Consider the following 72,089-nt stretch of genomic DNA (forward strand, 5'->3'; position numbering starts at 1 on the left):
CATGCAATGTATCAGTGCACAAAAGCATAAAAAGACAGAATGATGGCAGCTTCTCTTTGTGTTCATAAATTTTAGTAACCCCATCATTATATAATTTACTAATCTTTCTGGAAGTCTTGTCTTATTTAATAAATACTTTGATATTTGGTCTCAGAAACTTATGACAGCAAGTTGCATATTTGTTTCAAAGCATTTAATTGTTATTCAGAGTATCTGCTTGAGGATTTGTACAAGAATATAAGATTGTGTTTAGATTTTAAGTATCATTTGCTTCCTCAGAAGCCAAAAATTCAGTAGAATATTGTCTGTTCACTTCCTACAGTTTTATATGACACACACTGCTTATTATCTGAAATCTTGGTTAAGTTTTAAGCAGAGATGGGAAATAACTTTAAAGATATTTGCCTTAGAGTAAAAGTTTATCACATCTTTTGAATTGTCTTTGCCTAATTTATTTATGTGGATTTCCAGATAAATGGAGAAAAAAATTCCAAAATCTTTCTCTCAGATTGTTTTCTTCACGTTCTCTTTAAAATAATTTTAGCAATATTATTTTAGAAGAACTTGAGAGTTTAAACATTCTCAGTATCCATGAATAAAGTGATGTTGATTTTTGCTTTAATTTTTCAGAAATTCCTTAAAATAAATTAAGAAATATTTGGAAAAAAAAGTTGCAGGTTTGTTTTTTTTCTTTTAAGATTAAAAAAATAAACTTCTTCCTGTATAAAATTAATCTTCATTTGGGGTCCTTCAGGAGAACCTTCACTGTGTGATATGGAACACTGTATTTCACAGTGAATTAAGAAACATATCCTTCATCATAAATGCAGAAATAAAGCTTATAGTAAAATAAAATTAGATGAGAAACTGAGATGAACGAACTATCTCCATATCTTTTATAAATTCTTTCCTAATTTATGAAATATATGGTCTCCCTTGAAAGGACCACCTAAACATGAGGACTAATACAAAACTTCCACTGTATTAAACAAGTGGGAAAGCAATCTCAGCAATACAGAGGACTAGAAATACCCTTAATATATACTCACCAGGGGAGTATTTTAATTAGTATTCCGATAGATTTGCTCCTTGTAACCCAAATGCTTAGGTCAATCTTGAAGCATAAAATATATGAATTGGTGCTTTTGTTCGTCAAATTGCGCATATTAACCTTACATCGCCTCCCTTTAATTAGCATTTAAATTAGCTTATTTTCCATTTATTTCTTTGCACACATTTATGGGACATATGGAATTTAGAATATTTGGACATTTTTGCATCTTTTTAAAGATTTCTGGTACATTCTGTGGATTTCTGAACTGCTATCATTTGTTTGGATAAGAAGTAACAAATTTTTGATCAGCTTCTATTGAGAAGCAGTAGCACGGCCACCTAAATTAACTCTTGATTTCTCAAGCCTTTAAGCACAGATTTCACTGTCTTGATGTGTAACAGTCAGGATTAGCTATAGGAGTTTTCAGTGTAGTTTTTCATTGCTGCTCAACATGTACTATAACAGAAATATCAGCTCTTTCATACAGTTCCCTGCAGCATCTTTTCAAATATGGAACCAAAGAATGACTTTTAGGGAGGAGACTTTTTTAGCAGAATTGTTATCAAGTGACAATAATTAAAATGTAAGAAATGAAGAATTTATTTAATAAAATATGATTATGTATAACGTGTGGTCCTATGTACGAATGATGTGAAAACAAAAATTCAGACGAAAAGAAAGGTCAACTTACTTTTACTGTACTGTTTCATTTTTGCTATGCCATTTTGGTTTTCAGTCTTATCTTCCAATTAAAGAAATTCAAGCCTTGCTATTCACAAAAATGCTTATATGTCACTGAAGTCAGTAGGGCAGGTCTTCAAGTGGTATGACATATTGTTGTAGTTTTTTCCAGCTTCTGTGCTTCAATTAGTTTTCATCCTCTACTAAAATTATATTTTTTCCTTTTTCAAGGCTATTTCCAGAATCTCAGATAATTTTTCCCAGCATGGGTCCAAAAATTAGATAAATGTCATACACATATACGTGCCATAGAAGGAGAAAGGCCCATGCACAAGAAGTGTACTTCACAAGCTCAACTGCAAGTATGTTAGCAACCCAACCAGGACAAACTTTCCATACTAGCCATCTTGTTCAGATGAGTGATGTGAGCAAAGAAAGAACTCCTGGCATAGCCTCTGTTTTTTTGTGTGCTCTGACCTGGGCCCAGGAAAAACCCTGCAAGGATCATTTGCAACTCCACTAAATTTTCCTTTAAAAAGAAAAACAAGAAAGAAAAAAAAAATTCCAGAGCAGTAGGAAATCTTGTCTTGATTACACAAGGATTTCTTGTACATTTAGTTTAATGCATCTGACGCTGGCCTATGTTGGATGAATGACTGGATAGACTCTGGCTCTAATATGGAACATGAATTTTAGTGTCAATGAGTTTTCCGTCCTGACAGCCAAATGGATGATACGGAGGGTGCAAAGGATTTGTGCAGTTGCTTATAGCTGAGAAAGGCAGAATTTCTAAATGGGAAAGGTTTAAGCAAAAAGATTATTTTTTTTTTTAAGTAGAAATAAGATTTTCCAAGGAGATAATATTATCCCTGGGAAATCAGGGGATGTTAGCCTATTTTAAAATGTGGGAAACCCTTGGTAAAATTATGTCATATCAGACTATGGTTTATCTTTGGCTTTCAAGAGCTTGCAAAATTTTTTGTCTCTTTTCCCATAAAATCAAAGATTTTATAAAAAAGTGAGAAGTGCACAAACTATTATTTGCTCCTTTCTGCTCCCAATGGACAGCAAGATAACTGAGAAAGACAGGGAGGAAAAGGCAGGGAAGACATAACTCTATAATCTGCAGTATCCTTGCACAGTCCTGAAGCGTGAGAGATGGCAAAAGAATGAACTTCCTGCACCAGCTTTATGGCTGTTTTATAACGTGTCTCTTCATGCACAGATGACAGTGATGACAGATAGGTCTTTCAGACATGCTCTCTTCTGTACATCTCCAGAGATATGCACCAGGAAGCACCCTGTATTTAAGGCTTTCTGTTAGATTCCAGAAGCTTCCTAGAATATGGGGAGTTGTGTTTGGGGGCCTAGGGATGTTCTTCCAAACATTTGAGTTTGCTGGGATAGACATAGCCTGAGTGTTTGAGAAATGCTGCTAAAGCTGAGGTTGTAAACACAGCTCTGTTGTGACTGGTCCTAAGCAGATTCAGTGTGGTGTTAAGCAATTAGAGGGAACCATATTTAATAAGGAATTGGAACAATTAATGGAACAATTATCCCATGCATTTTTTGTAAATAAAAACCAGAAGGTTTGGGGTTTTCTGAACTTTCTTGTTTTGTCCGCTTCTTTGGCAATTCATAAAGTGACTGTTTTAGGTGTGTGGGGGTATATTTCAGGTGTGATGACAAAAGGGGACAGCAGTATCATTTAGATTAGTCCTAAAATCAAATTTGCGTTTTGTTATTTGAACTTGTCTACCTGTCTTTCAGATAGACAACTTCTTCTAAGGAAGAAATTTTTATAATGAGTGTGGAGAGACACTGGAACAGGTTGCCCAGAAAAGTTGTGGATGCCCCATCCCTGGAAGTGTTCTAAGTCCAGTTGGATGGGGCTTTGAGCAACCTGATCTAGTGAAAGATGTCCCTGCCCGTGGCAGGGGAGTTGGAACTAGATGATCATTTAAAGTTCGCTTGCAACCCAAATGATTCTGTGATAACCTCTATGTTACAGAGCACCCACCTTGGCAACTCTTAAATATTGATTTATTCACTGTGCTACATGTATGCGAATCAGAGAGACTGAGGCATGAGTTGGCAAATAAGACAATCCCAAGATAGCTGTTTGTATAAGAACCCCATGATTTCAGTGATGGGCCAGGTTTCTAGTTCTGAATGCAGAAGTTTGGCGAGGCTGCTGGCACTGCAGCCCTTGCCCTTTAGTGAGGTACAGTTTATTGCTCCTTGACTTTTAATGGACTGAGAGAAAATTAATGGTCTGAACAATTTAGAGCTGCAGTTAGTTAGCTCTTCAAGGTTGCGGGAACTCACTGAGAGACAAACTCTTTGCAAAGCACAGACACTTCAGAGGGAAAAACAACACTGCGATGACTGCCTGAATTAGTGGAAGGGACTTCTGGAGGCCTTTCATCTCATTACTGTTCAATTAATAGCTAGCCATAATCTAGACATTAATGAGGGATGCAACTGGAACTGCAAAGAAATAACATAATTAGGCCCTGAATTTAATCATTCACAAAATTACATGGAGACGCTGTATCCTTTTATTTTAAATACGGATAATTAGGTTTCTTTTCTAATTGGATTTTTTTATAGATTCTAAGATATACCGTGTGGAAATACATCTTAGAAAATTCCCTCTCTGCCTCTCACATGTTATTCCAGGTGTCCATTAGAATTAGCAGTCACTGTGCTGTAATATGATTTCTTAAAACCTGTTCCTTCCCTTCATGACAGATTTCTCCGGACTTGTTTAAATTTCTATGTAATGAAATTACTAAACATGAAGGGCTACCCTTAAAAAACATGGCATCTCAGATTGTGTACCAAAATTTCATCTGTTAACAATTTACTAATGCTAATTGGCAATTGAATTTCTGATTGGTTTGGTAATGGTTACTTAGTTTATCAGTATCAAAGTCTAGTTATAATTGTGTGCTCAAAATGTTTGTCTGAAAAGATTTTGGTGATCCCTATCCTCACAAAATGGTGTTATTTTACTTCTGTAATGCACAATTTACCACGCTTTCATAATAAAATAATAAGGTTGTTTCTATTCAGGATAAGCATGCAGAAGCTAATGACTACAAAATCTTTATTATGTCAAATGGGCTAACAAAAATCAACAATCCTTGCTCCTTTTCATGTGTTACATTCCCCATCTTGTGTGGCAGTAATTATTTTTATATGTGCAAACAAATTGTATTTAGTGTAATTAGTGTAATTCACCTGCTTGTATGTCTCAAAGTTTCCACTTTATGAAATACATTTTATAAAATTGTCATAATAATTGAATGTCTTTGTCGCTAGAAACATCAGCTTATAACAAAGATCCCTATTAAAGAAGCCAGTACAATGATATTGTATGAGATGGGCAGGTCTCTTCAAGCCAGGCTGATCCAGAAGGGCATACTGAAGCTGTAACAACCTCAATGCAGAAAACCCTTAGACTTGAGAACATGAATGGATGGCAACCAACTTTCCTTTCTAACCAACAGAACCAAAAAAGCTGAAGGAAAAATTAGTCAGAAAACTTTGAAATAAAAATAACTAAAGAGCCGAAAATGTTTACGAAAGAAAAGTATTTTAACAGTAAGATATGTCATTATCTTAAAAAAACCTTTTCTGCTCAGTTGTTGCTCTTATTTTGTTACTAATCATTCAGTCACTCTTCTCGAAAAAAAAAATTAACTGTGCCTATAATTTTGCTACAAAGATTTAATAGACTGTCAGCTATGAAAGACAAAGTAGTGAAGCAAATCTGAAGTCTGCTAATCTGCAAATATTTGGTTCTTGAAAAGTGATATTTTTTTCCTCTATGTGCTTCTCATGCATTACCTGTTAAATTGGTTAAAAATGAATTTAGAAAATTAAACATTCTGTAAACATCTGAAAGTTGTATTAATAGCAGAATGTCTTATGTCATTAAAACAATATGTATAGTCATTAAGTCATGACTTTGAGGACAGAACTGATACCAGAATGTCATTTTTAAGCTTGCATCAGAGCATTTATCCCTATCTGGAAGAGAAAGGCTTATTTTTACCATGCTAGATAGGTAGGAAAACAAAACTGTTTGCAGTATTGAAAATAAAAGCTGATGAGGAACTTTTAACACTGATTGTTTTCTTGGAGTAGTGTTTCTAAATCTCATTTTGAAAAACATCTCTATACTTTTTAATTTAAAAAGAACTTTAGCATTAAGGTAAAAAAGTAATTAAAATGGACATTTTAACAAAAGTATTCAGGAGCCAACAGAAATATTTTAAAACTTGTCTGAATGAACTATTTTAATTGACCTTATCTGAATGTTTATGACTATAATTTGGGGGTGGGGGTGTTTAAGGAATTTAAATAGAAAAATAACATTTTTTCCAAATTTCATAACAAGTCCCAGTCTCTATTCTAAGAAGGTAATTTGGAATTATATAGAATTTTATTGTTATTTTTGCAAGGCTATTAAAATTTGAACTAGGCAACTGCACTTTTAGAACTTCGTGGTAAATCCTGGTGCCAGTGGGATGTAAGGGAATTAAAGCCTGTATTGATTTGCTTCATTTTAAAAGCAACAGGAATGAGGTCTGCTACCACAATTCTTCCAAATTATTAGAGTCCAGAGACCACAAAGGGAAACATACCTAAACAGACGTACATCTCTTGCATTTTAGGCATGTGCTCCCAGCATTTGATTAAGTTTAGTCTGTGCAGGTTGCAGATATAGACAGGGATGTACAAGGAGATGGGAAGCCACTGTTCTGCCAGGTCAATGCCAGTTAATTCCTCTCAGCAATGTGTTTGCTCAGAGGCAATAAAATTCAAATCAGTTTGAATTTACTTACCATACTGGCAACTTTGCTACCAGTTCCCAGTATATTGAGAAGGCAGATGGTCTGAAATGAGCCTAATAATGCATAGAGTTAATGGTGAAATGAGTTCCTGGCGATTTGTGATTTAGGACTGATAATCAGCACAGCGTGGGTTGCTAGATGCTCGGCTTGAGGACAGGATAGATGGGAAAAAATACAGCATTAGCAGGGACAGCCTTGCACCCCTTCAGTCCCCACACTGCTGAAACCAAGCCCAGCAGCAGCAGAAGAAGGTGCGTTGGCAGAGCTCCCTCTCACACCCTCAGACACAGCTGGCTGTATCGTGAGCTTGGAAGAAAGAGTGTGGAGTAGTAGCCCCAGGTGCTGCAATGTTTCCTGCTGGTCTGACCTGCTGTCTTGCCTTCTGGAGAGTCCAGCACCCTGGCTGAGCCCAGAGTGGTGCCTGGACAGAGCTGAGAAGGGGAAGTGTTTCAGGTGGTTTCAAAGGCAAATGGTCTATGAAATAAGAGGGTTGTAAAGGACTCCCTCCCAAACTGCCTGTGGATCACATTTTGGAAGGTTCACAAGAGCTGGGGTGAGAGCTTGCCTGTGTTGAGATTGAATGATTTGATCCCACCACGTAGAGATCATAAAAAACAGCAGATAACAGAAGGCACGTCCTGTGCTTCAAAATGCTGTAAAAGTGCTGTGATTTCTCCGAGTTCACTATATATCAGTGCTTTTTTTTTTTGCTTATATCCAAAAGTATAACTTTACAGAAGTGAAGTACCAATATTCATACATCAAGGGAAAAAATATGCAGAATATTTCATCTAAAATTCCAGAGAATAGTGGATGGCCTTTTTTCTGTGAAAATTCCTGCTTTAACTCCTACCTATAGTAGAAAGGAAGATCTCTTTTGCCATGAAGGGATTTCCCAGACTGCATGACAGTCCTAGAAACTGCTGAAATGCACCTTGACCACGGTACATATTTTTACTATTGATTTAAAAAAAGACTTGAACATATGAGAAAATGAAAAAAATCTGCATGTTTTTTGATACACAGCATGATAGAGAGGAAATTTTTGTGAGCAATGCTGGAGAAAAATAATCCTTTAATTGACTGCATGTCCCCTGGAGGAAAAAAAAAGAAAAAAAAAACCCACACCAATTTTGCCATTGTATTTAAGAAAATTAATTTAAGAGACTTTTAGCACAATGTGTTACTCCCCTTCCCTTTACAGTCATAACACTACAGAGAACTGAATTTCTCTATCCTGCAATACGGATTGGCTAATCTTTCATGATATTTCAGAGTTTCTTCCTGTTAATAGGCTGCTTTTTTCTGGCTGTACACATAAACACTCTGATTATGTCTGTACAGATATATCATTGAATGACTGAGATCAATACCTTGGAAGTATCAAGCATTGTGAATTTGTGTTCAGACTTCATGTTTATTAGGTCTTAAGCCCATTCAGACAGAACAAAATATTCTTCTGTTAATAATCCATTTTTTATCCCTTTTCTACCTCTAAAGTAAATCTCTGTCATGTGGTGAGAATTCAGGTGGAGAATTTTCTGGATGCATCCTCCTGCTGGATGCAACTTCATCAATGGTGTATTCTTTGCCTCTGATGATTTTAAGATTTGGAAAGGGGCAAGTAGGGTGGAAATGGAAGATATTTTCCAGCTGTTTAATTTATTGCCTATGAGAAAAGAGTGACAGTAGCTATCGGTCTGCCTGATTTTCACATGACTGAAGACAATCAAGATACATTATTACTTGTGTCTTGAGCACTACCTGTATTTTACATTCACATGCCTTTATGGGGATGCCAGGTCTCTGGTGTTAATTTCTGGGTCACTATTTCCTGAGAAGAACTCAAAACTTAGGTTATGAGACTTTTACCTGTGAACAAAAGGTGATCTGAGGCACCCATTTAGAGTTCCAGAATTGGCTGAACTATTGGATAAACAGAGGTACAGCTTTTGTACACTATTCTTACTCTCTTTGATTCAGCTCTGTGTGCTATACAAATTATTCAGTCATATTCTGGTCCTATTTTCCAAGAAACCATTTGGCAGTTCCTTTTTTAGGAACCTTTCTTTTGTTGTAGTTTTCAGAAACAATCAATAGCTGCCTATTCTAGGAACTATTCACTCTCCCATGTACCGACTTCCTAAAATATTTCAGAGGTTCCCCCTTCTAACCATGTGTTTTAGGAAACTTTCGTTTGCTTTTTTTGTGTTTTGAAAATTTTTCAATGCTATTAATCAGGGCTTATTTGATCTCAAAAAAAGATACAGCTCTTCATGTATCTATGATGAAGGATAAAAACATTATATGGTTTTCTCTATTGTAGCACAAGGAATACCATCGAGAATATAAAATACTTCTCTTTAACAGAAAAGAATCATGGAATAAATGTGGTAGAAATGTAGGTGGAACAGAATAATTTGGAAATCTGGGGCCCATTTGATCCAAAGGAGGGCCAACTGAAAGGTTAGGACCATCTTCAAAGTGTAAAAAAATGTCTACGGAATCTCCTTTGTTGCATCTTGTGTCCGTTGCCTCTCATACTTTCACTGTTCATGTCCAAAACACCTGGCTTTGACTTGTCTGTAACCCAATAAGTAGTAGAAAAGTGTAACAAGATCCCCTCTTAGACTTCTCTTAAAAGTGAAGGGTCACAGTTGTCTCTGTGTCTTCTTGTTTGTCATATGCCCCTCACCTTGGTGGCCCCCTTGTTCTAGTACTAGGAAGGCCAAAACTGGACACAAGGCTCCAGGTGCAGTTGTAAAAATGCTGAATGGAGCAGACTAATCACTTCCCCTGACTTGCTGTCTACACTCTTTTTAATACAGCCCAGTATGAAGTTAACTTTCTTCATAGCAAGCGTACACTTCTGACTCATCCTTAACTTGCTGTTCATCAGTATCTCCAGGTCCTTTTCTGCAAAACTGTTTTCCATTTCCCAGTGCCCAACCTGTTCTGCTACAGGGGATTATTCTGTCACAGGTGCCCAATTCTGCATTTGCCTTTGCTGATCTTCATAAAGTTGCTGTCAGACCAATTCTACAACCTATTAAGAACTTTCTGAATGGCAGAGCTCCCTTCCAGCATATCAGACAATACCCCTAAGTTGGTATTGCTTTCCAAGGTTGCAGTCCATCTTGTCTGTAAGTGCTTTTGCTTTGTTGTGTGTGTATGCATGATTATTAGCATCCGCAAAATATGTTTTAGCTCCTCTGATTCAGTCACTCATTTAATAACTCTTCAATAGCGACCATCTCATTTTTTCAGAAGAGTCACTTGGAATGCTTGACCTCCCCTTCATATGCTGTCCCACAATTCAAAACTCCTTTAACTTGTAGATGAAGTTATCTCTGCCTGCTTGCTATAAGAGCTCCAATTGTCTTGTCTTCTGCAGAAAAAGAAAAATAGAAGATAACACCTCTGAAGAGCCATGAAAGGCAAGGAACATAGCTTCTGGAAGACTGAAAGACTGACAGCAGATGAACCCAGGTAACCTTGTTACTTACAATAGATTAACAAGATCTCCCTATATCTATGGATTGAGTAATTAGCCCTAGAGTTTTTTGCTATGTATCAGGTCTCATGTTGAAAGTTCAGACTTTTTTTTTTTTTCACATTTTACATGCTTTAGAATTGGATGTAACTTTTTAAGTGCTCTGATAGCTGGAGTATAGGACTTGCTGCAAAGATTACACTTTAGGAACATGGGTATTACTCTGCTTTTGTCTGATCTGACATCTCCCTGAAACTGCTGTCTTGCTGTCAATGCTATAGCTGTAGGAGAGACAAAGGCTTGTTGCTGCTCCCTAAATATTATTTGCTTCCTGTGAGCAGAGACAATATAATAGAGGAAATATTCCCTGTACTGCTTTGGTTATTTGAGTTCAGGAGCACAGGCAGGTCAGAGGAGAGCACATCTGAAGCTATGCCTTCATGACTACAGCTGTTGTGTCTGAATCACTGTTATCAGGAGAGTAAAACACACAAAAATTAGAGTTCAACAGGTTCAACAGTGTGAAAATACAGCATCTGTTAATATTTTATATTATTTCTCCCTGTAGAGTTATTACAAGTCAGAAGAGCAAAAACTTAATATGGGTTCCATGGCCATGAATATTGTTTTCATTCAAGCTTCTTCACTCCAGTCTTAACAACATGCTGAAGAGGCACTGCTAATGTTTACTCTGAAAGACACCTCAGGATGCTTTTTGATATTTGACATCATCATTCAGGACCCCAGCTTTCATGGCTCATTGGAAAGCACATGCCTTAGCATTGAAGGAACGTGTAGTTCATATGGTTGGTTGAGCTCTGCTAAGGATTCCCACTGAGGAAATGTTGCTCCCCATACCATGAACTCCTCTGTGTTTGTCAGGTAATTCAGAGACTTTATCACTGGGCAAGATTTTAAAATAAGAGAAGTTATCTATTTTATTCCATCCATGTATTGGAAGCCGATCCAATAAACATTGCCGAGAGTTGCAGTTCTCTTGTGCTACAATTTGACACTCAAGTCTACAGTTAGGTGTCTCTCTGTCAAGAGAGTGGAACTGAAGAGAGGAAGATGAGCCATGCTGCCTTCTACTTTCTCTGTTTGGGCTTCCATAAAATGCAAATAAAGTGGAAGCGTAGGAGCTTTCAGCCCTCTTCCTCCTTCATTATATGTTTATTTTATTATATATTTAAACTAGTACATACTTTTTTTGGCCCACATATTTGATTCAGTTAGTGATCTAAAACTCTTGTATTTGTTCAGGATCAGGGTCTGTTTTCAATTTAAAAAACTATCAGCACTGAACACAAAGTAATGAGATCTCTGAAAAAGGAATTTCTTCACAGTGAGCTGAACACTTGAAAAGGATGAAAAAGGAAGAAAAAGGAAGAATTTGCAAAAGAAATTGGCTTCACAATTGCTTCAGTACCTTCTTACTTTTTGCTCCATTGCACGTGGTTTATTTTTTGTGATGAGCCCACAGAAAGGGCACAGGTGGCTGGAGTGTAGCAGTTGCAACATGAGTATAATCAGAACTCACCACACTAACAACTAGCTGCGCCAAATGCCTCACCAGTAAGTTTTAATGACTGTGTATCAACATGGCTGACCACACTGATGACTAGAACAAACATATCATTGGGCTGTTTTATGAAGTGGAGGGATAAATTATCTTAGTAAATCCCTGAACAATCAAACAGCATTTGCTAGGCTTCCATCCCCAGCTCTTTCCTTTAGTAGCTTCAACAGAACTCTCCTCCTCCTTTCAACCTTCCTTTTGGTAATATCTGCTGTTATAATAAGCTCAGCTAGAACTAGAATGCCTGGCCTTCAATCCCCAAACCCACCCTGTTTCCCAGGATGAACACTGTCTTAATCTTGGTTTCATTAAACATCTTTCTTTCTCTGATCTTTCAGCACTTGATTTTTCTGTGGTTCCCAATTACCCACTGTAAAGGGGTTAAGAGTAGAAATAAGCACATGAGAAAAAATTGAAGATGAACCTAAAAGACATAAAGAGCAAAATGGAAGGCTTGTGTTCTTGGATTATAAAGAATAATTATCATAGCAGGATGAAGAGTTTATGTGAAATTGCTGCAGAAATATCATTATTAGTGACATGAAATTACCAGAACAGGAAACGTGATTATGATGAGTCAGTTACACAGATCATTCTTCATAAGCTGTGCCCACTCAAAAAACTGTAACTGGTTTAGTTCCACAAAATACAAAGTTATGCATTTAGGAATGAGGAGCATAAATCATAACAATGAAAGAAAAGAGAAACTGGAAAACAGTGACTCTGATGAGTCTCTTTTTCTAGGGCAATAGTCACTACTCCTAGCATAGCTTTAACATATTTTTTCTTTTAATTTATCTCTGTATTTTTAAAGGATGGGAGGAATTCTAGCCTTAACTTAAGGTTTATGATGCCCAGAATGCAGCAACTGGATGGTTACTGCATGAAAATTTGCATACTATCATTTGTCTTTAAACATTTTGGGAACCAGCAGAGGGTGAAAGACTGTATGAGTTTATTGATCCCTTCCATTTTTATTTTCCAAAAGAGCCTGGAACAGATTTTTAAAGCATATTTGAAAGATGGCTTTGGAGACCTTGACCATGACTTTTCCTGTGATGGACTTTCCCATTCCAAATTGATTAGTCACTGACTGGCGGGAACTCGGAGTTGAAAGGGTTCATAGGGCAATAGCCATGATCTTGCACAAAAGTATTGGCTTCTGCAGTTTCATCCAACAGGAGTTAAACCTGTGTAACTAATCTGTGAGAGATGGTCTTGTTCATTTTACTCAACATCCAGAAGACTTTCTGATGCTGCTGGCTATCTCGCTGCTGAGATGAAGTAGTCCCACCACCCTGACCTTGTCTCTCTGGCCCAGGATTTCTAGCTGACCAGAGACCAAACATTCACAGCAACAATGACTTTGAGAAAGTCCTTGACTATATCCTCTTTCTCAGAAAAAAGTATATCCAGTAGGGCTGTATTTAATTCACCAGAGACATGTCATCCTACAGTAGCTGCTGCAGCCATAGAATGAAGTCCACAGTTTATGCTCTATAGTGCCTTCGTTAGGCCGGAGGGATTCTGCGTGGCAGGCTGCATGGCATCCATAGAAATGAGCAAGAATGGAAACCCAACTTTCCTGTATGTGTGAGCCCCTATATGGAAGATGGTGCCTGTGTCAGTGACACACCACAGTCACCTGCGTAAAAGCAAAAAGCTTCCCTGAAATGCTCATACAGCTACACATGAATACACACAGTATGTATGAATGGTAGCATGAAAACCTATTTTTTTAGAGTTAGAGATTAATAGTAAATCCAGTTTTATTTGTGTTCCTGCATGATCTGGATGCCAGATCCCAGTAGCATCTTTCAGCCAACTAGTATATCATTTAGAAATGTACAAAGGATAACAGTGATATTTACTACCTCTCCACATTCCATTACACCTAAAGTCACAATAATTAGGTTTGCCAGTATCACTGAATATGCCTTCTTCCAGATGAATGTATTTGGGGTTTTCTTTCTGTCTGACTTTAGCAGCTTTCCATAACATGCAGATTCTTTTCTCATTTTTTTTGACACTACGTATGCTTGAAGGCAAAGAATCTAAAAGGATAAGAAGTCATATTTCATTCTTTTGCCACATCTTGATAGAAAGGCTAGAAAGGAAGTCAGGTCCTCCTGTTTGCTGGCCCAACACTTCTGTTGTCAGTAGAATTGCACAACATTTCACAGGTGTTTGATAAGTTGTACCTTTATCTTGTGTTGCTTTCTTTCTGGGACAGGTGAAAAACTGGCTGGGTGATCAAGGAGAAGCCACTTATAAGATGACTTTGGCAGCTCCTGTCTCCTCCAGCCTTGACTAAAGCCTCAGTTCTAACAGAGCTATTTATTATTGGTTATGTTAAATCAGAAAAGCAGAGCTCAACAGAGAGGCAACTATGCTGTCAGTCACCATGAGACACTAAATTAAAAAAGACAAAAACCACCAAAAACTCCAAACCCACAAACCCTGCTATTTGCAGCCTTACTGATATGTATTCATAACGGTTACAATGCCAAGTAATTTCATACCAGTTCAGAATTACCGTGGCACATAATTCCTAGAGAATGTCAAGCAACATATTTGTTATGAGCCTGATAATAAAGAAGTATTTGTAAATGCAGTGACAGGTTACTCATTCCCTCCAATGGCAGGTGAACTGTGTATGTTCCAAAACCTGTCTCTAACAGGGGACAGATTTGTGTAGTTGGATCTTGAATTATTTAGAACAGACTAAATGGTAGCACTGTTCTAATTTGGCTTATACGAGGTTTAGATAAAACCAGAGCAAACATGTAAATATAGCAATACACCTGCAAACCAAACCAATTTTTTGAAGCCTTTGCTAATTCACCAGTACAAGTTAGATTAGTGGGTTTAGGCAGCCGTAGCTGTGAGACTTTTTTTTCTTTGATTGGAAATGTATGAAGTTCCTCTCCACAGTTAGTTTTAAAATGCTGTGCAGTCCCTGATCTCCCACATTTTCACTTCTAAATATTGGGCTGTAAGAGATTAACCTCAGTCCCACAGGAATTCATCTGTCTTGCATGTCTAAAGTCAAAGTAAAGAATTTTCACCAAGAAATAATTCAAACAATTTTTCCATTGTTTTCAGTAGGAATATTTTCCTCAGAATGGGATTGTAAATTTGGTATTAGTAGAGACTGAGGGAATTCACCAGACATGTATGGTACTGTTATTCACTCCTGACTACATCTGCTAGTGTGATTTAATTGAAAAACTTTGTTCGTAGCAGTATAAGCTTCATTTGTACAGGTATAAGCTTCCAGCTACATGTCTTAAAATATATGCACTATACATTCTTTCATGAACACATGATTTTGAGAAACAACAGCATTATGGGTACCTTCTACTTTGTAAGTGAACCAGACGCTATGTTCACAACATAGTCAGGGATATGGCAGCATGGAATTTTGTTGCTTTAACTTAAATACAAACTTATTTAGGAAGTTTTAGAAAATTTAGAATTTTACTTATTTGGAAAGTAAGAAGTTTAACTTATTACAGTTACCAAGAACTTGTGAGGATTTTAACTTTTCGCTGTATCTATTTACTTTAGCTTCTCCAAGGAGGTGACCACCTTCACTTCTCAATAAGGACAGGACAGATGAGAGAGCTGGAAACAGAAGTGCAAGCTGCATTTTAGCGTGTAATACTCCCTGAGGTTTCTCAGACACAGCTTCCCTGATAGCAGTGTGAGACCAAACTACCTTCAGTGCCCGGCCTTCCATACCAGGAAAATGTACAAGCTCATAAGTTCAGTGATATCACAGTGAACCTGCATTTGGCAACTGAGGTATCCTTGTCCTACTGCAATGGCACAAGGTTTACAGGAAGAAGTAATGTCTTCTGTTTGGTGAAGTAAAATGAATTGGGAAAAAATATAAGCTTTTGGGAACCCAAGACTGCATCTCTTTGGGATTTGTCTGCTTTTGGTTTTATTTAGTTTTTTAATAAACTGTAACAGACTATATATTTTTTTTCCTATTCTATAAAACACATTCTGATATCCTTAAACTTATTGATAGTGTAATACTCTACACTGTAAACTGCCTGTAAACACAGGCCTGAGGTAATTGCACCCAGTTCTTCAATTGTTCTCTGTTATAAGTGGAATTAAAATGGAAAATCACATTCCCCAAACATTTCCTTCTCATTTCTGCTAAGGAACTGAAATGAAATATAAAAAGTGCTTAGGTGAATTTGTGCTATGATTTGATTTTTTCTTAGTGTAGTGGATGGATAAGTAATTTTCTGCATTATTAATTTTTAATTCTAAAATGTTGTGGCTGAACAAGCTATCTTCAAAAGGAAAAGGTGTTTTAATGCTTATTTCAGAAACTAATTTTTTTAAGAAAAAAGGCTTTAATTCTATAGATATTATCTTATAGTACCAAGCTTGTGTTTACCATTCATGGCTGGACTAGCGTAAGAGTCGTATTTTAAAATTATTAGAAATATTGAAATACTATTTCTACTTTTAAAGTTCAGTTCAATGTCAGAATGAGTTTGAATGCTCTGAGCATTTAGAAACAGTGCTAAAACTGCTTTTAAGTAGTGGAAGTCAGGATCAGTCCTAGAAATTGCTAAAATGGACAGCTTCCAAGGGAATCTCATTATTGTTATAGCAAAATAGCTATTAACCACTGTGCGCTTCACCTATAGCAGAACCCAGCAAGCCGATCTGGCTGGGAAGAGCCAGACTTGCGGAAAGAGCAGCGGTTGTTCAGGGAGGGCTGGCCCTGCCTTGGAGCTCCAGTCTTTGCCTGTGGTGGTAAAGCAAACTCATGGCTCCACACATCCAAACTACGCTTCCTCCCATGGTCTGCTGCCACTCTGGGCTGGAGCCTCGTGGCCGTGACCTAATCCTGCCCCAGCAATCTTAGGGCTACAGTGTTCTGCCTACACTGCTAGGAAAACTCTGAGCTAGCTTTCCTCGGAAAGTAGCCCTGAAATTATTGCTTAATTTACTTTGGGTGCCAATTTGGACACCAGAGCTCAGAAATTATCCAAGTAGTTACTCAAGTGAAAGGAAGAAAGAAAATTATATCTAGATTTTGGCTGATAAAATAGCTGAAGAGTACAACTGCAGGAAAGAAAATGCAAGAATGTCAGAGTCTTTCAGCCTGTGTACAAAAACAGAAGCTGTAAATGCTCTTCAGAAACAGCCAGAAGGGAAACAAAATACTAGAAAAACAATGTCTGTGTTTAGAAATGCAATATTCTGGCAAACACATGTACAATAGTCTAACTTTTAAGAGGCAAGAATTTCTTCCTGCATTACCTTTTGCAAAATGCATTTGAATGCATTAACACCAAATTACTCAATTATATATAATAACTGCAACTATATTTACTATCTATACACTATATATTCTTTCCAAAGAAGATATAGCTTAAGACAACAAAAGCCTGAGATTTTTTATCTTTGATTTCAGTTTCATTTTTTTCTCCTCTTGCCTGCACATCTGCTTATCACTGTACCTGGAAGGATACTGGGGAACTGCAAAGACAAGCATGCGCATTCATTATTTCACCTGTAGTTGTACAACTTTTCTGCATTGATGTTTTTTTTGAGAATTCTGAATGATTAACTCTACCTGTTTTGCATGGAAATGGAATGTTCCCAGAAAACTATATCTTGAAATTACAAATGTCATTTTTTTCATGGAAATATATTTTATGCTCATCCAAAAAAATAGAAACAGCATATCACCTGATTTATGACTTTCATTGAAATTAAACTTTGTTTAAAATTCTAACACATGCAGTAACCTCCGATACATGTTTATAGAAATAGGATCATGTACCAAACTTAAGAGCTAAGACTAAATGAACAGATCTGAATAATTAAACATTTTCTGAGGACTCAGCTGAATTCTGTGTCTGCGGATTAGTTTTGACCTCTTAAACATTTAATACTTCTCTTTGAAATTTATTAAAATTAAGGTATCATTAGTGAGATAACTTTCATCTGTGCCTCAGAGTAAGAGAATATATACTTCACTTTCCTTGAATGGCTCCTTAGAAAAATAATTGTCATCATTCATTGATCTTTCAACATTTTTTCAGTGCTGCCCTACTTTTTAAGAAGCATTTTGTGTTCCTTCCTCTCTGTTGATCCTGCCTTTGACAGAAGTGGTCCAAATATTCATAGTAAAATGGTGGCTTACATAAAATAAAACCTTACTAGTAGTTTCAGTGCTGTCAGAGAAAGGGAAATTTAAAATCACTTTTTTTTTAATATTTAAGTGGGTGAGGAGAAGATCCATTAAGCAAGAGAAGTTTCACATCAAACAGACACAGAAATAGCATATTGTTTTATTTTCATTTAAAAATTCCTGCTGTTTCCAGCATATATGACCTGATGAGAACTATAGTGGTAAGTAAATATACAAAAACAAACCCCCCAAAATTATGAAGAAATCAGAAGTGACATTTAGAATTGAGATCACAACTAATCCTCATTTCTTACCTTGAGAGAGTTCTTATACCTGCGTTAATGTATGTTAATTACACCTAATATCTTCCTGGAAAATAGTGACTGGGAAGGAGAGGTTCTTGTAAATGTAAAGTCTGAATTTCCAACAGTTGCATGTATCCTCAAACTGAATCATGAATTGTTCTGCTTTTCTGAATGGACTATTCTATTCACTATAAAGGAAAGGCATAAATACCTCTGTTTCTTAGTGCTTTGGTCTCGGTTTCATACAACCTAGTTGTAACCACTTAAATAAAGCATCTAAAAGAGAAAAATAGCTGATGGAAGGTTGCCCTTCCTGATGTGTCTGTTCTGGAGTGCTGCTTTTATGTCTTATAGAATGTATTTTAGTACCTTAATTTGGGAGGCAAGATCCAATCCTTTCCATTTTTTATTCCTTAGTTTCTTTTTCCATTATTTTCCGTGATGGATACCTATGTAAGATCATGAGTGCTAATTATAACTCTGTTTAGTTAGCATTGTGAACAGTAGTAGTATTGGCCTGTAAAGTATTATTTTATATAAATGCTAAACTGATTGTTTTTTCAATAATATATGGCAACTATGAAAATAGTGTAATGGTCTCATATATTGTCAAGGAAATATGAGGTTTTTCTCCAAGGTTTTTCTTTAAATCCATGTTTTAAACCCGTTTCAGATGATGAAGTATTATTCTGGTGAGTGAATTTCCGTTTTAATTAGAACACTAGTGACAAGGCAAACTGTCTTTCTTTTAGGGGCAAAAGTTAATAGTACAGTAGCTGAAATTGAAAGTAACATTTTTATGCCTCCTGAACTTTAAAAAAAATAGATTTGTAGTCTGATCCTTTTAATAATTTGTTCAAATGCCATTTTTTAATCGACCGCATCTTAAAATTTAAGCAGGATTCATTCTTTACCATTCATGATAAAGAACATTTTCTACTGAAAAAAACCCTGCTTGAGTAAACATAATAAAACATTCTCCATGTTATTTTGGCAATGGAAATACTTTAAAGAATTAATGGAAAAACAGATATTGTGTGTTTAAATTTAATGAAATTTTAAAAGTAAATGATTTGATGTTAAGGATGTATTTTGAAAAGTTAATCTCTTTATTCTGAAATTACTTATTTCAGAATTTTAATTTTATTGTATATTTAATCTCTTTATTCCATATCAAAACAAAAGGAAATTTGGAAATTATCTTCTTCCATGGAATGAAAGTTTTATTTTCTATTTAGCTCTAGAAGAATGCTGGCTAAGAAGAAAGTCAAAAGTGGTTTATAATGAGCATGTACTAAGCAAAACATATTTCCTTCCGATGGAAAAAGAACTGAATATTTCAAGGAAGTATTAACTAATATTTATATTCCTTTTTACTACCCTTACCCCTATTTAACTTTATTAACTACATTAATAGAATGCCTAATACATTATATCAACTAAAGTTTGAAAATGTAATTTTAAACACTAAAATATGTCACCTGTTGCTCAGATGGTTCTAGACATCTGTTTAGGCAGCTGATTTGTTACTGAAATATTGCCTTTCATAGATGGACATATTTTAATGAGACTGACAATGTCAGAGAATCTAAAGTACTGATACTTGGATCCTCACACACACTGATTTCAAATGTCCTTAAATGAGGTAATTGTGTGAATCCCAACCTGGGATTTGAAGACAGCCAGTTTAGTTTAGAAATACATACACAAAACCTCCTCTTTCCAATATTTCAGACCAGAATTCTTTCCAATATTTCAGACCAGAATAACACAGATAATTCTGCATTTTCTAACATAGATGCTCCTTCCATGACTGATGGCCACTGCAGTGACGGGAAAACCCTACCTCCTAATCATGATGGTATCTTTGAAGACCTTGTACATGCAGCAGCACCATGCACTCTAAACTGCAGTCACAAGGTGAGTAAAGGAAATATTTCTTCACTAGCCAAATACCCCTGCAGTATTTCTTTCCTGTTTTGGGATAATGTGAGCATGACCTTGCTCTTGCTTGGACAATGGAAGGATAAGGAAGAGACTCAAGGAAGAAGCATGGTATAGACTGAATGGAGACCAGAGCTATCCTCTCCTCCATCTACAGAAAAAGAAGAAATTAGAGGCATAAGACCATCCCTGAAATACTCTTAAGCTATCAAAGAATAGCTTCAAAATGCTTGAGGTTTTCAAGACCTTCACAGAATAAAGAAACTTTCTTACCAGCAACCAGTTTTTTATTCAATCACTATTTCTTAAAGTGTTCTTAGGATAAAATCCTTTACAAAATCACAATTCCTGCTGTTCTCTTGTTTAATGTTTTTCTAACATAAACAAAATTGTGATCAGAGTTGCTCTTAAAATCATTTCAGCAGTACACAACACAGGGATGTGGTTTCCAGAGCATCACTTCCCATCAGATCTCTGATCATCCTCTGTGGATAGGTTTTTACCCCACCTTTCTTTGAGAAGGAGGAAAACTCATGACTACTTGGTCTGTCAGGGCACTGCCGAGGCCAGCAGCTCCCCGGGGGTTCCCCATGGGGGTGGCCAGGCAGGGCCTGGCAGCCAGGGCCCGTCCCAGCCCCAGCCAGGAGCAGGCAGAGGGGGGCACCGGGACAGCCCCAGCCCGGGCACTGGGCACCTCCTGGGGACCAGCCGAGGCCAGGCTGGGCTGTGGGCCTGTGGGTGGGCCTGGCTTGCTGGGGCCCACGGCTGGGCCGGGCAGGGCTGTGGGGAGCCGGAGACAGGCCCTGCTGCGGCATTTTATTCTAAAAAAGGGACTGAATATACTTGTCTAAGAACCTGTAAGATTTAATGTGTCAAGAAAGATTTAGGGATGTCTGTACACAAAATATTATGTTAGTCAGAGTTAGCATTACTTTTCTGCTTGAACTACATAGCACAAGCAAGTTATTATCAGCTTAATTCTTGGCAATTTCTCCTCAGAGAAGTTGAATCTCAGACTGAAGGCTATTGTTATGCAGACAGCATTCCTGAGCTGTAAATTCTGCACTTTGACTTTGAAGAAGAGCACCTGTTCCTTTTAAATCAGTCTGTGTCAGTCTTGTATCATCCTCTTAACAGTAGCATCCTAGTACATTTCTGTGTCACGTTACATGAAGTAATCAGCAACTTTCACATCACGTATACTTTACTGTAGTGGAACAGATTTTTCTCCTCTACATTCATATAAAAAGTTCCTGCCTCTTCCCAGTTCCCAGCAATCTCAGACTGAATCTATGACAAGCAGTGCCCTAAGTCATGTTTATGGATATTATGTTAATTTGTTGTTGGAATGTTGTAATTTCCAAGGGCCTGCACACTGGTAGGCAAATTTTCACTCCATTAACCAAAACCTTCAGGTTCTTTTGCAACTTGATGCTATTTCTAAAATGTTGTCTAAACCAGTCCAACCACCTAGTTGCACTGTTTTCTTGTCAAATTTCCATTTTTCCCAAAAAATTTTCCTTGTTCTTTCCTTTCTTCCACATTTATTACATTTTTGCCTTAGTAACTTTTCTTGCCAATTCTTGAACTTGCACTAATTCAGCTTCCTTCTCACTACTCCCTCATCCTAGCATGTGCATACCCGATACTTCCCTCCTCACTGTCAACTCAGATATTTTTTTGATGGGGGGTCTTCTTTCCATTGATTAAAATGAAGGAGAAATGTCCACTGATAGAGAAACATATTGATTGTGCACAGACTGAGTCTTAAAGCTATGCACTGTTTAGCAACATAACTTTTCTGCTGAGTGACAAAGAACAAGATGGATGTGAAGTGGAGCTACACTGAAAGTAAAATAGGCAACGGTGGCAAGAAAGGGGTATATTGGCTTTGGCAAGTTGTTTGCTGTCTGTAGTCATCTATCCACACAGCCAGGGAAAGGAGAGAAAACCAAAAATGTCTCTGTAAAAGTCTGACCTGTATCCCTGACTATCTCCACAGTAACCAGAAAGTCTAAGGCATCAGAAGAGATGCCTCAGACTACTTCGATAGCAGTGTTAATTGATTATGTCTCACTTATCCAAATGTGTCTATCAAAAGGGCTGAAACACTTCCAACTGATTCCTTAGGCCGGATTCTATAGAGTAGGACTCAAAATAATTTTATAATGCTTACCCCATTTCCACTGCAGACAGTGTAATCCTGAATATGACAGGAAAGAAAAGGTTTTGTCAGCATTTCAAATATAAGATACATTGCCTCTCAATCTCTTCTTATGATGTTAATCATATGAACATATGTCCATGTCATTCACATTATCTTGGAAGAAACATATGTTCCAGGTAAGGCAGCTATAGATTTCAATAAATTCTTCAGAAAACTTCTTTCTAAGAATTTAGGATAGCTCACTCTCCAATCAAGGTACCATTTCCTGTAGTTGGCACAATGTAGTTGGGTGTTTCATTTCTTTTCTTTAATTCCTTGGTAACTGGCAGAATATTTCATAGCACAGCACATAAATATTATGCTACTGCTTTTAGCAGTAGCAGTAGCTTCAAATAGAGTAACATTATGGTTTTCTCCAATATTGACAAATGAAACTGCATGTATAATATTGCTGAGAAATGCCCTTACAGATTCTCTTTTATAAGGTTAGTCACCAAGCAGATTTGGTTTTTTAAAACAGATGTTCCCTCTAGGAACATAAAATAATATGGAATATATATATAAATGTTTTGCTTACATCCTAAATGGATTTCATTTCATACAGAGAACTCAGTCAAAGTGACTAAGGCCTTTACAGACAGACAAAGGGTGATATTTTCAGATATATTTATTTGAGGAGAGTAGAACAGCAGCTCTGAGTTTACCATTAGACAGGCATCCTCAGTGGGACTTGGAACAAGAGGGGATGGAATACCAATGACACCACTCTCCCTAAATACAAAATAAGATGTAGCCCTTCCCTCAGATCTGAACACATTTACATCTGAGTTTCTCACATTTCTACTGTTCATACCCTGCCTTTTTGCAGTACATGACTAGAATTCTGTGAATGCTTTTGTTGTTCATGGACTGTTCCAATAACACAGATAAAGTAAACATACATCAGGCAAAGATCAGTCTTCATGGCTCCACTGAAGATGTCTCCACAGACATTTCAAAAAAGTCACCTGTCTTGCTCTCTCAGGTTCTTTACATTAGTTTCTGACCTTAGCTAAGAGTGTGGCTGTTCCATGCTAGACCAGTTATCATTATATTAGCAACCTCTGCCTCTGGACATGTCAGTATGCTTTAGATATTGTGATGATAAACAGCATAGAAAACGCTGATATATAAGAACAGGTGGAAATTAATTGCTTTCATCTTTCTCTCTGCTGTCGCTGTAGTTCACAGGTGACCCACAAGTACTCATGCACACAGGTCTGAAAACTATCTTGTTCATATCCTGCAAGGTTGCTCATAACACAAATTAGCTTTTTACCTTACCTTGACTTCTCAAAACCCTTTTGAGTGCACTGTCTGTTAATGGCTAAATCTATCGTTTGAGATAATGAGCATCTCAGGGACAAACATCTGATAGTGTTTACTGTCAAAGAATTTAAATAGGTTGAACCTATTTCTTAACACAAAGCACAAAGATGAAGTGATGACATGTTGTTCAGGAAATGCGTCTTTCTATCAGCCAGCTACAGCTATAATCATTTATAAATCATGTTGACAGAGTGCAAATACAATATTCAGAGTTACATAAGGGCATGTAGATAAATCTCTATTTTAGCATGAAACAACATAGATCTGTAACTATCACAAACTTTTCAGTGCCAAAGCAAGTGAGGAAACCACTTTATTGCTAACCACAGTTCCACTCACAAACCATTCTAATACTGATTCACTCTTTTATCTATAATGACAGCAGACAATTTCTTCAGAAATATTCTAACATTCCACACACTGTCTTGTTTAATACCAGTAAGTGCTGCTTGATCGTTTAGTGTTCCCCTCTGCTTCAAATTGCCTGTGTCTCAAGCTGCATGCCTCTATGAACTGTGTCTCAAAATCTGACTCCAAAATTTATCACAGAATAATAGAATAATTTAGGTTTGAAGGAATTTCTGGGAATTAACAAGTCCAATCCCAAGTCAAGGCAAGGCCAGCTTCAAAGTTAAATTCAATTCCAAAGTTAGATCAGGTTGCTCAGGTTCACATGAAGTTGAGTTTTGAGTATCTCCAAGGTAGGAGATTCCACAACCTCTCTGAGAAACCAGTTGAAAAGCTCGATGACCCTCACCCTTTTACTAATGCCTAACCAGAACTTTCCATGCTGCAGTTCATGTCCATTGCCTCTTGGCTTTTGATTATTTACTTCCAAGAAAAGTCTTCTCTACAATCCGTTACTGGGCAGTTGTAGATAGCAATAGCATCTCTCCTCAGTCTTTTCTTCTTCAGGCTAAAAAGGCCCAGATTCCTCAGCCTTTCCTCACATGCCATGTGCTCCAGGCCTTTCCTTAGGTTGGTAGCCTCCCCTGGATTTGCTCTGGAGTGCCCAAAACTGGACACAGTACTCTGGGTGCAATTCCACAACAGCTGAATAAAGGAGAACTGGACCTACTGGTTAATACAAGGCAATATGAAGTGAACATTGCAGCAAGGCCTCACTGCTGACTCACATTCAACTTCTTGTCTCCCAGGTCCTCTTCCACAGAGCTGCTTTATTGCCAGTCTGTCCCCATCTTGTATAACTTTGTGGCATTCTGCACCAGATGCAGGATTCTGCATTTGTGTTCCTTGAACTTCATGAAGTTAACCAGTTTCTCCAGCCTCCTCCAGAAGTCCTTCTGATTGGCAGTCCTACCCTCTAGCACATCTACCATTCCTCCCAGTTTGGTATCCATCCTCAGACTTGCTAAGGCTGCATTACATCCCAGTGTTCAGATTCTTAATGATTATATTAGACAATACCGGCCTTAACATCAACCCTAGGAACGTCACTCATAACTAGCTGCCAGCTGGATTTTGTACCATTGAACACAACCCTTTGAGCCTGATGGCCCAGCCAGCCAGTTTTCCACCCACTCTACGTGTCACCAAGCTATCTTTCTAATTTTGTTGCAAGAATAAAATGGGGGAAAGTGTCAAAACCATTGCTAAAGTCAAGGTAAACACCACCATTTTATGCCTAGTCATGTCACTATAAAGCAATGAGATTAGTCAGGCAGAATTTGCCATTTCTAAACCCTTACTTCTGGTTTCCAAACATTTTCTTTCACATGCATGGACATGGTTTCCATGAGGAGTTGCTTCATAATCTTTCCAGAGACTGGCAAGAGGCCAACCAGCCTGTAGTTCCTCACAGACACCTCATTACTGTTTGAAAGTGGACCTGATGTTTGCCTCTTCCCAGGCTTCAAGAATCTCCTCTGATTTACATGGCTTTTTGAAAAAATTTAGAGAGCAACCTTCCGATGACATTGACCAGCTTCAACTTAGATGCATTTAGTTACATGTCCATTGCTTCAATGTTCTCTAATTGAGCTTCCTTTATTGTGGGTAATTAGCATTCACTGTGGGTAGTTTAGCATGTAAAGATCTACACACACAATCAACTTTGTCTAGAGCAGGGCATCCACATGTTTCTGCAGAGATTTCTTTGTGTCAGACATCAAAACTGTGCTTCAAGACAGAAAAAAGTGCATAAACAAATATCTTTTCTCACCATACATGTAATCTTCTAACACTCTTCTAAAATCATTTGCCAAATATGATGAAATTCATAGAATCTTATATTGTAGCTGTGGCAAATACATTAGTTTGAAAATGAGGGAACCAAGAGCAGATTTGTAATGGATAACATTTTCTAATTTGAAGATTAAAAATAAAGTTGCTAAATGAGTTGAGGACAATTTAGAGTTTTGCTCAATTTCTGGTGGTTCACAGAGATGGTCTATTTAAATTACGACTTTACAGATTTAAGCATCTGATATTTAAATGATGTGTATTTGAAAACATTCACCACAAGCTGATTCCACACTGAAGACGTTCACAGCAATGGACTGAACTCTATAGCCATTTTTATTACTACATAAGAAGTAGGTTACAGCAACAAACAATAGCTTGTTGAAATGTTATACAAACATGAATAAGTATGTTATTACTATTGACATCCCAGTGTTATTTTTGTACTGGCACATTTTTAATCAGAATTAATTTCATTTATCATATGTAATTGTATAGTATTTGTTATATGTAGGATTATATTTAGAATCTGTAACATGATTCGGCTAATTTATAAGTATGTCATAACTTTATCCTCAACCAGAAGAAACTTTTTTATCTGCAAAACAAATGTTAGAGCTTGGAAATATTAAAAAATGTTCCCCTGGAGCAAAACCAAACTTATGATTTCCTTCTTGAAATGGATTTAATTATACACAATGGAAAGAGCTGCTTCAAGGTTATTTCAAGATTTTTGTATAGTACAGAAAAATCTTATGAGAGTTGTTTTCTTCTTAGATTCCTTAAAGGGCAGAAAAGTTCAGAGAAGCTACAAAGAAACCAGTTCTGAACATTTTAAGCATCTACCCATTGCTACTTTATTGAGATCTCAAATGTAACACCAAGGGAGTAGACAAAACCCCTTTCTTTGGTTTTTAGTTGCATATGGATTTTCTGTTTCATCATAACATGCAATTACTGTCATTTTATCTTCGGAGTTATTTCTATTATAGCAGCAAAACATAAATTTTATAAACATCAAACATAAAATGTTTTCTTAAGTATGCTACAGTTTAGACAGGCTCTTTCTTCTCATTTTTGTGTAAGATAGGGAAACAAATACTTACCTTAGTTCATATAGAAAGCTTGTATTATTACTCAAAAGATAAACCATAGTTAATTGTCTATATAGAGAAATATGCTGTAGAAGTAATTTTGTCCCTACATCATAGCAATAGGGACAAAATATTTCTGCCGACAAAATTTCTGAATAAGTGACTTCTGAAGTGGAATAACTAAGGTGAAACAAAGACTCCACATAGAGAATTATGACTTTATAGTTACATGATTTTAGCCCTACAGCCTGCAAGCCAGTTTCTCTATGCAATGAATGTATTCATTTTTAAACCCCCAGTTAAAAATCTGCTTCAAAGATGCATATGACTGCATAGAAGAATACAGCACTTCTTACAGCTACCCTGAGATCTGTTGTATTGAACAAAATAGTATACACTGTGATATTGTGCTGTGTTTGGAGAATATGGGCATCAGAGAAGCTATATTTTGAATGTCATGACCTAAAGGGTTACTCAAGACTGTGGGTGTGTAGAGATTGCAGCCATGGGTTCATAGGATTTGATAATACACAAACACATGGAGGTTTTTTTCCTCTAAATTTCTCTACTTTATTACAGATTATCACAAATAGCACACAAATCACCACTAGCAAGTATACCTATAATTAACAAAGCAAATATATATATATCAAGCTATTACAAATTACTATCAGCAATCAATAATATAGTATCAATCAATAACACGATAGCAATCAATAACAGCAGCAACCAATCATATAGCAACAATCAATATAATTGCAATAACCAAGTAGGTATATTACAGGTTACTACAAACTTATTAGTGAAGAAACTTATCAACAATATAACAGCAGATATGCTTATAAATAGCTGACTTGTAGGAATATATAATACTGGTATCAAGTGAATTAGACAGACTGCAGAAGGGGCCAAACCATCCCAAAGCGGAGGACAAATCAGTCCCAGAGGGGGACTCAACCATCCCAGAGGTGGGAGGACAAACCAAACTGACCCCAAAGTGGGAACAATAAGATAACAGACAGAAGTCTCACTTCAAAGAGGGTCCATGTCACAGAGTCTGGAGTCAGCTGGGCATCCTCAGTGAGATTCTGAGATCTTGTAGAAAGCTCTGCATTAGCTGTATGCCATGGTGAGGTGAACCTTCATCTTCTCAGGAAATCTCCAAAACATTTTGTGTTATAGTATACTGAGCTTGAATAGCACAAGCTTGCTATTCCTGAAAGTAGTACATCCTGCTACATAGAGGCATCCTTCAACTCTGGATAACCCCATGATCAACTCTCTCTTTCCTCTGCCTTTCTAATATGACTTAGCCAGAATTCAGAGTGGGCTTTGTACTATGCAAAGCCTGAAAAAGAGAGATAAGAAGACAAAACAAGAACTTAGGAGACAAATGTTGTTTTCTTTTATTCCAGTTATGCGTTTTATTTTTCTGTCTCTGCAGCCTGGTCTGTGGATTTCTTTCATTAAGCCTGTCTACATGACAAAAACATTGTCTCCTAGGAAAAGAAAAAAATATAAGAATGAATGGGAAAAGGATGCAAAGTCTCTTCATGAATTTTTGCAGTATGAAACGGTAAAGAAGATTGAGAGTTAATCTAAATCTTGTTTATTAGATTTTTTTATATCCCTTTTAGTCTAACTTTTCTCCCTTTGGATAGGGGGTTTATTCTTGAACAAAGCTAGCTGCTTTGAAGCAGTGATTCCCTCCAACTTGGTCAACACCAAGACTGGCTATAGAGATGTCCCTGAGGCAACACAATATTCTCTTGTCCTCTGGTGACAGGAATGACAGCATTTGCAGAGCATCTGCAATTCACAGAAACACAGAGTAGCTGAGGTGAGAAGGCCCGCCTGGAGATCTCCTAATCCAATCCCCCGGCACAAAGCACAATCACCTACAGGAGGCTGCACAACATCTGTGTCCAGTCAGATTTTGAATATCTCCAAGGACTGAGACTCCACAGCCTCTCTGGGTAATGTGTGCTAGTGTTTCACCACCCACACAGTAGGAAAGTGATTTCTTACGTTTAAATGGAAATGTTTAATAGAATACATATTCAGAGAGAATTTGCTTCTCTAAGACAGCTTGAAGTTTACTAGAATAATAATCTAAAAATTATATCAGGTGGTTAGTTCTTACATGAAGTTAGTTACTTGGCATAGAAGAATTTTCATCAAGTTTGTTACCTTGGCATTTTTTTATACCGATATTGATTATGGCACAGAAAACTCAACAAGCACAACTTCTTCTGGCTCAGGAAACCCTGACTCATTTTTTCTCCTGAGTTTTCTCAGTAAAACAGACTACCAGCATATTAGCTTGCTGATATGAGCTAGCCCATAGCTGAAAAACTGAAGCGGTGTTTTTTTAATTTCTTTTAATAGTTTTCAAGGAACCAAAGTTCTTCCTGAAGGAGACAATTAAAATTAATAAAGTGGCTCTGAAGTGGACTTCAGCAAACGAATACTATTTATGCTGACAATATAATCTCATATGCAAGACAAGAAAACATAGTCTTTCCAGAAGAAAAAACACAGATGAAATTAATTTATTTGCAAAGGGTAAAAATGTAATGGGGTACAAGAGGAAAATGGTATCTGCAGAATTGTTAGACTTTGTGGTCAGGGAAACAGCAAAGATGGAGTATAGTGGTTACCATGGTATTTCAGTGCTACTTCATTGCACATAAATTTTTGGTAGCACAGTTTGGTAGGTGTATTAGTCACAGACTGAAATGACATGAGTAAATGAAGAGCAACTATGGCACATTGTGTAATTGGCTTTGTGAAGATCCACTGTTTCAACTTTCAGACATGGATATTTCTATCATTATTAAAGATGCATAGTAAAGTTTTTCTTCTGGTAAATTTACCAGGATTATTCTAGCAGCCGAGAGAGAGGGCTGTGGATTAGGAGATCTGAAAACATTGCAGCCACATTAATCTGTTCGTCATTGGACCGAAAAGGTGGATGTCATGTTCCTGGACCTTCAAGGTTTCAAGGTATCTGTTAATCATTTCTGCAATTAATGCATCTCCGGTTTGAAATACACTTTTCTCTCTCTCTCTCCATCAGTTCAAATATGTGGTTGAAGTGCATGGGCAGATTAGAATGGTTCAAATTTTGTATATCCTATAGGTCCAAGTACAACTGGTGAGTCCATAATAATGCTCAGTTGGGCATTTACAGTTACGAGACTTAGCAAGAGGTGCAGGTTCTTTTACTCCATTCTACTGACATATTATTTTTCTGTAACACTAAACCTTGTTCAAACAACATTGATTATACATACCTTTTGGACAAAATTCAAGTTCAGAATATGAGATATAACTGCAAAGGATGTCATTATTCAGATCTTGATCTGGTGTTGCATGTGAGTGTACTGGATTTGTACAAGCCAGGACAAGTAATAAAGTCATATAGGAAGAAATGGTAAAACAAGTAACACACTGAAAGGACCAAATATGAAAGCAGGAAACAAGACTGAAAAGGTAACATCATATTTCATCTTCTTGATTGTAGTGGGGTTTTTGCCATCTATTCTAAATTATCATACGGCCATGTTCCACAACACGGGACCTGAGCAGTCACAGATAACTTTGTTGCAGAGCCAATGGACATGTGACCGCATCCATGCATATTAAAGCACACAAATCAAAGTATATGATGGTTTTATATGGCAGTAGGAAGACATATGAAACCTGATCTGATAAAGATTCATTGTTGTAGACAGATGTTACTTGCCATTGCAAAAAGCTTGATCGTTATGAACTGATCTGCTGGCCCTTGAGTGACTTTGAACCAGCACCAGCTGTTGTGACTGCAACATATTTGATCTGGTAGAAGGAGTTCCAAAGTCTGCTTTATTGCACTGCCAAACTGTGTCATTTGTACTGAATGTCAAATGAGCTTATGTTGTATATTTTTACGTCTTAGAACTACTTAAAACCATACCTTAAACCACTTCAGCCCAATACATAACCTGTACCCATTTTTGCACATCAGTTCTGAATCATTCTGTGAACAGTTTAGTTTACTCATAATTTTAATTTTGGCTAGTTAATCACTTCTCTTCCTGCAAACACATTTAATATGAATCCAATTATATCGCTACTGCCACATTTGAGACAGAGAAGGGAGACAAAACAAAAACTCCCAGTTTTTGCCCACGAGTCTGGGCAATTTGATGTTCTAATACTGGAAGAATACAGGCTTTCTGTTTTTTAAATTTGAACTCTTTTTCAATGCATCACTATTAAAATAATGCAAAAGAGGTCCATCTTGTTTATACTACATGCTATGTCATGGGTTTAAAAAAAAATCTTTAGAGAATAAAATAGGAACTCAGAACTATGTTTTAAATAAAAAGGGAAAGGTATTTACATCAGCTAAGTTGTCTTTTTTCTGAGATCTCCAAGTCCATCTTAGAAACTCTAAAAGAAGAGAAAATTTTAATTCACCTACAACAAGAGAATGGTATTTGATATTTATATACTTAGTAATATAAACACTTCTTCAAAGCCTTAAACCCATACTTTCCATTGTTTGAGTTTACTAGTGGTGTATAATATATAATAAGAAATCCTTTAGTTTCCTAAAATACTTTTGGCTTATTTTACCAGTCTTTTGTTTTCCCCTAAAAAACATTTTGATTATACACATGGACAGCTGCCATTGTAGCTTCCATTTTCCAAGTAAGGCTAATTATACTTTTGGCACTGGCTGTTCACGGTAAATAGTCCGGAAGGTAACAAAGGAAAGAAAGTGTAATTCTGGACATCACAGTTTAGTCTTTCTTAGGCAATACAATGTAACATAGGAATAAAAAGGTGTGGAATCTGCAAACTTTTTAGTTACAATCTTCTTGGGAATCTTCCTTGCCTAATTTTTATACTAAGTAATTCACCTTAATACAAGAATATCATGAAAGTTTTTGGTTTGGAGGCAAGTCCATTTAATAAAAATGTTGGAAACATGACACAACTGTTTGATCTCAAGGGCTGTAATTAAAATTCTCTAGGGGTTGTCTTCTCCAGCCTGACTTACCCCTGATCTGTGTTTTCTAATTACTTGCCTTTATTCTTCCATTTCTTCAGGTGAGATCCAGTTGAAAGCACAAAATGCCAGTATACAGTTTTCTGCCTAACTGACTGCTTCTAAACAGGTGGGGAAACATCCCTGTGGCAAGGTAAATGTGATCCCAGTAGTTTCTACCTTCCCTTGGCATGTTTTCTGTAGGAAGGAATGCAGGCTGTTTGTCATCAGTTCTGCAGTGCTCCAACCAGAAAAAGTCCTCCAACCTACTCCAAATCCTTTGGGAGAGACTTCATTCTGGGACTGAGAACCCAAGGTCCAAGAAAATGATATCTTCTGTTTCATTTCTGATCTACTACAGCCTACTGTATCTACTAACTCTAGCTCCTATACCATTAAAACAGGATGAACAGTCAATGTTTAAATAACAGACCACTCACCTCCTAATCATAGGACATGCTCAAACCATCAGAAGGCTCTAACATAGCACACAATTTCCTCTGGGCTGGATCATGATAATTGGAGAATAAGTGCACATCCTTAGTATGCTACAAAGTCCAAATACTATGTACCCATGTGAAATGACAACAGAAAAGCTTTAGTTCAGCAGATGTCCTCTGTATGTTTCAACAGGATTAAGGATTTCTGTCCAGTCAAAGTCTTATGATCATGAAGATGATGTGATCATGTTTATTCTGTGGAACTACCACAGTAGCAAAGTGTTCTGAGGCACTTCCAGCTTTTATTTTAAGAAAGGAAGATTTACTTAGCTGAACTTGCTGATGAATGATTCCTTTACCACTAAAATGAGCCTAACTGAGCTCCAAGTAAATGAAAGATAAAGATGAGAGCAGAGAACAAAGGCGGACATTGCATAAACTAATTACTCACAAGGTAGTAGCAATTGCACTGACATTCAGAGGGTGGCAATACGGTATGTACGGCAAAACTTCTTTGGGCTGATAAAGGCTCTTCACTTATTCTTTTCTAGAGCTTATCTGTATAGTACAGTTTACAGCATAGTGACAGAAAATATTAGCCCATGTCTATTGGATGTATTTTATTAGTTTTAAATAGTGAGTAAAACCCAAGCAATTCAGCTGCATGACCAAAAGCAAACTATCCATACATTTGCAATGTTTCAGGCTATTTGAAGGAGTTTAATGAGTCCCCAGTGAGATTCTGTGGTTGTTGGCATTATGTCAACAGAAACCATTTATGAAGATCTGTAATAGTTTTTATCTTTAAAAAAATTCAGTGTCACCTTGAAAGTAAATAGCAACAGAGAAAGAAAACACAGGATGTTTTTAAGAAATTGTCATGGTTTAACCCCAGCCAGCAACTAAGCACCACGCAGCCGCTCACTCTCTCCCCCCCACCCCCAGTGGGATGGGGGAGAAAATCGGGAAAAAGAAGCAAAACCCGCAGGTTGAGATAAGAATGGTTTAATAGAACAGAAAAGAAGACACTAATAATGATAATGATAACACTAATAAAGTGACAACAGCAATAATGAAAGGATTGGAGTGTACAAATGATGCGCAGTGCAATTGCTCATCACCCACCGATCGACACCCAGCTAGTCCCCCGAGCAGTGATTCCCTCCCGCACTTCCCAGTTCCTATACTAGATGGGATGTCCCATGATATGGAATACCCTGTTGGCCAGTTTGGGTCAGCTGCCCTGGCTGTGTCCTGTGCCAACTTCTTGTGCCCCTCCAGCTTTCTCGCTGGCTGGGCATGAGAAGCTGAAAAATCCTTGACTTTAGTCTAAACACTACTTAGCAGCAACTGAAAACATCAGCGTTATCAACATTCTTCACATACTGAACTCAAAACAGCACCGTACCAGCTACTAGGCAGACAATTAACTCTATCCCAGATGAAACTAGGACAGAAATACATATAAAATCAAACAAGGAAAGCAGTAATACTGCTTTTAAATCACAAAGGAAATCCAGTCAAAGAGTACCAACTATGACCGAAATTATTAAAATAAGTCATTCTGGAAGGTTATGAAAAGTTGAGTAGACTATATTTGTGCTGTAGGAAGTCATTGCACCAGCAAAGGATGCAAAAACTAACCCAATATGTCTCTTTTTTACACATCATATAAGCATGTTATCCATTAACGAATGTTTTAGGAGACAGAAAGGGAATTCCTTTTTACCATTTTCTTATATAATATAGAATTTTAGAATTGGTAAAGTTGTACTAGTATTAATAGGATAATTCAATGGTTTATCACACCTGTTAAATGAGAGAATATATAAAAAATTGATCATTTATCATGTTGGTACCACCATTATTATTGATTTTAGTACTATTCCCATTGATATTGTTACACAGTTTTCCTTCATCATTCCTTTTTTTTTTAAAATTTTGATTGTTTCTTGACTGATTTTCTTAAAAAACAAATTCAATGATAGAGCAGACTAATTATCCACCTACCATAATACTAAAATAATTTCCAACTGAAGTATTAAAAAAATGAAAGATGTCTTAAACGCAGATTGACATTTCCTATTGATGCAAAGTATAATTCTGAATTGTGCTGTATTCTTTGATCTTAAGTTCATTTACACTATTTAAGTAGAATAATTAATCCTGAGATTCATGCCTCTGATTAAATAGATGAAAATACTAATGTTATTAGAACGTGTTATGTACTGTGTACTGAAAAGATTCTAATTGACCTTGAAATGAATTATGTCTTTCACAATTTATGTCTTACTCAAAGAGCAAATATTGCTTTGAGCTGACCTACATATCATTAACTAAATGTTCATGGTGAGCAAAAGCCTTCCAATGTTGGTGACCCGAACAGAAATGTTGTGACAACAGCATATCAGTTTTAATAAAGAGACATTCAATGATTGCATGCAGTTAATTTTGTAGATCTTTTTATTATCATTAATCACTCTCAGTTTGTTTATAATATTCTGCAAAAACTATGTGTAATACCCTATGGAGAACACCATGTGCTCCATGTAACAGCATCTTCTTAAAAGAAATTCTGCTCATGCTAAATTCCGTTTTCATTGACATCTGTGTAAGGTGATTAAATTGTTATTCCTGTTACTGTGTAGGATATTGTTTCAGGAATACAATAGTAATTTTCATCAGGAGGAGAAAGTATCCTTAAGGACAAAATGTGATTGTATACATATGTCATGGTTTGGAAGAAGACAAAATAAGTAATTTTTTAGTCAATAATAGGAAAAAATACTTGATATGTTAATATGACATTCACAGTAAGCCTGTGAATGATTATATTCTACATTCAGGAAGAACATGCCACACATGGCAAAAATTAGGAGGAAGCTGTTGTCAGTGTTACCAATGACCATAAATCCATTCAGACTGTAGGTGCCTGGGGTTCCCTATGCAGGTCACCGCAACTTAGACATGCACACTTTATTTTTCTTTCTTAAACAGACCTTGGTACAAGCAAGACGAAGTGTCACTCTGGTCACAGACAAGTCCTTAATGAGCAACTCATAATGATATCATATGCCTTGGCAATAGGTCAGTGACAGAACCAAATTCCTGTGGCGCAGTTTTTAGAATTTGGATCGTTATATTCTGCACTTTTGCATTGTACCTGCTCTATCATCTCTAGCCTTGATTTTTTCTTCTTCCAAACTCTTGCACAACATTTCTGGATGCTGAGGAGCAGTCCAGTGTGACAGCCCCCATGCATCTCACTAACCACACGGTACGGCAGGGCACAAGAGCACACCTGGGGAGCCCGTGCTGCCCTGCCCAGCCCTGCAGGGCCCAAAGATGCTGCAGTGGTACCACAAGAAGCAGAAGCATCTTCTGTCTCTGACTGGCCTCTGTGAAAGCTGTTAGCGCAGTTCAGTGGCTGGACTTTGACCATAACGACCACTTTGTCTGCAGGAAATTTCTTCGGAGGAACGTGCTAATCTGTGGCTCTGGAAATGTGCCAACTTGCATTTGTGAAGTGGTGTACAAGTGGAGAACTTGTATAATGCTCTACAAAGATCAAACGCTGGCATACTCAGTACAAGTTAGAAAAGGTTGTTTCAAAAGAGTCCTGTATTTTTGAGACTCCTTAGGAACAATATGAACGTGTTTTTCTGTGAAGTCAGTTCTCTTATGTATTTCAGATGACAAACCCTCCTCAGGGTGGCCAAAAGAAAGGAAAAAGAAATCCAGCACCTATTTCAGTACTTGTTAAGTTGTATGCAGTACTTCCACATTTACAATATTTCTGCCAAAGCACAAGCATACTTGCATGGAACTGTGAGGTCCATGTTTCTCTCTCAATACAGCCTTTTAATAGCCCACAATCACAAATGACAAAAATTGGAACAACTAGTGGAACAATCATAGACTGGTTTGGGTTAAGGATCGTCTCGTTCCAACCCCCCTGCCATGGGCAGGGACACCTTCCACTAGACCAGGTTGCTCAAAGCCCCATCCAACGTGGCCTTAAACACTACCAGGGACGGGGCATCCGCAGCCTCTCTGGGCAACCTGTTCCAGTGCCTCACCACCCTCACAGTGAAGAACTGCTTCCTCACATCTAATCTAAATCTACCCTCTTTCAGTTTAAAGCCATCACCCCTTGTCCTATCACTACACGCCCTTGTAAAAAGTCCCTCTCCAGCCCTTTTGTAGCCCCCCCTTTAGGTACTGGAATGCTGCTGTAAGGTCTCCCCGGAGCCTTCTCTTCTCCAGGCTGAACAACCCCAACTCTCTCAGCCTGTCTTCATAGGAGAGGTGCTCCAGCCCTCTGATCATCTTCGTGGCCCTCCTCTGGACTTGCTCCAACAGGTCCATGTCCTTGCTGAAGTGGAATGAGTTCGTTTCTTTTACTTTTTCACATTCTTTCCTCTATTCTTATACTTGTTTTTAACATTATTCTTAATATACAATCCTTCATTTTCTATCTGGTTCCAGAGATGGTAAGCATTGCATCTTTTCAATCATTTATGCATGTATTTTTTCCCTGTGGGTGGTGTTTTTTCCTTTTGTTTCATTCTCAGAATGTTGGAACTAATTAGATCTTACAAAACAAGAATGCTTAGGTTACCATGGTAGAGTAATCATTTTATAATATAATATAATAATTGCTAAAGATTATGAAGATTACTAATGGTTAATGATTTTCCTAAAGGGGATTTGGGTCAGGTCTGAGCGCTCATGTGACAGTAAGCCTAACTTCTGTGGAAGCAGCATTAACTAAATGACTCTTGTGGTTCCTCATGTTCTACACAGAGGTAGTTCATGGTACTTCAGCTAAATTTTGCTATTTCCTGTCTTTCTGGAAAAGATAATACTTTCAAACACAAGTATTACAGGGAAATAACCCTTGGTATCTCATTTCTAAACTGAGAAGAAAGTCTGAATATTTGCTGTGTTGTACCTGTGGGAAGTCCAAGATACAATCAGTCTTGATCACTGCTTCACTTCTTGATCTGGGTCATTTTTAAACCTACAGCTAACCAACTTTTGAAAAAGCTGCACAGTATCTAGTTTAGGTATAAATACGAAACTTTATTCTCCAGGGTTGTTAGTCTGATACTTTCAATAGCATGCAAATTCACACTTAAGAACTATAATGAAAGAATTAAAATCTTTGAATATGAATGAGAAGAAGTCAGGAAGAAAATTTCCCTGAGAACTGAACTCTTAGAGGATCTAAGCCTGCAGACAGTGAAAAAAGGCTGTTTGACTATATGCTAGCAAGAAGATGAAAATGACCCTTTTCCTTCTCTTCCCACGCTTTGAATATCTGCTCAATATGTCAGACATAGCAACCGATTGAGATCAAATTTTGCAGATTTTGCATTTATTTCATATTTTCTCCATGAGCAAAACATATATTATTATCCTAATTATTAACTATGTGTTAACTATCTAGGATATTTGACATTTATAATTCTAGACTAGAAGCCAGGCACTGGAGAGTTGAAGCGCTAGCTCTGTTCTTATCTTACCCTATTGCCTTAGTAAGCCTCTTCAACTTCTCAGTTTCTCCATCTGAAAAATAGAGATAACATTTTCCTATCCAGATAGCAGGAGTCCTTTGAATTAACTGATGTCTTATCAATGTTATGCAAAGCAAAGCACTTAAAAAAAGTTAGACATTTCTGCAAAAATGATTTAGCAAAATGGGGTTTAGTCTGTGGAGAGATCAGTTTAAGACCATCCGGGATTAGTATTTTCAAGTCATGATCAGTTTTAAAGACTGCTGGGGAGTTTTCACCAGCAGTGGATGAATAAAACCAACAGTTTATTTACTGAGATCAAGTGCATGTCACTTAGCAGAAAATCTGATAGGCTGAATATAATAGAAAGAAATGAAATGACACTTAGAAATGTAGATTGCCGTGTATAACTATAAACTAACTGTAAACCCTCTTTCAAATTGAGCAGATGCAATTTCAGAGTAATTTCAGCTTTCTCTGTAGAAACAAGACTTTTAGTGAGTATTTTGGAGAAAAAAGCAGCCAGATAGGTCTGTTCAGTCAGTTAAGGTTTCAAAGGGAGAGGGGTGATAAATATTAAAATGCGTTTGTTTCAGGAAACTTTCCTGACTGAAAATTTAAGTTTCCTTTTTTTTTTTTTTCTTTTTTTTCTTTCTTTTTTTTAATGAGTAAGCAAATGAGGAAACAGATTTGTGTTGATTAGCTGTTAAGATCCTTTTTTTGTCACTCTTTCAAGAGTTGTTTTCCAGTGAAAAAAATGTATAGCAGTGGAAACCTATTCATCATGGTTACTTGTAAAATTGACAAATGACCAAATGACAAATTGACCAAATGACAGATACCTTATGGCTTTTGACTGCACTGAACTGCAGGATAAAGAGCCTGAAGAAGAATCTTTTACCACTTCTTCAAAGTCACATCTTAGCATATTCTTTATTTTTCCTTCCTTAGCCATTATTAGCCTGTCTATAATGTTAGGCTCTGTTGTCCACTAAGGATCCAACAGGGATGCATGCTTGGGGGTGTGGGTTGTTTAGCTTCTTCCTCAGTTGCCTGGAGAAGGGAGAGCACAATGGAAGGTCCACCTTTTTCAGATGATGCTAAACCATATTTGGTGGCTGATCACTGCACTGTTGGAGAAGAAATTCAGAAGAACCTCAGAGAGCTGAATGGGCAAAAGGTGAAAAAACAGTTTCAGTATAGGTAATGAAAAGCAATATATCTAAGGAAAAATAACACAAATCATTCTCGTGTAATGCTTAACTTGGAACTGGTAATCACAACGCAGGAAATAGGTCTTTGAGCCATGGAGAGTTTTCAGACATCAAGAGGTCAACGTGCAGCAGAATCAAAAAAGCCAATGACAATGCTGCCCATCATCAAGAAGGGTACTGAAAACCAGAAGGAAGATGCCTTTTTGCTGCTATATATACATATATAAAAATTATATAAATGTAACATTTTTATGCATCAACATTTTGGTGTCATATGCAGTTCTGGTCTATGCATTTCAGGAAACATATTTTGGAGTTAAAGGAGCTGCAGAGAAGCACAATTAGAATGGTGAAGGGAAGGGAACAGAGCATGAGCATGTACCTCATAAGGAGACAACCTGAGGCTTTTTGATTTGGAGAGGAAAACCCTGAAGAGATAGATGATAAGAGATTTATAGACACATGAAGGCATTTTATAGGTGACAGTGAAACTGTTACTCACCAATTCTTCCAGTTCTGGAACCTGGGGACAATTGGTAAAACTGATAGGTGATCATTCCAAAACAGGTAAAAGAAAGTATGATTTTACAAGTCGTGAAGATCTGAAGCTTGCTACCACAGGACTTTATGGAAAGAGGCACTATTTTCAGGTTCAAAAAGGAGCTAGACAGATTTATGGACAGCAAAGGATCTAGTTATTAGAGAGCTCTTCTGAGCTCTTCATAGGCTTTTCTGAGCCTATGCTTCTTTGCTTTTTCTTTTAATGGAGACATGCTCTGGTACTTATGGAGATCTGCTGAGACTTTTCATTAAATAAAAACAAAAGGAAAATGTTTCAGGAGATCTTGAGTTCAAGACCTTAAAAACTCTTGCCTTGGGAAAATTTTGCTTTCTAACTCATTACAGACTTATCAAACTTTCTTCATGCTTCACATTTTCTTGGGAAATCCATTGGCAAAAATATTTAAAAAGTTATATTTTAGGCTTTTGACAAATTTTTGGTCTAACCACTTAGACACACACAAGTCTATGGGGCCAGATGGGATCCACCCAAGGGTACTGAGGGAGCTGGTGAAAGTGCTCACCAAGCCACTTTCCTTCATTTATCAACAGTCCTGGCTAACTGGGGAGATCTCAGTGGACAGGTTTCTGAGGTTCTTCTGAATTTCTTCTCCAACAGTGCAGTGATCAGCCACCAAATATGGTTTAGCATCATCTGAAAAAGGTGGACCTTCCATTGTGCTCTCCCTTCTCCAGGCAATTGAGGAAGAAGCTAAACAGGTTAGCAAATGAGGTGCCCGTATCCAAGAAAGGCTGGAAGGAGGTTCTGGGGAACTACAGGCCTGTCAGTCTGACCTCAGTGCCGGGGAAGGTTATGGAGCAGATCATCTTTATCATCTTGCTATGACACAGCATGTGCAGGACTACCAGGTGCTCAGGCCCAGTCAGCAGGGGTTTATGAAAGGAGATCCTGCTTGACTGACCTGATCTCTTTCTATGACAAAGTGACCCGCTTAGTGGATGCAGGAAAGGCTGTGGATGTTGTTTACCTGGACCTTAGCAAAGCCTTTGACACCATTTCCTACAGCATTCTCCTGGAGAAACTGGCTGCTCATGGCTTGGATGGGCATACTCTTCACTGGGTAAAAATCTGGCTGGATGGCCGGGCCCAAAGAGTTGTGGTGCATGGAGTTAAACCCAGATGGTGGCCAGTCACAAGTGGTGTTCCCCAGCGCTCAGTATTGGGGCCAGTTCTGTTTAATGTCTTTATCAACGATCTGGACCAGGGGATCGAGTGCACCCTCAGCAAGCTTGCAGACAACACCAAGTTGGGCGGCAGGGTTGATCTACTTGAGGGTAGGAAGGCTCTACAGAGGGGTCTGGACAGGCTGCATCAATGGGCGGAGGCCAGTTGTATGAGGTTCAACAAGGCCAAGTGCCGGGTCTGGCACTTGGGTCACAACAACCCCATGCAATGCTACAGGCTTGGGGAAGAGTGGCTGGAAAGCTGCCCGGCGGAAAAGGACCTGGGGGGTGCTGGTTGACAGCCGCCTGAATATGAGCCAGCAGTGTGCCCAAGTGGCCAAGAAGGCCAACGGCATCCTGGCTTGTGTCAGGAATTGTGTGGCCAACAGGAGCAGGGAGGTGATTGTTCCCCTGTACTCGGCACTGGTGAGGCTGCACCTCGAGTACTGTGTTCAATTTTGGGCCCCTCACTACAGGAAAGACATTGAGGTCTTTGAGCACGTCCAAAGAAGAGCAACGAAGCTGGTGAGGGGTCTGGAGCACAAGTCTCATGAGGAGCAGCTGAGGGAACTGGGGTTGTTTAGCCTGGAGAAAAGGAGTCTCAGGGGAGACCTTATCGCTCTCTACAACTACCTGAAAGGAGGTTGTAGTGAGGTGGGGGTCGGTCTCTTCTCCCAAGCAACAAGTGATAGGATGAGAGGTTGCAGCAGGGGAGGTTCAGATTGGCTATTAGGAAAAATTTCTTCACTGAAAGGGTTGTCAAGCACTGGAACAGGCTGCCCAGGGAAGCAGTGGAGTCACCATCCCTGGAGGTATTTAAAAGGTGTGTAGATGTGGCACTTAGGGACATGGTTTAGTGGTGGACTTGGCAGTGTTAGGTTAACAGTTGGACTTGATGAACTTAAAGGTCTTTTCCAACCTAAACAATTCTACGATTCTATAAATTCTGACTTAATATATTTATTTCAATAAAATAGCTCTACCAACTTTTAACTTATTCTCTGTGTTAACAGTATTTAATGTAAACTTTTTAAATTTCCAGCAACTGCCAGTCCTTAGAGTTAATTCTTCTGCTTCTTAAGTCCAAAAAAGAAAGATATTTCCTCTGGTTCTGAAAGAAGACTTCTTCAATAAAACAGAAACGACTGTAAATCTCTGAAAAAAAAAAAATTTTTTTTTTTTTTATTAGATGAACCTGAACTAATTTGTAGACAGTAAAGTGTCAAAACATCTTTATATCTAAAGTCAAAATATTAAGTTGTTTGGCTTATATTTATACAAAGAAGGCTTATGTAGTGTAAAACCCATGAAATTATCATTAGACAGTTTAAAATATAAATATCTTCTGCAATTTGTGGACAAGTAAGGCACTACATGGGGATGGAGGTTTTATGAGGTGTTGGTTTATTATTTGAGAAATGTCACTTTTTGTAAAATATTAAGGCTGATTTTATATTCATATCAACTATTTACATTACTCTAAAAGTACTCGAGGATTCATGATAGATTTTTTTTTTCTTTTCTATACAAAGATTTTTTCAAAATAAAACAAAAGGCAATTTATGCTTCCTCATCTATATCAGTGCCTAGTTTCCAAGCAGAACTTCATCTGTTAACACACTTTATTTTAAAATATTTTTTTTCCAAGGCTCTTTATCAGATTTGTGCTCCCCCTAGCTCACAGACCATGCAAGTTCTTATGACCTTTTAATGATATTTAATATCTTTCTCCAGCTAATCATGAAGGGGTTTCAATGCTGTCAAGAAAAACTATTTACTTTCAGTCTTTTTATTTTTCAGAGAAGATAAATGTCAAGCTTTGTTCTTTGAACACAGCTACTCACTTATAATAGCTTAGAGTTGTGCAGATACATAACTGTCTGTCTCCCGACACCTTTATGAAAAGCACTGTTAAACACAGAGCATTCTGCCCTGCATGGATTTCCTTATCTTATGGTGAATATCATTGTAACATTCTCACAATATGAGTGGGATTATTCTGCATTTTTATTAACTAGCGACAGGACAATCTCTCTTCAGGAAAATGCTTCAACATGTGCCTACCAATAGACATAGACTTTTTTTAACTCTCTTTCAGCAGCACATTGAAAATATGAATCCTGAATGAACATTACAATATTCAAAGTAGTAACCATATATGCTTTAAATTTAGAAGAGAAAGAAGGTATTGATGAAGGGAGGTGAATAGGTAAGTTTCCAGTAGTTAATACTTTAGCAAATGCTTTGTGATTGAGATGTGTATTCTTCCTATAGGGAAGAGAAAAATCCCGAGGATTGCACACTGAGAAAAGTGTTCAAGGGAGGTGAGTTGCTTCAGTCATAGATTGTTTGCCTCTACACTTTTGCTTAATGGAATATCAACTCTTGCATTTACCAGAAATCATGCTTTGCTGGTAGGGAGTTTTTCTACTTGAAAAGGAGATGATAAGCAAATGTTGGGAATAAAGTTTCTAATAAGGACCATATGACCATAAGTGACTGACATCAAAACTAAGTGAATAAAGAGCTGAAACTTGAGGCTTGTTTAACCACCAGAAGAATCTCACAGTGTATCTTCATATGGTAAACTCTTTCAAAAGAGCTGGGAAAGTACATGATAAACTTAAGTGCCCTGAAGAAAAAGGTCAGGTGCAAAGTCAGTAATATTGAACTTGCAAAACCAGCAGCCCTTTCTGTATGTTACTCTGATAGGGAAGAGAAACCACTGCTTGAAAGCCCCCTGAGCTCTGAGAGCATCTCTCCACTGACATCAGTGATTAGGATGTGTACAAGGCCTGGCAGTAAACTTTAGCATTCCATTACACATATTTGTGCTTTGTCATTTTGTCTTCAGGGCGCTATGTACAGACAGTAGGTAAATCATAGTTCTGATCTGCACACATGATACTTTGCATTTGATATTTGATGCATTCTTTTGGACTGTAAAAATGTATGACACATTTAGAACTTGGATTAATTCCTCAAGGGAACTTCAGTGCTCTGTACCTCCTCAATATGCTGCTTAGGTCTAGAAGAATATATTTTGTAATATTGAAATATTCCTCTGAGATTTTTTTAAAGATCATGTAATAGATTCCTCTTTTTAAGGCAAACATTTTGCTTTCAATACAGTTTAGTTTTGCTTACCAAGTTTTAGTTTCTCCATTTGTCTGCAAGTTAAAATTGTTGTGAATTGATTTACAATAAATAAAAACTTTCCTCTCACACCTCTTCCTGTCCTGTGTCTCAGCTACAAATTTTATAATCTCTGCCCAGTCCCTGATACCTCATAAATCTGTCCCTAATCTGCTCCTATTCTTCCACTAATAAGCAAAAAAATTTCTAATGTTCTCTCCCAGGCCATCCTAATACACTCTCAGTGTAAATAGTCTGATGCATTAACTCACCAGTCTCCGTGCTTAGCACCAACCCAAAGGCTAAGCTGAATAGGAAAAGGATGAGTGTGCTTGTGCCAGTGAGACATAAAATCGACTGTTTGTTTGAGATCCTTGATCTGAAATACCTATGTGAACTTGTCTTGGTTTGGGGTATGCTAAAATTAAGGGATATGTAGACAATCTGTACACGAAAGAAAAAAAAATTGCAACAGGAAAGAGTGCAAGTTCTATATATATGAAAAATATCCAGGAGCTGAACAGTTGTTTGATCAGATATAGAGTGGGACTAGGTGTGTGTAGATCTGGATGGTGGGAGGAAAAGGGAACAACTGAGAGTTACCATTAAAGCCATCAAGTTACTGCACTTGCCAAATTATCTGTATGCAAATAATCAAAATACATTTAATATAATAACATTTTTTTCAGCTTTATTATTTGATCTGATTTCTTGTGATTTATTGTATATGAATGTCTCACGTAACATCTGGGGTTTTTTGCCTTGTGATTCTTCTGGAAAATATTTACATTTTGATCATATTTAAAATGTTGCACTTGCTTTTAGCATTTATTCATGGTACTGTCTATTAATGACTGAAGTAATTTAGTGAGACTGTTGTTTTTTCTTAATGTACATCTTAACTTTACATGTAGTTTAAAAATAGTTTTCCTGTTCTGAATTGGCAAATCTAGAAATTCCCTTCATGCTCTCAGTAGAGAAAAAGTTAAATTTAGTGAAGATTTTAAAGTAGGATTGGCTAACATGCCTATCAGCTTAATACGGTCTATATTACTGTCTTGATGTTCTCTACCTACAGAAGAGGTTGGAAGCAGCTGATAGCTGATGATGGTGTTGTAAAGTGAACATTGCTCACCCAGTTCTCTTATGATTTCCTCACTGAGCAGAGAAATTTTCCTAAGTGACCATATCACCCAGACAAAAGCTTTACTCATAAAGTTACACAAGCATGTGGACATTTGTAAAACCAGGTCCATGGTTTAAAATTATGGCCTGAAAACAGTTAAAAAAGAGTCTATCTGCAATGCATGTTTATTGGTTCACATCGAGACATATCCACCAAACAAATAGTTAGATGTAGATATAGTTCTAGCTGAGTTACGACATGTAGCATGCATTCATAAAAGGGAAGAAAAAAATAAGTCAAAGAGTGATCCCAAACCTTTTGCAATCAGTTGTAATATTTCTATTGAATTTAGCGGTCCTCAAAAAGGCTTTGAACTACTACATATTTTTTCATTATTTACAGGTGTATGCTATCTTTAGGAGTTTAAGGAAATTACAAGATTATAGACTTCTAAAAATTATTATATGCTGTTGTTGACTGTCTATAAAATTTTTTCCAAGTATTTGCCACATTTAACTCTATAGAATTGCTTAATTACTTGTATAGAAGAAAATAATGAAAGTCAGGCTTTCCCATTTACCACTGTTTTATTTGCAGAATGAGTCATATGGCTGTTTACAAAACTCGAAAATCTTTCAAAGTGATTTACACTCAGCCTATTACCTTTATAAAGAAAGTACTAAAACCCAATTAAAAGTTTTGAAGTGTAATTTGTTTGACAAGGTCTATTTTCAAATATAGATTGTCACAATAATTGCTTGTGGCACATGTGACTTTCAATAGAGATGCTAGGAGTCACTGGAAAACTTTATATGCACTGTGGAAGTGAATTGAATTTGATGCTAAAACTGAGCATGAAACTCATCTTTCCCAATAACAAGGATTTTTTATGTGACTCGCACATGGAATGTTTAATCTTCATCTCAGCAGCTGTACATAGTGGTTTCTTTCCACACCAGAGCTTTGCGTCATCACGAAATAAAATCTCTTCTAAACTGAGAGAAATTATATGCTTCCATTTCAGCTTTGGGGCTAATGAACAAAACTGAACTTGCACTGAAGTCTTGGCAGTTCAGAATAGTACAAGTAGGTCTGAATGTTTGCAATTTAGGTACCATGTACTTAGTTGATCAACTTTTCAGTAAAGTGTTCCTTTCATTCATGAGAGTGAAATTATGAACCTTCTCCATTAATATTACACTTCCCAAAAGCTCAGCTAAATATACTGACAATATCTTCTTTTGTATGTGAAAAAAAAAGTGCTTTCTTCAACCAATTACTTTGTTTTTCCTTTAGTTTGAAGACTGTCTCTTAGCTAGCGTGATCACCCTTTCTGAATCTGTCATAACGTGATTTTTACATTGCCTCAACTTACTGTTGTCATTTTTATAGAATATTAAGTATTTCTTTATTATGGAAATTAAGAGGACAGAGTTACTAGTGTGATCAAACCCTTTTAATCTCAGATGTTTTGTACTTCCTATATGTGTGCAGAACCATTGCATCACACATCAGACTTAATAGTTTTGGATCTACCTATGTTTACAAGATTTTTCACAAGTAATTTGAGGAAATCTGCTGAAGAGAATTCTGACTGATGTGTTGGATGGAAAGAAAATTCACTCTTCCTCAATACTTTTTTTTTTTTTAATGAAAAATAAACACAAAGTAATTCATGTTAATGTTTCAAAATCTAATTTGATTTAATTATTCTATACTGAGATAATGATTTGATCATCTAAATCTAATAATTTCATCCAAAATGTATGAATAACATCAACTTTCCCCTGGTCAATTTTTTGTTTTCTGAATAAGGTGTATTACAATTTCTCAGTATATACATATATTTATTTTTCTGTTTGTCGTATTGTTTTCTTAAATCAGCTAAGAAGGTCGACACATTTATTCTGTCAGATTACAAATTTTGACATTAAGTAAAGAAAAAAAGAAGAAAACCCACAACCTAAGCTAAGAAGTTTGCAAGCCAAACTTCTGGTGGTTCTTTTCATTTACTAGCTAAATCCCTCATATATTACTTTTGTTGAGGATGGATTGGGTAAAAATATATTAATAGGAAAAAACAGAGAGAGAAATTGCTATACTGAATCTTCAACATTTGAGTATGTTTTTACTGAGCTTGTGTATCTGGAAAATTTACACGTATTAACCTCTGTGAACTGCACTGTACTGCAGAGCAGAATAACTACAGATTTAAATTTCTATCTTAAAGAATCTGGGACCAGATTTGACACCAAGGCTGCATATTTGTTTTTAAAATCTGCATATTGTTTTGAATCTGCATACTGTCTTATTAATTCCTTTTTCCCCTTTCATATAAATACTAACTTCCTCTTTGTCTTTAATTTATTACAACTCTTTTATCTTGCATTTATCTTGTATTTTATCTAGTAGTGGTTCATTTGCAATAATCTCGTTTGCAAGTGGTAAATAGCATATGATGATCCTTATTCTAATGATGGTGTACACCCTCATTGGGACTCAGATGAGCTAAAATCAATTGGTTTTCTGCACATGTTCAAAAGTACACGTGTAAGTGTTTTCCTGGATGGGTGGTGGATATATGTGCTTTTGAGTATCTTGTGGATTAAGAACCTACACTCCTAATGGCTGCCTTTCTGTTTTGTTTTGAAGTGATAAGAAACACATTTAAAGATAGAGTATCAAGGACTGAATGTAATTTTTAGGTTGGCATTGCATGTATGTGTATGTGATAACAAAAAGTATGATTAATTGCTTATCTATGCATTTGATTATTGAGCACAACTTGGCTAGAAGAAATTGAAAACACCTTATTTTATTAGATGTAGCAGTTACTCTGAAGTGAAATAGATATTTCCATGACAATCTCAACTGATTGGCAAGAAAGTACAACAGTTTTTTATCGAAGGACAACAGTATTTTATACTATTTAAGCGGTTTCTGTAGTTCAAGGATTAGGGGCTATAGTTTAATATGAAATTTCCTAAAGCAGAATTTGTGTGGAGCTTATAACTTATATCACCTAAATGGCAGTAGGAAAATTTAAGAAGAGTATAATTTTGCTTCACCAGCATCTCAACAGATTATTCTGTTGAAGTTGCTCTAAATTAAATACCTCATTTTACTAGATGACGATAAATAAAGCAGTAGTTGCTGCCACAGCTACATTTTGCTAAATTATGCTTTTCCAACTCTCAAGCATTCTGCTGTCAATGAAACGTCAATTGTTTGTCACAGAAGAACCTCTGCTTTCTATATTAACATTTAAAAAACCCCAAACCAACCAAACAGAAAAACCCCAAACAACAACAACAAAAACCCCACAAAAATCCCAGGACTTTATAGGGCTCTGCACATTCCAAGAAAGCCAGATCTGTGGACTGCGTAACTGAGATTGATGCAAAAGTCATTTAATAGGGAGTGAGCAGTGGCCATGCACCAAGATATAAAACCTACAGTAGTACATACAGAAGTAACTGCACTAGTTTCCTAGCATCATGGAAAAATATTGCTATCCCTGGGTAATGGAAAATATGCCTCCAGTATATTAATTTCATAACCTGAATAACAGCAGGGATAACTTTGTGTATCTGATACAAGAGGCTATCTTGCACTTAATTGTCAGCTTCAAGTTTTGCAAGATACCTTCCAAGATGAAAAATATTTGCTAAGGGATCACCACTGAAATGTCCATGAGATCATGCTGATGACTTATTTTACTGGCAACAGTTCAGTGCTGACAATTAAAAAGAAACTGTGACTGTGTAGTTAGACTAAATTCAATTCTGTATTTGAGATCTGAATAAATGACAAAGTTTTTGTAATTATACCTCTCCCAAGTGCCACAAGAGCTGTATTTACTTCAGGTGTTCAGGATCTGTGCTACTTTGCTTTATAGTGGTGGAGACAGCAGCAGTGGCGGAAAATACCAAAGCATAAATGGGAGGTGATACATCTGAGTGACACTCTGATGCAATGCTAGAGACAGCACTCAAACTGGACTTGTACTGTATAAAGGGGGATGGAGAAGCGAAGTCCCTTTAGCTCTTCCAGCATATACACACTGGTCCATGACAGCATCTGCTTTCAGTTGCACAGATTTAAATACTCCTGGGCAAATCAATGCAATTATTCTGAACTTTCTTTACCACTAATATTAAGGACTGTATCTTGCCCTGAAATGTTAGCAATGCTAAGACCGAGCAATGCAATTCCTGTGTTGTGGGTTAACCCCACTAAGCAGCTCAGCCCCACAAAACCTCACTTCCCCCCAGCAGGATGGGGGAAAGAATGAGAAAGGTGAAAATGAGAAAACCTGTGGGTTGACATAAAGACAGTTCAACAGGTAAAGCAAAAGCCGCGCACACAAGCTAAGCAAAACAAGGGATTCATTCCCCACTTCCCATGGGCAGGCAGGTGTTCAGCCATCTCCAGGAAAGCAGGGCTCCATCACGCGTAACGGTGAATTGGGAAAACAAACGCCATAACTCTGAACGTCCCCCCTTCCTTCTTCTTCCCCCAGCTTCTATTGCAGAGCACAACATCATATGGTCTGGAATATCCCTTGGGTCAGTTGGGGTCAGCTGTCCTGGCTGTGTCCCCTACCAACCACTTTTGTCCCCCCCAGCCTGCTCGCTGGTGGGACAGAGTGAGAAGCAGAAAAGCCCTCGGCACTGTGCAAGCACTGTTCAGCAATAACTAAAATATCCCTGTGTTATCAACGCTGTTTTGGTCACAAGTCCAAAACATAGCACCATACCAGCTGCTGTGAAGAAATTTAACTCTATCCCAGCCAAAATCAGTATGTCCAGTCAAGGGAAAGAATGTGCTAGTGACTAATCATCAGTATAATGAAAGTGAAAAGCTATTTCTTAAACCTCTGCTTTAACAGGGATGACGCCTACATGCTTATCTTGAGAGGCCTCGTGGATGGATACCCCTTAAAGGCTTCTGCACGGTCGTACAGTTTTTAAAGAGTACAGCAACTGCTGGCAGTAGCACATTTTTGTTCTCCAGCACATGAGACAGTCTGAAGTTCTCAGTTTGCAAAACAGACACTGGCTTGTAATGAAGAAGGGAAAGTGGCAACACCAGGCTTGTACAGCAGCCTGTGCTTGACTTGAGAAGTCTGTCTACCTGGCTTGCATTACTTTATTTTCCCACTTTCACCACTGTGTTGGTGAAAAGGAAACAATGCTGGGCAGTGCTCAGGCTACTGTATTGCACAGCATAAGACAAAGTAATAAAAACGTAATATTGGAGTAGAAATACAAAGCCTTTTTTTAATCTGGTTTCCATTGACACTTTTCACAGGAGTTGACATGTTCTCATGAAGTATTTACTGGATAAACATTTCCTGACTGTAGTGTGGATCTCTAGAAATATTTTCATTACCTAATAAAATAAAAAGCAATTCATGTAAGAAGACTAGAAGCATCTTTAGACTCATATACAGGTCCTACAAGTAAGCATAAATGCTCTTTCAGTTTCAAAATGTTACAGATTTCTTCTTCCTATCATTAGACCCCCTTTTTTTTGGAATTTCATTTTTTAGTAGGAACCAAAGCTTTTATCCAAACATCTGATATCACAATAAAACTTTCATTCTTCCTTTTATTACATTGCAAGGAATACACTTAAAATTTTGTGCAAAGAAAGAAATCAGTTCCTTTATTCAAAAGTTTCTTAATAAGTCTTCTTCTCAAATGTTAAGGTTTTAGCACTGTAAAAGGTTTAAGAAGGTGTTTAAAGAGTGCCTGTAGGTATGCCGATCACTTTAAAGATATCCTATTAGTGAGAATCAAATCTGATGACAGATGTGGAGTGTTGTATGTGTAAATGCCAGGTTAAAAAAAAAAACATGATGAACAAGACAAAGAGTACTGAGAAACCTGATTTTTCATCACTGAGGAACTAGACTGAAACAGTCTATTCTATTCTACTCTATTCTATTCTAGATAGTGACTTCAGAGAGGTTTCTAAGGAATAGGTGAAACATGACCAAAGAGGGAAGCATACAGCTTCACCTGCTATACTGAATGATTTTCAGGTGTATGTTTCCTCATACAATTTTATTTTTTTTGGCGGGGGGGGGGGCGGGAGCATAACTTACTTATTTCTTGGACTTAGAAATAACCAAGCAGTCTTGGAGAAAATGTACCATAGATTTACCTCCAATTGTCTGAGACAACCACAGCCAGCACTTGTATGAATACATAATCACAGCTCTTATTTAAACTGCAGTTCAAGGACTGTCTGTTGCATTTCATGCATAGATGGCCCCATCACCTAATTATATGTCTCCCTGATGGACTCTGCATATGGCTTTTATTAGAAATACTAATGACAGAGGAACTAATGGGACAGTCACACCTGGAGGGAAGTGTTCAGACCAATTTGGAAACCTCATGACTGCCAGCTGGCTGATCTGGAAAACAGAAACATGTTCAGTGGCAGAAGAATTATCTCCTGTTCTAGCTCTTTTCTTTAAAGGAGTTTTTTAAAATAGTTTTGTCCCCATCATTCTCTCAAATTAAGAATCCAAGAACTGTGTTGCACCATGCTAACAGACTTTATTGCTGTGTTGAATGTGCTCTAGCATATAAAGAAGCAGAAATAATAGGAAACAAACATTTAAATTAAATGTGTTCTTTTTTTTTTTTCCTTTTTCTTCTCTACCTTAAAAGTAGCTGGAAGATAGTGCATTTGTATAACTTTAAAGATATTAGGAAGCAAATCCTAAGTGGTTCCGTGCCTTTTCAAGCTTAGTTGATTATATCTTGGGAAAATTACATTTTTTACTTTTTTTGTTCCCACAATATTGACTCTAATGCAGCAATAACAGAAATGGTGATATTTAATAAATTATGCATTATCAGAATTATGAATTAGGCTTCACTTTGCTCAAGTTTGCCTATTCAGGGCTTCAGGCTGTGAATGACTAAATATCTTTTCGTTGTTCTGCTTTACCTTCATTCATAAGCTTACATTCCTATGCCTTATTTATTACAGCAATTTCAAACTCTTTTTTTGTTTGTATTCTCTTTCTCCCTCTGATTTTTTTTTTTTTTCTTTAAATGGGACTGATCATGGAAACAGAAGAACCGAAGAACGCTTCATACTTCACCTCAAGTAGGAGGAGGAGTTTTGGTATTATCCTTATTTTCCAGAAATTTCAGTCACAGTATCAATGAAAAATTTGAAAACTACCAATTAATTATGACCTCTGAGCTGAGACATTTAAAACTTAATGATGTTTAGAGAGTTCCCATATCACTGTAAATTGAACATTGATTTAGTCAGAATTCTTTAACAAAATAATTTTTGCAAAATATAAAACCATTTCACTGTCAACATCTAAGTATGAAATAGAAAATTCTTAGAGAATCAAAGGCATGGGCTCATGAGGAGTTGTTAAAAACTACTCTGGTCCCAAAGTCTGCAATTGTGCGATAGCTCTACAGCTATAAGAGCCATATAATCTAGGGCGTCATTGAGTTATTTCATCCTGAGATCATACTTCATCTTCCTACAAAATTTAATTTCCTAAATACTTCTCTTCTAACAGTAGCATTGTAGGTAATGTCACAAGCAACGGCTTTCCTACAGATATGCATCTCATTGGCAGGTGTGCTGTGCCACATGACTGTGGGAAGTCAGCTTATCATCCTGCTGCTACTGAACTACTTATCTGAGATGTGCACAAAGGGTCGAACTAAACATTTCACAGGCATTGTTGGTCATTTGACATCTTACATTTTGCAATCTTAATTCTTTTTCAAAGAGCTATTTGTCTGAAATTTAGTGTAATATTTTAATATGAAACAGTATATTTAATACAGAAACACTCTGTTATTCTGTAAAAAGTTCAAGTTAATGGCATTATTCTCCTTTCTGCAAAGGCAGTGAACCGAAGCACCATTCTTTTTATTGAGTACCCAAAAATAATTTATGCTCAAAATTTGACAAGAAAAATCTAGCTTTTTTTTTTTTCTTTTTTTACAACTCAGGTGTAGTGGTGAAATTACCTGAATCTACTTTATTACTGGATATTGAAGACGTATTTTGTTCTTCTTCCCACTAAGTAGAAATGACCTTTATTAAATCATGTTGCACAACAGCAAATCTCTGCATTCAGAGATGTGAAAAGTAAATCAGGAAGGAATAACTCATAGCCCCTCTACTGCACTGTTCTGAAAGGAAAACACTCTCAAGAAGTGTGCTGCACTGATTGTGATCCTATGCTTCCATACATTTGGATTAAGAGGCTTTTTATGCTTCGGACAACTTTTGGTATGAAAAACACAAGACAAAGGAAAAGGACTTTCTCAAGCTTGTTCCAGTCCACAATCTTATTTGGCAGTTACAGTGGCCTAGTAAATTCAAAAGCTTGTATATAAAACACTCTTTCAGCATTTGTTAAAAAGGATTTCTTGACTGAAGCAACATGAGCACGCTGCACACTCAACTAACCTTTATGGTCCTGTGTTTAAAATCAATATTTCTAAAAATTAATGTAGCAGACCAACTGCATTTCCTCAACCAGCACACCAAGGACAGACAAAGACCATGACATAGTGGGTATGCATAAAGATTTACAGCTTAAAGTAACAAACCCCCACATTTCCTAACAGCAAAGGGACTGACAAATGATTTTCAAAAATCTTCAGAGTTTTAGGAGCAGACAATGATAAATAGGGCAACAGAACCCACTCTGCACCTTCCCTACACAGCAGCATAGACAGGCCAAAGCTACAGTCAGAACCACATCTGCAACATCAGGATGAAACTTGCAAAAAGGAAAAGCTGAAAAAAAAACCCCATTGGTTTAGAAGAAATGAATGCACAGCTTTTTATGTGTGCTCCTTTGTTAGGTTGCCTTGGCTTTGGGAGTGGGAACACACCTGAGAAACATCTTCTCTCTGTCAGTGATTCATCAGTTCTTACAACAACTCCAGCTGTTATTGGTATTTGCTAGGGCTTTTGTAGAAGGCCACAAACATGTTCCATGATGTCCCTGAGCACAGCAGTGAAAAGGAGCTTTGTGAATGTGGTTATTTGTCCAAACCGAGTTACTGATTGTTCCTGCCTGAATGACAGCTTTCTGTGGGTGATGGGGTTAAGCTTTGCTGCAAGACGTCTAAAACTTCTGCACAGGTATCTTTTCAACTTCAAATCAATGGCCTCATCACCCGAAAGAAAAGTCAGACTAACTGTTAATACCTGCCAGTCATTTATGTAGCAAAACCTAGATGTATCATTCCCTTCAATTGAGTTACAAAAATAAACATAGGAAATATGACTGCTCTGGGTGGATTGATAGTATCCAAACAATCAATAAACACATTGATTTTTCTCAGAACACCCTGTGAAAAATGGGTGTCACTATTTTGAAAGTACACTGTAATTATTGTATAGACAGACCTTACCTGGGGCTCACCATAGAATTATTTTACTATTTCCAAGAAAGAACAAGTAATAGGAAAACTTTTTTTAAATAAGCACAATCCTTAGAGCACTTTGAATGTAGTAGTAGTAGCTTTTGTATGGCGGAAAGACTAGCCTGTATTGGAATGACTCTACTCAGCACTGGTGAGGCCACACCTGGAGTGCTGTGTCCAGTTCTGGGCTCCACAGTACAAGAGAGACCTGGACATTCTGGAGAGAGTCCAACAAAGGGCTGCGAAGATGATGAAGGGATTGGAGCATCTCTCCTATGAAGAAAGGCTGAGACAGTGGGACTGCTCAGCCCGGAGAAGAGCAGGCTCAAGGGTGATCTCAACAATGTATATAAATATTTGATGGGAGAGAATGGAGATGAGGGAGCCAGAGTCTTCTCAGTAGTTCCCAGTGAAAGGGCAAGAGACAATGGGCACAAATTAAAACCCAGGAAATTCAGTCTCCTCATGTGTCACAGTGCATTTTCCTGGCTAAATCATTTCAAAAGATGACTGTCAGCTGGCATTAAAATCCACCTGGCACATTTTGAACAACAGACTGGCAAAAGGCTGACAAAAGATGAATGTCATTGGTGAGATAAATAGTAGGATGAATGTATATAGCTCTGGTTGGGGTTTTCAAAAAATACATAATCCCCCATTATTATAAATATTGGCACAAATATTACTCAAAGGAGAGGGGTAAAAGAAGAACACCGTTTTGTGAAAAATACATTTAAGAGGAAAAAAAAGGAAAACACTGCATTCTGCTTATATCTGGCCTGCCTGAGACACAGTTCTTCTGAACACTCATTAATTCCAATAACAAATAGCCTTGAAACACATGAAAAATCCCTTCTGCCAGGATGCCTAAAAAACTCTTGACAACAGATAAACAGTGCTCTCTGCACACTGAACTGCATGAGCAATAATTTAACTCTCTCAGTTATTCATCTGCTGTTGCCTGTTTCTTATCTCATGACTGGACTGCAAACTTTCTTGAGCAGGACTAATCTATATGTCTTGCCCCAATGTAATGCTAACAATTCCTGGTGCTGGTCCACACCTGATGTCTCTAGTTTACTACACTAACATAAATAATAATTACCTAGAGGAAAATCTTCCTTTTTCCTCTGCCAGTTGGAGAGATGCATCTAAACAGAACTAACAAAGAGAATAGGTCAGGAGCAGTCACAGCCAAGTAGCAATCAAACATGCAGTGTTAAAGCAACAATAAAAGCCAGAATTGAATGGACAAGCCTGTTTTGAAATATCAAGGATTTCAAACTTCAGGCTCAAGTATATATCACATTTTTTGAATAGACCTCTTCCCTCCCTCAGTCACTCTGTTCCCATTCCCAACCAAAGGGAAAAAAGCAAAAGAAATACTCATGTAATTAACATTAAATCAATATCTCTTTTTCCATCTCCAGAAAGACATGTATTTTAAAATCAGAACTTTAAAGCAAGGCCACATTTTGTTCAGAGAGTTATTCTTTAACCTCACTTTTGGGAGGCATTCTTCTGCCTGCATCCGAAACCACATGGGGATTGAGTCATCCTGTTTCCTTTTTCATCCACTAAGCCCAAACAGAGCAAGATAGATTTCATTGCCCTCAGTATGCCCTCATAACACTTCCAGCTTTGCATTAGGACTGTGATTATAATCAGATCTCATTCTTCAGGGCTTCAGCTGATCAGCTGTAAGAGTCAGGGCCATAATTTGACTTGTAAATTCTCCTCTTCCTCTACTCATGCATCTTTTCTTTTGAAGCACTGGCAATTGACGACAGCTGGCTATTGAGTGAGGGGTACCCATACTTTGAGGTTGGCACAGTGCTTGAAGGTGCTTGACTGATGTGTCTGATTAGGCACTCGAAGTCATTCTGATAACACAGTTTAGGATCAGGAAGGAATGATGAAAAAAAAACCACAAGACCTCCAGGGGGTTTATTTATTCAAGGTTGATCAAATAGAATTTTCTAGCAGATTAAAATTTGACAAGGTGGATACTTACATAACTGATGATGCCAAAGCCATTGTGGAAAAAGTTGGTCTGGGGATTTTTGGTTTAGATTTGAACTGTTTTCCTAAAATGTTCCATTTTTATGTTAAGTAACCTTGAAACAGGCAGCATCTGAGCATTTTACTATTTGCTTTAGTGCCCAAGTCTCCCTGTCATTGTGTGACCAGGCTACCTATCGCAGATGACTACATTGAGCTTCACAAAATATGCCCATACTGATGAGGTACTCTGCTACACTCCTCTGCTGGTGCTCTGACATGCTGGAACTGTTCTGGGGCTGGGGTTAAGGTCTCTCTCTTTTCAACACTGGATACAGATAGATTTTTGAGTCATGGACAGACTGATCACATAAATTAAGTATTTTTTAGTAATCTGATATATGAGGCTGAGTGAGAGGTAATGGATATTTCACATGGTTTGTCACATGTTTCCAATGCTGTGATCTCAGAAATACTTATGCAAGAATAGTTCAAGTTTTCTGAGATTGGAGCTGGTGGTAACAGATCCTCCACCTCAGATGTTCTATTTAGCTACACTAGTATCTCTGGTGAAGAAATGTTTTTCATCCCTTTGTCCAACTTGAAATTCCCAAAGAGGGGTTCCTGCTTTGAAAGCCCCAGATATCATTCCTCCCTGTTTGCTTCCATTAGCATTCTACCGAAGTGTACCAGAAAACCTACAGAACTAGTTGCCTTCTTTCAGCGCAGGAAGAGAAAAACACGGAGGGGGAGAATTTCCTATAATTATTAGGTTTCCAGAAGTGTAGATACTTAGAAAAGAGATGCTAAAACAGAGATCCCAAAATCACAGACTCCTGCTGTGAGTTTTTGCCTAGTTATTTACTTAGATTACTAATCCAAGTCTTTATCTGTGCAACTGAAAACTAAGAAGAAGAGAAGGCAATTGTACTTAATGAAGGAACTAGATGCAAAAAAGAAAGAAGTTTCTGGGCTTGCTAAAGGCAAATTGAGGGCATGCAGAAAAGGCAGTGAGGATTTTGGATCCTGTTGGTAATCAGAAAGCCACAAATGGATGCTGAAACTGGAGCAGCACTTAAAGCTAAAATGAAGTCAGGTAATATGAAAGGACAAGTTCTATAGAAATGTTGGGAGACAGAGCAGATGAAGAGGTGTCATGGCTTCATGGAGGACCCCCACAAATAGTTGAAAACAGTAGAAATGGAGACAAAACTGATGCAAGCACTGCTGTTGTGTCCAGGATGGAGCCTGATCTTGTATATTTTAACTTCAGTAAGGTGTCGAGATCTCTTTGAAGACCTGGTTGTCTGCCAGCCTTACTTAGCTCATAGATCGTGTGCACAGGCAGAAGGGATTCTCAACAAGATTAGAGCACAACAAAATACAAATCCTTCAGCAACAGAAATGGTAGCATCCTCATCAAATATGACATTTGGCAGATTGGTCCTTTTCTTATCACCAAATACAAAACTGTAGTGGAATCTGTGGAAGGCAAACACGAGCAGCTGTTCCCACATAAGAAAACACAGAAAATTACTCCAAATAATTAGGTTGAAAAAGCATTGTTGGTAATCCATGAGAATATCACTAGAAATCAAACTAAATAGGTCTTTTCCACCAGAAGAAAGCTCCTCTACTGACTACAGTATTCAAGCAAGTTTATAATAATGTCAGCAGTTAATGGAATGCAAGAACACTGAGAAGTTTAAATAGGATAAAGAAAATACAATGTGATTTCTAAAAAAAGTGGGCTTATTAAGGCTCTTAACCTATTAACTTTTTTTTTCATGGGATTTTTTATTGATGCAAACAGTGTTCTCAGAGCAGTTTTAATGTGCTAGCAACACTGACAACTACATCTGATGTAAATTTCAGAATTTTAAAATAGCTGTTCTATTCTGAATGGTAATTATATTACAATATGTCTCCTAAACCATAGTTATGTTCTTTTTATAGTTGCATCTGTTTAGCTATCTAAAAGCTATTATATTAATATTTTTTCCATTATTTCTTTTCCTTACCCTTAATATCTGTCACCTAAATTTTCTGTTTAGATGAACCCCAAATCTCAATGAAAACTTAAAGTCATTGCTCATATACACGACAGGAAACTCCATCAAGCACTGTGCAGAGCCTGCACCCCTCAGCTGGGACCTCGAGACACAAGATGACGGCACTACATATGTCCCAGTTATACTGATTTAGTAAGACTGTAGAATGATTTCAAAGCTTTGCAAGCTTGTCCTTCATATTGATTATCTATGTGAGCTATATGTTACATTTGCTTTTGTAAATTCCTGTCAGATTCTGACTGCTTCTGCTATAACATGCAAACTGGGGGCAATGCCTTAAAATTTTCTGCTGTAAGGGTTAAATTAACAAAATGTCCCATGTTTGGCACTGGCTTTACCTAAGTGAAGTCTGTGAGGAGCTTTATTTAGGAAAGCCTGTTTGGATTCACTGCACTGTGCACTAACTTCATAAATAAATGATCTGCTGTGAAGAATGTGTATGGGTTTCTGAGGTATAAACCAGGCCCTCACGTCCATGCTCCAGAGAACTGCAGCCTCTGTTCCCCTGAAATCACTTTCACTGAAGTTTCCTGCTGTGTTTTCCAAGCTCATGTTTTTATCTTAAAACAGCAGATTTGGTTCACTTGTGGCCTTGTCATCACAGAATTCATTACAGCTTACAGAGTGAGATTTGGAGATGACTTTCCTTATGGGTTCTCTTATTAATTTTGCTAAGAATATATTCAGGTAAATAATCAGAGTTTTGGGCTTTCCTTTTTTCCTCTTGTTTACTCCCTTTCAGTGCTCAGTGGTTGAGTGCATCTGGCTGCTTGAGCTATGGGTGCTCCCATCTCAGTGGTCTTGTCCTGTCTATAGCTTTTACTTTTCTACAGCTCTTTTGCAGCCCAGGTTACACATGTGTGCCATGTCACACCAGGGCATTGGATCCATCCTTGGAGAGAAGGAGAGAAATTTCTAACAGGAGTTAAAGACAGAGAGTGTTACATATTGGAGGGCAGCTGGGATATCCCAGAGCACTCAAAAGGCACCAGGTACATTGCATGGACAATTGATTCCCTTAGAAAGCTAAAATACTTTCAAATCATCAGATATCTGGGAAAAGTGAAGCGAGTCTCAAGCTATTCTCCTTAAGTATAAAATCCTTCTCTTTCTTTCTCCAGGAAAAAAACCACTCTCAATTACCAAATACATATATTTCTAATAAAATTCTGTGTAATTTGTAGCAGATTTTTCCTTTGAGATTTTGCATTTTTTTAAGATTATATTATCTGTAAAGCCTTTCAATTTTTTTCTGCATTCTCTTACACTGCATGTTCTAAATACAAAACCTCCCATCCCAAAAAGAAACAAAAATACTCCTTATATTTGACCTTTTAGAAATGTAGTCTTAAAAGTCACTAAATAATGCATTACTTTATGTATTTTGTTACAATGCAGCATATCTGGATGAAGCTCTTAAATGTGATTTATTTCTGTCTTTTAGACATAAAGTTTCATAGTTTTCCTGTAAGCTTTTATTCTGAAGCTGCACATCTTAGATAAATTGGTCAGTTTGTTTTCCAAGTTTATTAACTAAGTTCCAACCATTCACTAAATTGGCCTGTTTATCTCTTTTTTCCTAATTCAGAAAGTCCTGTCAAAACCAAGTATCAGAATGATGAGCAGTGTCTATACCACAAGCTACTAACAGAATTCACAAGTTATCTCAAAGAAATTTTTTTTCCAGAAGTCAGTTTTATGTTTATTTCTCTGAAGAAGTGTGAATAATGGCTATTGCATTTAGCATGTAGATCAATGAAATGTCATTTCCTTTGGGCTAATCCCTGAGTAACAGATCACAGTCACAGTCTCAATCTCATTAATGCACTCAGGACCACATTGCCCTGAAGGTGCTGGAAATCTCTACATCTCCTCTAAGTGAAGTAAGTGGAATCAGTGTCTTATTGGTGCTTACAAAATACTATTATCAGGAACTAGAAAAAACATATCTGATCACACACACAGAATTATTGTGATTTGATAATACAAGGTTGTTGTCCTCATTACCATTAAAATCCAGCTAGTCTTAATGACCTTTATATCTTGTTCTGTATAAAATGTTTAACAGTAATGATAAGTCAAGTATAAGCCAGTTGACTAAATATAACCCATATGGTATTGCTTAGGAAGTCGATAGCAATTTAACATTTTCATTTCTTCAGCAGATGTGTTATTGCATCGCCTAATGGTCATGAATGTCAGTAAACAACAGGGAGAAGTGCAAAATTTGCTACTCATCTTACTAATCTTCAGCTGGGAAATGGCAAAATGGAAACTTTCATATATTTTCCTATTGTCTGAATGTCTGGTTATGCTAATTCTGTGCTCAATACTTCAGGTAGAGCCTAGGAGCTATTAAATATTGTTTTGATAGTCACATGGACTCTGTAAAAATACCTTTAAAATGAGTGAAAGCTTATCTAAATGGCTCCAGCTGCAGTGGTCTCCCAGGGAGTGCCCGGGGGACTGCATTACCTGAGGAAAGAGCTTGTCATCAGTCCCAGGCTCCCACACTGCCTACATGCTCTTCTCATCTTGGCTTGTCTGAAAAGCCCTAGTTGCCTTGGCCCCCAAGGACACTTAAACACAGCAGGTGCCCTGCATCAAATTCATAGCCTCTTCTTAAAGGCAGCATGGATGCAATGGCACTGAACTAGCTCAGGATGAATTGAACCCAATCCTCAAAAATGTTTCAGGAGCTATGAGAGCCCCCGAGCCCTCTCCCATGCTCTTTCCTGCGTGCCCATCTCCAACAGTGAGCAGTCTTGGTCACTGCTTGTGCCAGCTTGGCCAGCAACAAACCAGGTCTCCTGCATCAGTGGGATCTCCTCAGGCACTGCTCCTGCTCAGAGAGGGCTCCAGAAGAATACTTGCTGTCATCTGACTGCTTTGGAAAGTCCTCCTTCATGTGGGAAGCTCCTTTGGACATCTTTAAGGTGCATAGCACTCACTACATTGGAGACTTGGGCTGAGGGAGACTTCTCCAGCCAGACCCAGGAAGGAAGACCTCTTCCTGGCCAAAAAAGAAAAAGCCTTTTACAGTCTCCTGAACCCTTTCCCTCTCATCCATTGAACTGCCACAGCTGCCTGGATTTTTCCTATTGCCCAGGAGCTCACCTCTGATGAGGATGGCTACTAAAATAGGTCAGCAGAGGGAAACAGGACAACAGATCTTGGAAGATGGCCTTTCCTCACAGCTCACAAGCATGTAACAAGCCCTGCCTGACCTAAGCCTGTGAGGATCATACCTGTACTATTTTTATAGCAATCTAACTCCAGGCAGTCAAGAAATTTGCTGTACAGAAAAAGCAGAAGGAAGCTCTTGGAGCTCCAGCCCTGATTTTGCATTTGCTACTGAGAAGTGTAGGGTATGTGCTTGCTCATAAGTAAGACAACATTTTGGGGCAAAAATCATGTACAGTTGTTTCATAGATAGAAAGAAGTCCACTGGCATGAAAAATAACAACGATAGTAATCTTCCCTAACTGGCTTCATATGAATTCCTCCTTAAACTATGCTGAAACCCTTACATTATGCAACATTCCTAATAACTGCACCAAGCTGGAATTAGGCAGGCTCGTACCCACCACCTGCCACTAGCTCTTCAGCTCCTTTGTGCTTTGAAGCAAGTTTTGATGTTTTAGCCAGGATGAACACTGATCCCATTGAAGTCAGTGGGAGTTTTCCCACCGATTTCAGCCACAGTTATGCAGGGCCGCCAGCGAAGAAAAAGAAATGAGGAATCCTGGACTCCCAGTCAGCTGCTGCTTCATAAAAGCCGAGACAGCTGCACTGGGATGTGGTGGTGTGAAATGATGAGGGCAAAGAGACCACTATAAGTATTCCATAGGGAGGGGTGCAGGAAGTTACTGACTTGCATTTCCCTGTGAAACACTGAATAATTCAGTTTAACAAATCCCTTCCACTCTTCTGGTCATGAGTTGCAGAAAGACTGACCACATTCAGCTATAGGGCACTCAGGAATGTAAGAAGAGAGTCTTCTATAAAACCCCAGGGTTACGTCTGTTAAGTGCTTTATATACTTTACCATTGCTCTGAGGAGGACAAAAGGCTGTCTTCCTAATTTTTTAAAATTGTTTTCTGCTCTAGACCAGACTCAGAGATAGCACAAGAGGCCTGGTACCAAAGCAGACTAGGGAAATCAAGTGTCCATCATTAACCCTTACACCATTTTTTCAACAGTCAAGGGGTTTCACCTTCTGATAGCACCAGAGTATGTGAAAATAAGTACTAAAACCAAATGTTGTCAAAGTCTTCATGTTTTGGGAGTAAGTTTTTTCTCATCTTCTTAATCTTTACCTTTCAGATCTTACTTTTTATAGTAAAAATAGCAAATCATATATTTCTTTATAAAGTTCATAGTATAATTAGAACTGGTCCTACAAAATGTCTGGTTGGAAGGAAGAAATTATCTGAATGATGTCAAATGTCCAATAGTAGGCAGTAAACCTGAACAGAAATGGAATTACTTTAAATTAAAGCAGTAGAGCAATTTTTGTCCTTGATCTGTTCTTCCTGGCTCCAGCATTTTCCTCAAAAGGGTAGCTATTTTAAAGCTATTTCAACTCAAATGCTTTCTTGACCGTTTTCTGCTGGAGGAAGCAACTACAACATGGTCTCAGAAACATTACACGGTACCATTGCAATATATCAACAGAATTGCAAGTTTATGTAATTTACCTCAGTAAAGTGAATCCGCTTTTCTAAACTTCTTTTAGTTGTAATACTCTTAATCATATTATTGGCAGGGCTGCTAGCACTGCCTATTCTCATTACTCACCAAGAGCCTATTTTCAATGGGATAGGTCTTCTCTAAAATTGAACCATTTGGGCTGAAATATTCTATGCCAGAAGACTGCCTCAGCATGAATTGGTGATTATTGTAAAGTAGTGCTGATGACTGTAATTTCAACCAATATCTTTCAGGCATTTCTAAGAAGTAAGATGGGAAAAAATTGCATCTCGATCTTAAAATCTCTGCTCATACTTTTTTCTTTTTCTTTTCTTTTCTTTTTTTTTTTTTCCCCCAATTTGAAAAGCCCAATCTTTGGGGCAGGAATTTAAATTAGGCAGAAAAGCCTCTATAACTATGACTTGTGCAGACTTAATGGAAATTTGCCTGCATTTGGCCAGACTTAAGCCCCCTAACAAACCAGTTTTGATTAGTAGCTGTGAACTGTTCTATGTTGCTATACTGCATGAAAAAGCAAAAACATTTCCAGTAAGGACAATTTTTTTCACCATAGTCCTTCTGGCTATGTCTAAATGAAAAACTCAGGAGTGCAGGAGTGCTTCTGGCACTGGATACATGCTCCAAGGCAAAACCTCTGCTCACACTAGTGCACCAGGCATCTCTCCCAGGTGTGCAGTGGCAAAAACAACACTGAAGATCATGAGGTCCTCAGGAAGAGCCATCAAAGTCATATAAAGACCCTTCAAAAATAGGTCCACACATTCACCAGAGAAGATACTTATTGGATCAGTGATCTCATGGTGTGCCCTGGGGGAAGGAATGGCTTTCTGATTATCATGCTTAACATTATCTTTCTTTGTTGTGTTGTGACATTTAGAAGTTATGCTGTTTTGGGGTTTTTTTTTTTTGTATTTTGGTTGGTTTTGGGGAGTTTTGGTTTGGTTTGGTTTTTTTTAAATATAAATAACCTTGCTCCTCCAGGTGCTTATTTCTCTGATCATCTAGCAATGTTTAGATATCCATCTGCTGCCAGCTGTGGGGATTTATCTGCTCTACCTGTCCTGCTGCTCCTTTCCGCTACTGGTTTGCTTGACATTGGCATACATCAGGAAAATTTTGCAATTTTCCTGAAGACTAGAACTCATATATGGACATGCAGTGTTTGAAACTCATTGTATTTTAATTTCCATTGCTACTTACATTCAGAATAATAAACCTATCTTTTAATTAATTAGACATTTGTTCATAATTCCAAGACAAACTTTGTGAAGAAATCAAATTAGTTTAGCCAGAAAATACTCAAGTGTGTGTCTTCTCCTGAAATGTCAGCACGCAAAAGAAAAAAACCTAATTGGCCAAGATTGTAGGTGAATATTTCAAAGGTTATTTTGTTTTGTTTTGCCTCTTTTTTCCAAACGTGAGCCATGAAGTACATGTACAAGAACTGTATTATAATATAATTGCTCTCAAAAAATTTAGCACAGCTGTAGATAGAGAGAAGTAGCACATCTCATGTCTTTCACACATCAGAGTTTAAAAAAAAAAAAAACACCTAGTTTTCTTTTAAAAGGAATGAACATGTGGGAGGAGAGGGAGACCAGAGAAAACAAATCTACCTACGCATTTCTTCTTAATTTTAAACATCGGTCAAAAGCTTTCATGGGATTTGAGGAAATATGATCCCCAAAATTACTGTCACAAATTTATACTTAATTTCACTGTATCATTTACCATCTGTGGACCTCAAAGTAATTTTAAGACACTAATGAAGCATACTTTACATACAATACTTTGATTGTAAAAATTGTTACATCTATATTCTAGATGATGAAATAGAGGAGGTTAGATATACACAAAGCGACACATAAATTGCATTGGACACTTGGGGCTTTTTTCTGCTAGCAAATGCTTTTGTGGTCAAAGCCAAACAAACCAGACTGAAGAAGAGACATAATGGGGCAGTGGAAGGGAGCAATTGCCTTGTGTGCTTGTTTGGGAGATGACGACAGATATTGACTTGGAGAGTCAAGTGCGGGCCCACTCTGGCCAGGTTTAGCAGGTCACAGTGACCCTGTACAATATAGGACTAAAATCTTGCCACTAGATAGCAGTATTGCTTATGACTCCAGTTTACTCATAAGATCCCTGTCTTCTCCAGGTCCTTCCTTTGGCAAAGTAAATTCAGTTGTCCCCCTGACTGTTGTACCACGTTAGGTTGTCTGTTTAATTTATACAGAAGACAGATGAAGAGGTAGACAGCAAAGTGATCTGTTCTGATTTTATTGTAGGTCTTCTTTTGTGTAGTAGTTCCCGAATATTGAATGAGAAGGCATGCAAACTGGGCATTTAAAATTATACAGATGCCAATGTAAACACAGATATTTAGTGTCAATTGTCAAATGTTTCTATAAATTCTCTTAAAGAATTTATTCTGACTTTATGTGTATATAGGTCTGTGTGCACACATATAGAGTTAAAGCTGGATCTCTAACTTTAAGAAGCTTTAGGCCTCAAGATTATTTAGGCTCTAATCTTCACAAAAGTATTTTGGTTTCATTTTTGATCTCTATACGTGTCTACCATTTGAGCTTCAACAGTAGAAATCTTAGTAAGAGATTTGCTAAGAAGATAGTGAATGTAAGTATTTGCTAGTTGCTTTTTATGACTGCCTTTGGTAATACCAGTAAAGATGCTGTGTGTTTTACTGGCAGTTGGACTTCTGCTAATCACATGACTTCCTTTTTCCAGACGATACTAACTTATTCTTTCTGAAGATGCTGCATTTTCTTCTAAAAAACCCACCTATAGACTAAGCATAGGTTTTAATTTTTTTAGTTGTTAAAATAAGTATTTATTTCAGTTCATTTTATAAAAAAGATTCTTGGTCTCTTAGCTGGTTTTACTATATCTACCAAACATAATATGCCAATGTTTAGAACCTGTAATAGTGACTAGGCAATATTTTAAAGCCTTCAAAAATACATGTACTTTTTTACAGATGATACAGTATAGTTCCTTTTTTCTTTTATACTTTTCTGCATACATGATTTCCACTGTAATATCAGCAATTAGTTTTTATTTGAGCCCAACTGATGGGATAGCTGTTGCTGAACATCATCTCCAAAACGTCATTAAATCAGTTGGTACGTGATATCTGATATAGAATAAAGATGAGCTGAAATAAAGAAGAGCAGCCTCTCTTTTTAGGGGTAAAGTATTGTATAGGAATATATTACATGAGCAGGTAGATATGGGTCTCAAAATATCCAATGAGAGTTTCCTATTTTCCTTCAAGATTGTTTTTGCTCATTTGGACAGTTTTACATCCTAAGGTTCAGATATACTTGTAGTATTTTGAATGAACATGAGTAACTTTATATGTATAGAGATCAGCTCCAAAACATGAGGCTGTTCAAATTAATGAATAGAGTTTTGAATGTTCTTGAGAAACATACAATAGATATTTCCTAGATAATTCTTTCATTATTTTTATGTAGTCAGGAAATACCTTTGTAAATTGAATGTTTGAAGTTACAAATGGCAGACAGAATCGATAAGGCCAAGCAGACATAATGCAGAGAGAAAAGTCCAAAAGTCAAGAGACATTTGACACCAAAGTTACATGCGAAATTTTCAAGGGGTCTTTTCAGAGAAAAAAAAAGGATGAGTGTTCTGCTCTCATAAGAGTTATCATAAATAAATATGAATCTTTATCTCTTTTCTGAGAAATCTTATGGTGCTTTTATCCATTATAAACCTGTTTAGTATAATACTAAAGATTACAATAACTTTATTTTTTTTTTAATCTCATCTCTTTCATTGGATACCTCAGAGATTTTTCAAACAAGTTAATTACTTTAATAAAAACAAAGTGACTTAATACCCATGTAATAACACTGCTTGAAATAACACATTTTGAAGTGAAGTAGATTCACGTAAGAAAAATGGCATTACAATAAAATTAATTAAAATTTCCATTCATGTTTTATTTTATTATTAAATGTAAGGCCCTGCATCCATACGCTGTGAAAGGTGAGTCTTGCATTGTGCCAAAACCGTGCTTCAAAAACATTTCCAATGCCAAACTTTCCTCAGGTCTAAAAGTATCCATTAGGCAATTCTACACCTTGCTGACTGCTTCTGGCTGGAACTGTGGGGTAAAAGGGTTAAAAACAGATGTCAGGATCATTTGCAGTAGAATACTGTATGTCTGTGGCTGCCCCAAAATGAACAAATCAATACAAGTATCTGCCCTTCATAAAAAGTATCTAATCAATGAACACGGGAGCTTTCTTCTGTTATGATGTTTCAATAGATATTTCTATTCCACTTTGGTGGAGAAAAAATTCTTGACCTGAAGAATTGAGTTGAGCTTTAATTTGCAGTTCAGAATCCTGAGTCAAACTATTTCCCTTTTTTTCATTACCTGTTCATTATAACGATGACAGACCCTACCAGGCTTTGTGTTAATTGCAAAGTTGGCCTATTTGATCTTGACGCTTACTGTGTTTTAACTCATTTTGTTTCTACCAAAGACTGCCAGTGTCATCTGATGAGTCAACGGGAATGATGTGGCACTTCAGACAGACATATGCACCCTGCAGTATTTCAACAGAATGAGAGCTAGACTGTGGTGTATGTTTCAGTACCTCTCTTCTTCAACTCCCTGGAGGAGCGTGGGTAAAAAGCACCTCAGCACTCTCCTAAACTGCTCTTTTTCTGTCAGGTGGCTGGAAAGTAACTTAGAGAATGTAAGGCTGAGCTGTTCCCAGAGTACCAGAGAAGATGAAAGATGCAGAAACTTTATTTCTGATCTACATCATTTCCTGTAAGTAGGGTTTGCACTAAACCCACATTTCATGCCCGAAGATGCATCTGAGAGTGAGGAAGTCAAAACGTAATGTTTGAGTTACCCACAGAAATTGGTCTAAGCACTATGTCATCAGCAAGAGCTATGTAAAAACTTTTGGGCCGACGGGAAATTTCACTGCCTTCCAACCTCACAGCATGCTGTGACATTTTGGGTGTATTTCAACTTAGCCCCTGAAGGGGCTGCGCTTTCCCATAGCATGCCCTCTTGGTGTTTTGCCATTGGAAATAGGAAGGCAACCGTCATCTTCTGATGGCTGTGTAGCTAATTGTGACAGCATTTATCACACGCTGCAGTGTCCCTAACCTGTGGATGAACACTCTGCACTGCCTCATCACTGCTGCCTCTGGCTACACACTCTGCTGTGCGAAAAAGTGATGAAACACTTGTACCAGCTCTAGGTCTGGTACACCACCAAGATCTGCAGAGACAGTGATCCACCAGTGGATAGGAAGGTTTTGCCAAGGTTGTCTGTGGATCTACAGGCCTCACAAACGATAGTCCTTCTCTGTGCTTGATTTCTTCTCTTCCTTCAGCCACACAAGATGAACTCTATTGCAGTATGCCCTGGGTGAATACCAGAGCATTCAGAACTCGGGTACACCCCTGACTCAGGACGGTGCCAGGAGAGCAAACCACCAGGTTTATCTGTTGCCTTCAAATGCACAGGAATCCAGATCACTTTATAGATCACTGCATTTTGGGGCATAGCTTGATCTGTGCCCCTCGTATATTTTTTCTTGGTGAGTTTCCATTTCTATGAAAAGAATGAAATATAGCCTTGTCCAAAATACAGTCCCAAAGATTCAATCAATTTACACAAATTGAGGGCACAAATTTAGAAATTAATGGTAACATTCATAGGAAAGTGTCACATGGACCAGCTCCCCACATCCTTCGGTCACAAAATCTCACTGACTTCAGCAAATACTGACTTAAGTTAAGCAGCAATGCCTTGATTATGTTTTTCCACTCAGTCAGAGTGAGCAAATGACTCACAGCAGTCAGCTTGACAAACAAAATCACGTTTACCAGTCATGAATAATTAGTGATTAAGCTTTGATGATACATTTGTTTATCATCTGCAATTCAAGGTATGGTTTGTGCCTTTAGAGCTTAGCCTGGGATTTGTTCACATGGTACCTCTCACATACATCACTTTGTAAACGTGTACTTAGTAATTTGCTATTTATGCTATGTGGTACTTAATTTACATTGTGTTATTTCTGCTCTCTGTTTGGAATCCTCTTTACCTTTGGAAAAGATTAAGACTAGATACACAAACACCAATACAAACTGAGGCTTGACCAAACATTTGTGACATTTTCTCTTACAAGAGATACTCTCCTGAGCAAAAATAATGATTCATGTCATGTGAATAAAGTTAGTCCTAAAGGACATCAGAAAAAAACTTGTTTTGAGCAAAGAGATGTTCACAAGCAGTTTCTCCCTATTCTCTTTTAACTGATTTTTGGCTAAAAAAATACACTTTGAAGATGAAAATGTTAGATTTTTTACAGAACACATTATTTGTACTTCAAGAAAATTTCAAGAAGTAAATGTAAGTTTTCTTGGTTTTAAAGAGTCCAATCTCTTCTACTTCTTACTCATCACTATTTTCAGGACATACAAATAAAATTTGAATATTTATGTATTGTCACTTGAAATTAGCTTTTCTCAGTTATTACTTCACAGTCATAATGAGATGATAATGTGTCTTTCTGTAATTCAAGAGCCAGCTGGATGCTTCTTGTCCTTGCTGCAGTAGCCTGATGTTAATTCAGCCATTTCTTTTGATGTGAGGAAAGCTGTATTTTATATTTGCTAATTTATTCTGTGTGACTTGTCTGTTGTGACATAGTGAGTTTGGATGACTGCTACTTCAAAATGAATGTAGTGCACTCTCATATCATTTGCCCCATCTAAATTACTAAATCCTGTTTAAGTGATCATAGTGATTTCTCCTCCATTAGACATATATATTCGTATATATTAAGTATGTATTTTCTCTCCTTCTGTCCATTTTATGAAATTCCAAACCATTCAAGACAGAAACCAGGAAGGTATGCAAACAAGTTTTTAAAAACTGTAATTGTGATTAGAGGAAAAAATGAAGTGTACCAGAGGTAGAAGATTTAAAATACAAGTAGGAAAGGAGAAAAATGATGCTTCCTGACATCAGGGTAATTAAGCATATCGTAGCCTGAAGAGACGAAGATTGGAGTTAATAACATACCATGGCTATTCCTTCAGCTTTATGTTTTTTTGTAGCAGTCTCATTTTACCTTCTGGCCTCATAGTGAGTAAGGTCTTAATCTGCTGATAACTCAATGTATTACTGACAGTGTCTCTGAAATGGAGAACTTTTCAATATGATGCAAGGTGGCATAATCAGGTATTTAGAGAGGAGATAACAGAATAAATTCTTCTCTAAGTCTTGTCTGATATATGTGCTTGAGTTGGGTTTAGAGATGGTATTTCTGAAAGCTTTGCTCTATTACTGAGTTGTTTTTTTCAGCCTGTAGTTTGAACTGATGCCATGAATTGGTCAGAAGAAGGAAAATAAAAGAACATGTCTAAACTGTGAGGTTTGGAAGAGCATGAAATTTTTGTGGCACTTACTGAATTTGAACATTTTAATTTTTAGGTTTTTTTCCTTCTTCTCTTTTTTGTCTTTTCTCTCCTCTCCACCTTCTTTTTTTAAAATTTTTGCTTTTGCAAATGAAGGAGAATGACACAAAAGTTAGGGGGAAGGAATGATATATCAAAAATATTTTTAATTACTTTTTTGGTGGTTTATGATAAAAAAGCAAACATTTCAAAATTGTTAATGTCTTTTTTTAGTGTTCAGTTACAAAAAATACTTTCACTTTAGTCTTCTACGTGACCACTGTTTTCACGGTTTTGTGGACTCTGCAGTGGTCCTTATCCACAGCTGTCAATTCATTGGTTCCCCCAATATGCATTTTCCTGAAATCATCCTCACAAGTCACCTTAGCTTTCAGACGATGTGTGACAGGTGAAGTGGTGGAGCAGGACTGCAAGAGACCTGGTAATGGAAGTCTTAATATGAAGCTCAATAAGTATGGAAACACAGAGCCTTTGCGTACAATATTTTACCAGAATTTGTAATGTCTTATTTTAGTGCAGCAAGATTATCAGGTTGACATCTTTACCTTACATTGTCTCTTCTATGCAAGATGAGTAAAAAAGGTGAGGTTTGTGGCAGTGGTTCTGGACAGAAGATAGGAGATGTGCAAGCCTTTGAGAAAGAAGGGAAGTATGGCTGCGTCACTTTTACTAAATAAAATAGAACCAGGGACAACTCTTTGGCCTTGAAGCCAAGTGGCACAAACTGACCAGCACTGAGTCTCCCATGGGTTCTACACATCATCTATCTAGGCCTAATATATTACCATTTTTTGAAGGCATTGTTGTCAATTCAGAGTTTCTGAGATAATGTGAGTAGCCCATCATGGTTTCTGACATAAACCTGGGAGTATGTGATACGTGCCTTGGTGTTTGGCATGTAGACAAATCTGGATATTAGTGGGTATCAAGTTTAATGTTGGAGGACTGTGGAAAGAGCCTATTTGGGTTGTGTCTTGGCATTTTATACCCATGTAGGCTATCGGCTCTGGCTCAAGCCCATGCACTGTGATAGTTTACATGGTTCAAAACTGTGTTAGAGTGTATGGTTAATCAGCAGACAGTGCTTGAGTTTGCTCTCTGTCCCTGTTTTATTTAGCAGTACCTGTGTAGCCTGTAAGATTGTCTAAAAAGACCTTCCTCCCAAGATCTATGTGAAGGTGCTGGGGTAAAAGTTTGACATGTCTGATAGCACAAAACA

Source organism: Aquila chrysaetos, chromosome 8, assembly GCF_900496995.4.
Source record: "Aquila chrysaetos chrysaetos chromosome 8, bAquChr1.4, whole genome shotgun sequence".
Taxonomy (NCBI): domain Eukaryota; kingdom Metazoa; phylum Chordata; class Aves; order Accipitriformes; family Accipitridae; genus Aquila; species Aquila chrysaetos.